This window comes from Balearica regulorum, chromosome 6 (genome assembly GCF_011004875.1).
Source record: "Balearica regulorum gibbericeps isolate bBalReg1 chromosome 6, bBalReg1.pri, whole genome shotgun sequence".
Classification (NCBI taxonomy): Eukaryota; Metazoa; Chordata; class Aves; order Gruiformes; family Gruidae; genus Balearica; species Balearica regulorum.
This window is the reverse complement of record NC_046189.1, coordinates 8,483,953-8,546,003: the sequence shown is the minus strand read 5'-3', so window position 1 is coordinate 8,546,003 and position 62,051 is coordinate 8,483,953. Positions and strand designations below refer to the sequence as shown.

At 38.3% G+C, this 62,051-nt stretch overlaps 1 protein-coding gene and 1 long non-coding RNA gene across 3 annotated transcripts; one reads left to right on the top strand and one right to left on the bottom strand.

Moving 5' to 3' along the window:
• Window positions 1-4,017: 4,017 nt before the first annotated feature.
• Window positions 4,018-56,411, bottom strand: COL3A1 (collagen type III alpha 1 chain). Of its 2 annotated transcripts, XM_075756147.1 has the most exons (51): window positions 56,164-56,411; window positions 38,414-38,619; window positions 36,568-36,606; window positions 35,866-35,982; window positions 33,666-33,737; window positions 30,192-30,257; window positions 29,530-29,583; window positions 29,256-29,309; window positions 28,482-28,535; window positions 28,271-28,324; window positions 27,794-27,847; window positions 27,250-27,294; window positions 26,999-27,052; window positions 25,975-26,019; window positions 25,219-25,272; window positions 24,620-24,718; window positions 24,457-24,501; window positions 24,236-24,334; window positions 23,167-23,220; window positions 22,920-23,027; window positions 21,664-21,717; window positions 21,443-21,541; window positions 20,295-20,348; window positions 19,824-19,922; window positions 19,620-19,673; window positions 19,437-19,490; window positions 18,844-18,897; window positions 18,451-18,504; window positions 18,185-18,229; window positions 17,995-18,093; window positions 17,794-17,901; window positions 17,196-17,249; window positions 16,243-16,296; window positions 16,085-16,138; window positions 15,433-15,486; window positions 14,988-15,095; window positions 14,764-14,817; window positions 14,198-14,251; window positions 12,647-12,808; window positions 12,420-12,527; window positions 11,493-11,600; window positions 11,026-11,079; window positions 10,734-10,841; window positions 10,046-10,099; window positions 9,828-9,935; window positions 8,498-8,551; window positions 8,151-8,258; window positions 7,212-7,491; window positions 6,610-6,797; window positions 6,181-6,423; window positions 4,018-5,190 (listed from the first exon to the last, which is right to left on the bottom strand). In XM_075756147.1, the coding sequence occupies exons 1-51, from the start codon at window positions 56,240-56,242 to the stop codon at window positions 5,044-5,046; spliced, it is 4,380 nt and encodes a 1,459-aa protein (XP_075612262.1). In that variant the 5' UTR covers window positions 56,243-56,411; the 3' UTR covers window positions 4,018-5,043. The 2 variants fall into 2 exon arrangements, with proteins under 2 accessions (XP_075612262.1, XP_075612263.1); XM_075756148.1 differs by lacking the exon at window positions 33,666-33,737 and having other exon boundaries at window positions 56,164-56,381.
• LOC142602322 (uncharacterized) lies at window positions 5,920-6,325 on the top strand. Its single transcript, XR_012836021.1, has 2 exons — window positions 5,920-6,061; window positions 6,100-6,325. It is a non-coding gene; the product is annotated as an uncharacterized LOC142602322 (long non-coding RNA).
• Window positions 56,412-62,051: the final 5,640 nt, after the last annotated feature.

Here is a 62,051-nt window from a genome sequence, read left to right as displayed (position 1 = left end):
CTAAGGGTATACTGAAAGGATGTCATGCAGTTTATCTCGTGAACCTCTTCTGGCAGAGAGAAATTTTGGATAGGCATAGCTTTGCCAGAGACAACTTATGGCAAAAAAAGATGACGACGACCAGTGGCCTTCTAGGAAGATGTCACCAGCAGGAATGGCTGCTGTGATGGGAAAGCAGCGGTAATGGGTTACAGGCAATCCTTCCAGAAGACATCCTCTAGGCTGAAGCTATTGTGAGACAAAGAACAGGTGGGAAGACCAGACCATCAGGATTTTGTTCTGGTGGATTTCATTCATGCCAAAACAGCAATCCCTCAGCATAGGGTGAACTACGTCTCGCCTCCTCCCAGTAAACAGGTAGGCAGAAACATAGTAAGCGTCTCTTCATCTCCCACCTCCTAAAACCTCCTACAAAATATTTTTCTCTTCTAATACTTTAAATCTAGGTTTCTGCAGCTTTTCATTAAGAGCATAACAAGATATAATCAAGGACATCTGATTATAAGCACATGTTGCATTAAAATGCTAAATCATAATGAAAAATATTTTATACATTACTGTAGCTTAAGATTTGTGCAACAAGTGCCTCATTACTCACATTTCCAGAAGAGAGGCACTTCATTTAAAAATCAGAGCCTGCCGGACCTGACTCCTTTCTTGGTAACAAGAAATGGATATGGTTTTTTTGAAAAAGGCATTAAGGTTTCAGTCTTGGTTGAATGGGTATTTTATCTGTAATAAAGAAATACATTCTAATTTTGTGACTACAATGAAGCTGTGTTACCATCATAAATAATAACTAGTCCTCCCAAATAACACATTTTCCAGCTTATATAAACGATGTGTGGCTGACAAGGAACTCTAGAAATGAAATTTCTCAGACAGCCATGGCAAAGTGTGTGTTGGGAAGATCTTTCTCCTTTATGAATTCAAAATCCTCATAGACAGCTCTTTCTCCAAGTTACTGCCTGTGAATAGAGGCTTAAGGGTACTTCGTTGACATCACAACAAAGTGGGGGTTACAAATTATGCTGCTGCTTATTTAAATGTTCAGCTTCCTTGTTTTTAACAAGCAAAGTTGTTGATAATTAGCCAGCTTCCAGAAAAAAATTCCTAGTAGCTGTTCAAATTCAGAAACCATCACAACCCCAATATAAGCAATTGTTCGCCCTGGCCTGGTTCTAGCTGCACACTTACCACCATGCTGAAGAACCACAGCGACACAAACCCATTGAACAGCTCATCCCTTGCCAGCAGCTGTCCCTCAGTGGTCACCTCCAATGGGGAGGGTTGCTGAAGCCATGCTGCTGCTGCAGTGATTTCTCACACTGCACCCACCAAGGGGTGCTTGCGGGGTTTTTAAAGCGGTGCCTAGAGCTGCGCAGCTGCTGGATACGATGGCCACGGAGAATGCCTGACCTGTTGCCCAAAGGGAGGTAAGGCTGTGTGAGTGAGCGATTTGCGGGTATTTAGAAATTGTTTGAAATTAGGGCCTAATCAGATAGCAAAGCTTTTCTGTTAGCGAATGGTTTGTTGGGTTGTTGTTGTGGGTTTGGGTTTTTTTTAAATGTAATTTCCTTAAAGAATGTAGAAAGTAGGTGATGAAATAGTCCCTATGATGCAGACAATAGTCAGGGAATCCATGTTCACTAGAAGAAAAGCTCTGTTGTCCTGTGAAAGAGCTACACTTTTAGGTGATAATGCGAAGTTCCAAGGAAATATGAAAACCTCAGTTAGTGATATCTTAAAGCTGTTGGTATGATCCAGGAAACTCTTTAAGGCAGGGGGGTTTTAGGGTTTCTTTTCTCTCTTCTCTTCTCTTCCCTTTCCCTTTCCTCCCAAGAGCCATAGGACTGTGGTGCTATGAAGTGTATGAATATCAACTGGTATAACATATGACTGAATAAGCAGCTGTGGATCAGAATGACAAATTTCTTTTACCAATCTTATTACTGTGTGGGCACCTTCTTTCCCTGTGTCTCTCTTTCAGCCACGTAGACTACAGTATTTTTTTTCCTTTCTTTTCTCCAATACAGCTTTAAATCATATGCCAAAGTAAGATGCACTTGAATATGTGCCTAAAAAATAAACTTAGCGTGCGAAAGCAGGTGTTGGTTTTTTCCATACAGCCTTGAAAGACCTCTTAGTTACCTGTGCAAAAGGGGGTTATTCCCAGAAGTGTTGTACTCTACAAACTTGATGTGCTGCTCTATAACAGTCAGTAATGGTGCTGCTAGCCTGAAAGGGTCAGGTAAGATTATTATTTTTTAAAATTATATTTCCCATGTAAAATAAAAACTAGAGCCTTTTGCAGATTGACACAGTAAATCAGAGTTAAAAAAATGAGGATTAGAATGTAAATTTTCCAAAGGCTAGCCTTTATTTTCTAAGCTAGTTATTGTTTATTAAGCAGATCTGTTTCATATTTCTATTATCTCAAAGACCTTTTTATAAAAGTATAGAAGTATCAGCATCATGGAGGCTTAAAGTGACCCTCTGAAAAAAATGAAGGTATTTGGATCAAGTAAATTATTTTATGGTGGCCTTCACTGTCTCTTTGGGTTTTTTTCTGCAAGCATTCCAGTAATCACCTTCCATTAGTAGAAATTATTAATCAAAGACTTGCTGACTATACATTTTCGGGGGGGGGGGAAGCCCCCAAACCTTCAGTTTTAAGGTTGAGTAATTGCTATCCGTCACTCATTCTGCCACAGTGGCACTGGAGATTAGAGAGGCTATATTTTTCTGTCATGGGGATTAAGGTTTGTCCAATGCACTATTTTTTTTCCACCAGCCAGCATTCTTACCAGCTGCTTTCATAAAATTTCAACTCCAATGTAAAGGGTTCAAACCATATAATTTTTGTCAGATTAATATTATTACGTACATGTAATTCTGATCTTCCATAAATGGTAGCTATTTTCACCATAAAATGAGGGGGTTTCCTGCAAAAGCCAGTATTTCTTTTTTGCAATTGTTGGCAGTATTCTTTTACGTTGTATTAAGTACAGTCGTGCCTGTGTTGATACTGCATTTGTGCTGCTGAGGTTTCCCCAGACCTTCACTATTGTGCTTCTGTGAGGGCATGTCCAAATTCCATGATGTTTCTTAAAAAAAAACCCAAAAAAACCCATTTCTCTAACCAGTTTTCCAGGTTGGTCCAATCCAGAAAGTATTCTCAGAGGATACATGATCCATAATCATTAATGAAAATCTTTAAGATTCTGAATTTTTTTTTTTCTCCATGATTTTTGTTGTCTGACATTGTTGTAGAGGGTCCTTACTGACCCTGGGCTGTGGAGCAACATGTGGTGGTGCAGTAATGATGTGGGGCAGGCTCTGTATCTTCCTTCATGGGAAAAACTGAGTAGTATCTGTGAGCATCTACCTCTTGGAGAGGTTTCACAGCCTGGGTTCTGGTGTGCAGCTAATTGCTGCCTTCTGGCCTGAACTACCAAACTACTGTGGTAATTGCATCCACTTGAGTTTTTGCTAAGATCTGGGATGACTTAGTCGTGCAGCTCCAATGGCCATAATTAATATCCAGATGCTTAGGCTGCCCGCTTCATCAAACTGCTAGTGCCTCTAGCCTGTGCTGTAGAAGACCCTTCAGCCATTTATTTGAGCTGCCATCTGAAAGGACAGTAGCCTGTGACTGCCTATTTATTTAGACTGAGGCAGGGTGGTTTTTTTGAGAGGGAGGATTAAGCTCTTATATTTCCTCCAACCTGATCCCCCTAGGTGCATGGGTGCTGGTTTGGATCTTCCTGTCAGAGCTGAATCCATGCTGATAGTCAGAGGAGCTCACTGTGCTTGAAAGAATGAGCCACTGGATGGAAAGTAAGAAAAGTAAGAAAGAAAATGTCATAGTATGATGCGATATACTGTATCCCTTAGAGTTTTCCTTCAAACAAATTATCTTAGAAAAATCAGTTAAATTGGTACCAGAGTTGTGTCCTGCCTTATTAATGTTTGAAGACAGAGATACAAATAGTAAAATAAATTTTAAAAAGTCAGTTTTATGAAACAACAAGGAGTTTTATTACGATATTTTATTATGTGTCTCTGTAAGGAATAGACCAACAACCATATAAAAGCTTACAAAGATGGTTAACCTTCAACACTATAAATGTGTTAACGCAACAGAAGTAGTTCACAATTTTGCATCTTTATTGACTTTTACAGAATGAAGGGAGAAAGTTCTCAACTATGACATGCCAATGACAATGTTTGACAGGAGACATTTACAATTGCTGTAAATCCTTTACTTTTTTAAGCAAGTCAATAACCCTGACTTGCAGAGTTAGGAGTGAAAAATACATTAGCACCATCATATGTGTCTTTTACACTTCCCTAATTTTAGTGGTCTTGACCAGCAATGACAGGAAAGTAGAGAAGCACCTTTGATAACAGAATACAATCCAACAATAGAATTATGGTGACTACTGACATTAAGGTATTAAACTCTTAAAATACACTGTACTTTTCCGTAGCTAATCAGTACAGAAATACACAATTTTGTAACAAATTATTCCACTGAATTGACCCAATGAGGCCAATGTGTTTTGATTTGATTTGATTGATTTTTTGGTTTGACTCTGATAGACACATCCCAGTTTCTGTCCGTGTTGAGGTAGTTGAAACAGGGAGGTCTTTCTAGCTTTATGGACTGCATCTTAGGAAGAAGGGTAAACTTTGGTACTGGGAGCAATCAGTGCTTTGTAAATTGGCTAACATTCAACTAATAGAACACAGTGTTGTTTTATTAAGTGTTGAAGTTTTATTATAGCACCACGGAGACATGTTTTGAAGATGGAATTTGGTAAAAAAAAAAAAAATATAGAGCAAACAAGCATTTTTACTGTGTGTATAGCGAAAAAAATAACCCTTGATCTCAAATTTATTTTTTTCCCCCAGAAATTTGGTTAATAAATAACTGGGATACAGATGGTCACCTGTACTAGCTGACAAGGCCAAAACAAAGGAGCACAGTTGGAGTGTGAATCTGTTTGCTGGGATTTCAGAAAGAGCAGGATCTTTGATTTATAAGAAGCAGACCGGGCCAATGTCCACGCCAAATTCCTGATCAGGACCACCAATATCTAAAGGTGCGATATCAACCACAGGCAACCTCATTGTCTTGCGCGTTCTGTATTCAAAGACTGTTTTACCCCATTCACCAGTGTGTGTCTGTGAAGTTAAAAAGAAAATTTAAAAAAAAAAAAAAGTTAGAGAAATCACTGTTGGGCTATGTGAACGTTATCCTATAGTTATTTTATCCTTTCCATATTAACGTGTCCCTCTCAACACCATGAAAACCGCTTGCTGTCTCCTTAGATATGTACATGTTGATAGACATTCTTTATTTGTGGACCTTTTATGTGAGGTCTTGTGGGGTTGTAGACCTTGCTGCTCAGATGGGATGGGATCCCTGCTGGACAGTAGAGAACTCTGGAGCGATGCTAGTGCCCTGACTAGAACTGAAATAGGGTCTGTGTGCTGGGACATGATGGTACAAATGGCTACTCTGTTTGGAAAGTGGCAGCAGTAATGAGGCAGCTCTTCATGTTCACATTAAAGAAATGGCCGCAAAGTAGATGTGTTCATGTATCTTTAAAGGACAGGTTTGCAACATGCATCAGTGTTTGTTGTGCTTTTGGGACCTTAAACAGCAGGAGGCAGAAATTGTGGAGGGTGTTTTGTATTTGTTACTGAAAGGGCCAGAGATGCTCATAGACCAGCACGTTACGGCTCCTCTCCAGTACTTCCTGCTGCAGTGAGCAATGTTGCATCTGCAAAATGACTGTTTGCCCCTTCCCATAATCATAGCCCATGGCTCGAATCAGCTAGCCTTCATTTTTTTTGTATGACTAAGATGATTCTTACTACTCTGAGTTGACATGGGATGGATCAAAACTTGGTCACTGTGACTTCACTGATTTTGACTCTAAAGTGAGGAGATACCTGTAAAGCACAGATTTAAATGGGAACGCACCTCACTTTCTACAGTTGCTATGGGAGTGACACTGCTGGCGTACAGAATCTAAAGTTCCTCAGTTAGGTGTAGCTGTGTTCTTTTCTTACCCAGGTCATGCAAAGCTCTCTCTTCCTTTATTATGGGTCTTGTCCTCTAGGGGGAATTATTTATTAAAGTATTCTACTAAAGTCTTGTTTACTTACAGTACAGCCATCTTCCAGAACAGCATATGTGAATTTGCTGTTCCCTTCAGCCTTGATCTCACTTTCCACAGAGCTCATCAGTTTCAGAGCTTTTTTAACATTTCCACTGGCTTGATCCATGTAGCCAATGCTGTTCTTGCAGTGGTAGGTGATGTTCTGGGAGGCACGGCTGGAGAGGATGCGGAGGAAGGCCAGCTGAACTTCCGAGACATCCTCTGGAAGCTCAGAATCTCCGTAGCTGAACTGCAGAGTTATACATAAGCAACAGTTTTTATTTAATCGTGTCTAGGGACAGTCCATATAGTTATTATTTCACACACTAAATGTTTAGCTTTGTTTAATTTCAGGATTATTTATTAGTATGTTGTGATGTACATGAGTACAATACATGTACTGCCTTTTGGGCTGTTAACTGTGGTAATGCCTTACCTGGAAACCGCCATTCATAGATTCTCCAAACCAAACATGTTTCTTTCCACTGCTTTCACTGGCCCACCAGTTTTTCCTTGGCACGGTGCTGGGGTTAGCATTAAGGCATGTCTCGCCAGTTTCCATATTACAGTATACTTTAATCGCATCCATCTTGCAGCCTTGGTTAGGATCAATCCAGTACTCTCCTAGAGGTAAAATAAACAAACAGATAGATAATAACAATGTTAAGGGGCATAATATATGTGGAGAAGAAGCTGACTGCATGAGGGTGAAACTTATTTCTAGGCCAGATTCCTGAGCCAAATTAGGAAGCATATTAATTTTGACAGAAGACATGCCACAGAAAATAAGATGATATAAAAATATACTGAGTTCACGTGAACTCTGTAATATGACTGACATTTGAATTAAATATAGAACTTATACTTTTCATGGGGTTTTTTTCCATAAAATTATTTAAACAAATGTTCGCTTATAAGCACGTAAGGAGTGGAGTTGAAGTCAGTGTATATACAGTGTAAATGCATAGTAAATGAAAGTTTGAAATTATTATCACATTTATTATCTTTACTAGTGGTGAAAATAAAAACCTAACATACCACTCTTGAGCTCAGGATGGCAGAATTTTAGATCTCTGCAGTTACGAGCTGGATTCTTCCGTGACCCATCAGGACTAATGATGTTTTCAATCTGGTTGTTAATTGATTTCATTGAAGATATGATGTCACCTAGATTGATATCATTTTCTTTTGGCTCATCTCGGTATTCATACCCGTAGCCCACTGGACCTTTTTCACCAGCACCCAGGGCAGCTGCACCACCACAACATGGACCAGGGGGACCAGAAGGACCAGGAAGACCAGGCTGTCCTGGTGGACCCTAAAAAAATAGTGAACATAGCACTGAGTAGAGATTACAGGTTAAAACTAAAAGCCGGTGTTGGCCTTAATCCTAAAAAAATGAGAATTCTCACATAAACATTTAGTTTACTTACTCACTAAATAATGGTACTTGCTATGTATAAACATCTGTTAGACTTTCCAAGCCTTTATTTTCCTAAAATTGGAATTGTCTTTTCTTAATTTTCTCAAGCTGTGACTGTCCTTCTTCTGTCTGGGCTTTGAGAAGGAGAAGAAACCCTTTCCACCAAAATCCAGAGAATAACCTTTTCTTGGCTTTAGAAGAAGCGATTATGCCAGCGACCTTTGCAGTGCTGGCCTCTCTAAAGGAGTCTAGGGAACCTGCTTCACAGCTTCCACGACACAAAGGCAGTCTGAGCTCTGAAGTGAGGAGCAGATCCTGCCTTCCTGCTCTACACAGAAGAGTCAATGACTATCTGAGACTAACAGAATGCCCAGTGCATCAAGTATTACACAGAACTACAAATCATTTAGCCTTGATAGCTAGATACCTCCTACCATAAATTCTGGCCATAAAGTACAGGAATTTCTGAGGGAGATGATTAAGTGGGAGAGCACCCTATGTTTCATGAATAATCCCTGAAGATTTGTTTGTTTGAGTGCGCACAATTTACTTACTGCAGGGCCGCTTTCACCTCTGTTACCGCGAGGGCCAGGAGGACCAATTGGACCTGGATAGCCACTTGTACCATCTTTTCCAGGCGGCCCAGCTGGGCCTGGGGGACCCTAGAACAATGTTGAACACAAATAATATTGTCAAAATAGTTTACCCGATAATCTGAAATTCATAAATACTTTGTGAGAGATTTCAAACGTTTCTGTACGATCTATTAGGTGTCTCTCTTCAGCTGTTGCCTGTTAAAATTTTTTTTAATTGGCCATTTTTAATTTTATTTTTTTTTTTTTTAAAAAACAAACAGTCTGCACTTTCCTTCCAGTTATGCTAAGGAAGGAGTTTTTCTTACCCTTGCACCTGAAGCTCCTGGACTTCCAATTGCGCCTTGTGGACCCAGGGGACCCTATGAAGAGAAGGTAAGGAAAGTCAGTCATACACCTCCCAGTAATATTTTGTATCTGGCTGGATGTACCTTAAATAAAGACATTGAAACGTCTTTAAGATTACATGAAACACATCCTTATAAAAAGCCTACAGTAGATATGAGAAAGAATGGTTACCATTCTTTAACCGGAAAAAATTATCAAATATTCTCTATATGAAAAAAAATATTAGTGATGGACTCTCATCCAAAATGCAAGAAAGCCAACTGACATCAACAAGCTTTGGATGAAATCTTGTATTCGTAAGAGTACATAGCTCTAGGCTCAAAAAGCTGCATAGTACCATAAAACCGTATTACCAGTAAAGTTATTTAAATAATTTGACAAACACTAATGTTTTCAAATGCATTAAATTTGCTCTATGTATGCACCACAAAGAACTAAGCCATATGTTTAAAAATGATGAATCATCTCGCTGTCATAGTGTAAACAAGACTTTATCAGACTTTTGTTTTACTCATGTTATTGAGACAACAGGTTATATTGTGTTGTTAAGTAGGTTGGTATTGGTGGCATTTATAGTTAAACACTTCCATCTTTTTGCCATCATTGGTAGATTAACTACGTGAGTTTTGGTTCCTTGATTCTCACTTGTATCGTGAGTGATATTAATAGTTCTTTTCAGTATAAATCCCTCTTAAAATTTTTACCTGTCATAAATACCTACGGCATGCCTGTCTATTACCCTTCAATTATTTTAGCCATTAAGAACTGTTCAAAATGGTAATGCATGTTTACAATTCAGTAGTTTACAAAGTTTATAATTTCGTGCCCATTTTGTCGTAATATTAGTTACTGCAAAAGATGCATGACAAAAGAGAGGTCTTCAGACTCCCGAGTAGCTTTTCCATGGATTTAGATGTCTGTCTAGCATAGACTTCTAATAGACGAATATTTCAACCCCTATTTCTGTATAATACAATTTAATCAGGAATAGCCTGTATAAATGATAGGAAAAATATTTGTTCCAGGCAAATGCACACATGTAGCTGAAAGGGATTTTAGCAAACCCAGCTTTAGCTCCTAGCAGCTTCTTCCAGTTCTTCGTTAACACTTATTTCACATTGATTCAGGGAATCTGGACTTTTGAACACATTTGACAATCAAATTACATGAGTTCTTTATACTTTTTTTTTTCTTTCCTCAGTAAATTATATAAGGCTCATTAGCTACTCGGAGCCCAAGCCACAGGAGCTAAGAACAGCTGTAATTCCCAATCCAATGCAAAATACTCACAGGAGGACCAGGGAGACCAGGGGTACCAGGAAATCCTCTATGACCCTTTATGCCGTTGCTGCCTCTTTCACCAGTTTCACCTTTATCACCACGAGGACCTTGAGGACCCTTTAAGAGTAGATTTGCAATAAAAGGAATATATAAAGAAATAAGAAAAATGCCCAAATAAAAGGAAATAATGAATTTATGATATCACAAATACTTTAAATATGACTTACAGCAGGACCACGAGCACCAGCAGGACCCGCAGAGCCAGGAGGGCCAGGTGGACCCTGTGACACAATAAGAATAAGATGGCACGGGTCACTTGGAGTTGACTAGAATGCCTTTTTATTTCCAGATAAGCAGTCTGCTCAAAGCCAGCAGCTCTTTGGAAACAAGGGGAAGGTCCACACACGCTATATAATCAGCAAGAATTTGGGCCAGTTCCTTTTTCTACCATGTTAGTCTTACTCAGCTGCTTGTAGGCACTGATACATACCACATGCCCTAGACCGCTTCTTCATTTTGCTAGGTGCTCAGTGCAAAAGCTGTGCTGGTGTCAGCACTTCTTAGAAATAGCTTGAAGACTTCCAAAGTTACTCCCTTAGTTTAAATAAATAATATTGCTTGTGCTGCATGAACACCAGATGGGATGGAAATTAAGATAGGGCCTGGTGGGATGATGTGCTTTTTGGCATCCTAAGGAGTATGTGGATTTTGAGATTAATTTATATACAGTTATCAGCAACATAAACTGTGATGTCCTTCCCCTTGATAATCTTATAAACGAGGTCCTCAATGCCAAGAAACTATGACAGTAACAAATGTATGACTCTTCCAGACTTCTACTTTATTACAGCATGAAATGGACTTTGCATAGGAAAGGTATGTAAATAACCAGCAAGCTATTTACTTTGGTCTTACCTGAAATCCTCTTTCGCCAGCTTTTCCAGGTGCACCGTTGTTACCTGCAGGTCCAGGGTGACCAGGAGGTCCCGGAGGGCCAGGAGAGCCACTTTCACCACGGTCACCCTGCAGATAGTCACAGTTGACAGGGTAAGAAATGTAAAGTTTTGCAGAACTACAATGTAAAGAGTATATTCAGTGTAGCATAACAGATTTAAGGAACAAGTTGCATAGCACAGAACTAGCTACATATGTTGTCATCTCTACATAACATTTATTTGGCAACCTAGAGACATTGGTGATTCCTTACTTTGCCTCCTGGGGATCCATCACGTCCAGGTGAGCCATCTGAGCCAGGGTTACCCTGGAGAAAAAGAAAAAAAAAAGTGGTACAGTTTGTTCATAAGCTGGATGCTGAATAGACAGCTTGTTTTCCAGTAAGCTTAAATAATGCTTGTCAGAGAAAGCTTTCAAGATGGAAGACTTCCTGGAGGCGGAGGGGCCCATAAAAGATCTATCAGACCTGCATTATTTTCTAGGCGCACAGGCAGTGCAGTCTCTTGTTCAGCTCCAAGTGCAACAGAGACCTGGTCCATAGATAGTAAGGGATATAGCAGAGACAGCAAGCTACACCTCCTTACATGAGGATGTAATCTGCCCAGGCCCCTGTGCATCAGGCACTTGAGGGAGGCTTTGTGAACCTCAAAGCACATTCAGTCCTCGAGTCTCCAGTTTGTAACTCAGAAGCTAGCAGGAAGGCCCAACAGATGCACTCACATCTCTGCCAGGTTCTCCAGGCAAGCCTCTTTGTCCCATAGGGCCTTGTGGACCAGGAGCACCACGTTCTCCTGGGACACCGTTGCTGCCTGGTTTACCATCTTCACCCTGAACACAAAGGGAAAGGATTTTGTTGCAGGTAATGCACTTATGAGCTACCATCGTATTATACATCTTTAATTAAATATGCAGTGATTATGAAGAAGATCTAATTAAGTGAAGAGCAATGTGACTTTGGTGATTGTGAATACTCGAAAAAGGAAAGATAAAAACTTGGCCAAACTGGTTTCTTTTCATTGCTAGTAATATTCATGCAAGGCCACTGAACCCAAGGAACGTTCCTTATTGTTTTTGTCAACTAAGAAATAATAAATGGGTATGTCTCTTTTTATGTGCCCAAAACCAATAGCCAAAGCAGTTAAAAAACTGCTAGTCTGTCACAGTATTAGCAATAAAATACAAACCAAGCCTCACACTACCTTTTCTGGAATGAGGTGAAACTATCTTCCTGTTTGGGTCATAATATTTAAGCAAGAAACATATTGACAATTAAGCAAAGATACACAACTTGCGGTAGGTGAAACTACGACTCAAATCTTGTCTCAAGGAGAGTTTATAGCCCATCATCCTACTTTAGAGGGTGAAGTTGGTTGTATACTTCTAGATAATCTGATCCAAGACTCTTTGTAATAGAGATTAAGACAACCTCACATCCCATAGCTGCTTGTTACTGGACATTTTAAAGCCTGGTTGTAAACAACCAGGTTGTAAACAAAAATATGGTTGTAAACAAAAATAACTAAATCCTGTAGTCTCTGGACTAAAATACAGCACATTCATTACTTTTTGTAACAAAGCTATTTTAGCAGCTGGATTACAGTCGTTGCGTTAGCTTTGAGGCTATAGCTGCAGTGAAAGCACACTCACCTTGGCGCCTGCCATACCGGGTGGACCGCTCGGGCCACGCAGACCTGGCAAACCTGTGTTACCCCGGCCACCAACAATGCCTTGAGGACCTGGATCTCCTGGTAGCCCCTATTTAGGAAGAGGTCAGATCAGTCAATACTGAGGATCTTCAGCAGGTAGCTGCTTATTCTTGACAAACATAATCCTTGTCAATTAGTATAATGGTCCCTGGCTAGACACGTACTTACCCTTTCTCCTCGTGCGCCTGGTGGCCCTTTTTCGCCTGGTGATCCAGGCTCACCTCTTGTTCCAGCAGGTCCTGGACTGCCAGGAGAACCAGCACTACCAGGGGGTCCGGCAGGCCCATCCTTGCCTGCAGGCCCTGCATTACCAGGGGGACCTGGACTACCCTAAAAAAGAATTGCAAAGAGAAGCGTGTGAGCTGTGTTACCTGCAATAGTAGCACACACTTACTGGTGTTGATCTTTCCTTATGAAAGCCAACCAGACTTGATTCATTGCCCAAAGGTGGATTTAGGGTCCAACCTCTATGCACCCAAATCTGATCTGGACTTACGAAGAGAAGCCTTTTGCCTACCACTTTCAGACCTGATTTATTTTTTTTCCCCTCCCTACTGTCATCTGGACATACGGGTTGCATAATACACCTGCCTAGTTTGGATGCCCCCAACACAGGACACACGTTCCTTACCCAAGGCTCTGCCACAGAAATTTGAAATAGTTGCAGACCCCGCTGATTTCTTGACTCACTCATGCCAGATACCTTTAAGGTGGTGTTCCTTCATTAAAACTCTTAGCTTAGCCAATCCAGGGAAAGAATTAAGTTGACTTTAATAGTACCTTAAATAAAAATCCTACTTTTTATTTTAATTCAGCAATGTTCTAATTTGCATACGTCTGTAACTATAACACAGAAAATAAACAGGTGTTTATACATGTTTTATATAAAAGCTTTCTTACTTTATATCTCAGTTACCATACAACAAAGGATAACTTAAAACTGTGATTTTTTTAGAATGGATAAATCCATTGTATTATTTGCATCTTCTTACTTTTTAAAGAATCAAAAATCAGAATCTAATTTTTACTATGTGACTAAAAGCAGGTGCATGTTGAACATGCAAGGATATGATGAAACAACTCTTCTTTACACAATGATATTGTATAAAATATTGGAATTAGCTGGTGTATCAGCATACATTTTTATAAGAGGACTCTGCAGACTGATAGATTAAACTTCAGATGTAGGCCATATCATAAGAGAGAAAATTTGCCACAGGAATCTTTCCAAACACCTCTGTCCTAAGATAATTAAATCTTATGCCATTTCATTCTACAGGCAAGTTAAAAACAATTCTCAACAGTGATCTACAAAATGTAGATTTGAAAATGCATACCAATTCAAGATCCTGAATTGAATATTTCTTGCATCATAAAAGAGCAAGGGAAAAGACGGGATGTCTGCCACCAACATAAATACTCAAGGACCTGATCCAGGAGAAGGACTCGACTAACTCTGATGGGCTTTGGAAGGCAAACCATAATAGAAGAAGGAATATCAAGACAGTAAGTGAATGAATTGCTATTCCATATGAAATAAGAGAGTAAACTCTCTTTTACAGATGTTTTTCCTTAAGTCCAAACACCCCATTCAGGATGCTTTTACTTATGTTATATTCATGTCAAGGTACATACAGCTTAATCTAGTTTCATGTATTAATATATATCCAAATATATCCGCAAAGTAAGAATAAAAAAAGGGGGGATAAGACAACTTACGGTGTTACCAGGGGGACCAGGTAGACCACGAGCACCAGGGAAACCAGCAGCACCCTATAAGAGATCAATACTTTTAGTTGTCATTTTCTGAAGACTGGAAAAACATGAATGAATTGATTTTTATACAACAGCTGACTTTGAATTATATTTAGCTATTTTGCTTAAAATCTGACTTAAATGTCCTGGAACTGAAGAATTTAATTTTTTTAATTTTTTTTTTTGTTTGTATGGGGTTTTTTGCAAGAGAGGGTCCCATATGTTTCTCAAAGGTGAACTAATAGGCTCTGAAAAACTTGGCAAAGACAGCATGTAAATCTAATACTGTTGAGATAAGCCATTTTATAGCTTTGGGTCATTATGCCAAAAGCTATTTTGGAACCTTACTTTTAATAAAATCAATGTAAGCCAGATCACTAAACACCACAACTTCAATTACTCCTTCTGGAGCACCTTAATTATTCTTGAACTGCAGATATTAAAGTCACTGCAGGTCTTGTTTGTCATTTACATCATGTTTGTTGTAATAGATAGTAATTTATCAGTGACTAAGTCAAAGAGATACTCACAGGGCCTCCAGGAGATCCACGTTCTCCTTTTGTTCCTTGGGGACCAGGTGGACCCTACATGGAAGGAAATAGATCAAGCAAATGATTGATATTTCATAAAATTATAGGAAGAGTCATTAAGTTTCAGGCAGTTCAAATGCTTGCACTTGGGCCTAGCCACCTTGAGGCTGAGGGAGAACTGAAGAAACTTCTCTTTGTAGCAATAAGCAACAGCAAAAACTTACTGGTGCACCAGGACCACCTTGTGGACCTGCAGCTCCAGGGGGTCCAGCCTCTCCTCTTAGACCAGGTGGGCCTCTTTCTCCTTTCCCACCAGGTTCCCCATTTTGGCCCTGCAGAAAAATTATATTGCTATATTACATCTCAAAAAATGCAGATGATATAACTGTGATGAGAAGCCCTATCTGGATACTGTTCTGAAGGGAATTTAAATATGAAATTAAATGTGAATGCAGTTGAACTCTATTGGTCTACCAGTACAGGAAGGGAACGATCAAGAAATGTTGCTCGTTGTGTGACTGAGTACAGAAAAAGTAGCAAATGAATCAAAGGTATGTAGCAGGTATGTATATTAAAGGGGTTACGGCAAGCCTTTCTGAGATGTGGATGGACTTAGAGAAACTAAAACCAGATAATCATATTCAATTCCTTTTAAGTATTTGTACTTACTGGAGCTCCAGGGAAGCCAGCAGGTCCAGGAAGACCTTGTTCTCCTCGTTCACCCTGTAGAAAACAACATGTGAGCAACAGAAGATGTTAGAAAGATAGGCTTAATTTTAAAAGTTAGAGAACACTCCCACGAATACTGCTGAAATTTCTTTGTCTTATCAGCCTTTGGAGGAAAAAAAACCCAAACCCAAAACAACAGTTGCTCCTGAGTCTAAAAACAAGTGTTCATGACTTATCAGACAATTATCTACAGCGTGACAAATGGATCTCAGTTACACTTGTATAAGCCCTGAGCACAATCCATGGTGTTCCCCAAATGTGCTGTTTATCAATCTAAAATACAACTATAAGAATAAAAGTATTTTACTTATTAAAGTTTACTTAACTTTAAGACAAGATGGAAACAACTATTGCTCACACTTGCCCTGACCTGTCACCGCAGCTCGCCAACCCCTTTACAGTGTTAAAAGCACTGGTTTTCTGAAGCCCTTAGCACTTGTAAATCCCAAGAGTCAACAGGAGCCGAATGTGCTTAGTTTATTTTGAACTCAAGCCACATAGGTTCCTGATAGGGTCAGAACAACACTGATGAATGTACCAGGCTAGAGGAGCCATGATGAGGTTATACTGGAAGAAAAGTACTGTCACTTACAGGACCACCACGGGAACCCATTGGACCTGGGGCACCTGCTGGACCAGTCTCTCCCTGTAAGGAACAAGAATGATTACTGGGTGTTTTTCTTCTTCCCATGAGACAGCCACCGGTTTGACTGTTTACAGTATCAAACATCATTATGGGCAATGCCTTACCTTATCTCCAGGCGGGCCAGCAGGACCAGGAGGACCGATGGGACCTACGTTACCCTAAAAAATTAGAAAACAACATATTTTGTATCAAAATATGGCAATGTTAATTCCTCTATTTTGATGAATAGCATTTATGTTTCAAACAGGTTGCTAGAGATATTTTAATGGAAGTAAATCTACAACACCACTGTGCTATTGCATACTACGTTTTGGAGTGACACTAATCTAATCCAAAATCACCTGCATTTAATAGGTCTCTTTCAATGGTAGACAATAAAAGTTATCCACTGCCCTAACTTTTCATACAGATAATTGGTCCATATTTCTTCAGCATATGTTCAACATCTCTGACTGGCTTCCTGACTTTTTTTTTCTTGAGAATTTAATGCATACCTGATGGTTTGAAATACATTTTTTTGTATTTCCTCCAACTCATACAGGCTGCATTTTTATATTTGTCATCCCTCATTATTTTGATCTATATATGCTTGTGTGTACATGTATATATTTCAAGTGTCTATTTTATGTGTATATGCTATATAGATGTATAAATATATATTATAACCTGTAGAAGTATTCTGTATGAGAATACTTACTATCATGATGTATTTTGTGCTTCATTATAACTAGCATTTTCCTCACCAGTCAGCTAAATTTAGGAAGCAAATAATATTTTCTCTACTTTGTATTGGTGCTTTCCCTCCAAAACATTGTCCAATTAATTGTAATCTTCTGCTTGCAAACAATTCTGCTATATCTACCCAAGCAGCTGTAATCACAAAAACTAGTATTAAGTCTAATTTAGTTTACGAAACCAGATTTGCTCTGCTGGAATGACATACACTGGGATTACTACTTTACCTCTCCTAGACAGTATTTATTCACTGTAGGTTTACTCATGTTCTGATTATATGAAGCTAATTGATAAACTGTTGGATGATTAAAAGACTACTCACTCGCTCTCCTCTTGCACCAGGAAGGCCATCAGCACCTTTGCCACCGGGTTCTCCCTAGTGAGCATAAGACATAAAAAAACATAAGCAAAAAGTAAGCATAAGACAAGCGTAAGGGGACGGGGAAAGAAAAATTAAAACATTACTGAGGATGGGATCTCATCCTGAGGGTATCTCGATAACCAGATTTCCTTATTGTGATCATACAAATCTAAAACTGGGGTTGACATTCTGCCCAGTATTCAGCATCAGATACTGAATACTTTGATGGAAAAAAAAACCCCAAACTGATTCAAAATAGAGTCTATGCTGAACAGTTTGTCCATGGTATGAACTGTTCTTGTTGTTTTGACGTACCCCTCCCCCAAGAGATCTGACAGCAAAATATCTAGCATATATTAAACCAGATGAAAAATCCTATATTTTTTACCATATAGGACCCCTATCACACTCCTAAATCAACAATACTGCTACACAGGCAGTACCTCTGAAATCAGGCCAAACATGAAGATGTGAACAAACCCAGTGCCTTGTTGGAAACTAACACCAACTTAGCATAAAATTGGCCGAGCATGTGCGTGGGTGTCTATGGGTGTGTTACCTTATCTCCTTTTGGTCCAGGACTTCCAGAAGCTCCTCTTTCTCCTGGCATTCCCTGTAAACCAGGCAGCCCTGTGCCTCCAGGGGCACCAGGGGGTCCAGGAGGACCCTAAAGAGTAACAAAAAGTAATAAAAGATTAAAAAAAAAATATTAACCTGAATGATGCACATAATAGCAGGAAGTAAGCATTTCTGTGGGTACCTTGGCACCTTCTGAGCCAGCAGGACCTGGTCCACCTCTTGCTCCAGCAGGTCCTGGAGGACCCTGTGCACCACGTTCACCTGGGATACCATTTTCACCCTGTGGCAAAGAAATGTATTATTCTTTGTTGTCGAGCTCATAGTTCATTAATTGCTTAATGTAATTATAGAACCATTGCTGTATGATTTACCTTAGGGCCTGGGAATCCGGGTCCTCCAATATCGCCTTTTGGCCCCTGTTCATGAGAAAATAAATGCAAGTTATCCATGCATTTTACTTAGTAAATCTGCATTGTGGCTGGCACACTCTCTCGCCTATTATCCCTTAAAGCAGACTGCTCTGCTCTGCAGAGTGCTGATAGCCATCTGAATTTGGAAATGTAATCTAGAAAAAGCTTCTTTTTTTTTCTTTTTTTTTTAATAAATGAAAAATATATGAAAAGGAACTACTCCTTACTGGTTCTCCGGGCTTTCCATTCTCTCCAGCTGGTCCTGGTCCACCAGGCAAGCCCTGTATGAAGGAACAGTATTATCATCTCTGTTACATAGATAAATTATGCGTTTTCCTATCTAGCAAATTTTTTTGACATGAAGATGTATCCCCAGCTCATTCCAATCCTTTAAAAAGTAGGAGGTGCTGATTTGGTAGCTAGAAGTTTTATGTGACATAATCTACTGAGCTAGCCATCTGGTTGACAATTATGAAATACGAAGCAATAACTTGTGCCAGGTGGTTGAGCTGTCTTCAAAATATGATGGCGTGCACCCTAATGAAAATGTTTAGATGCCTCCTTTTTTTGTGTGTGTCTGTCTATAAAAAAGGCTCAAAAAACCAATGAACAAACAGCACCTGGAGGCCGGGTGGACCTGATGGTCCTGGTTCTCCTCTTTCCCCAGAAGCACCCTAGAATCAAACAAAAGAGAAAAAAAAAAAATATATTGTCTGAGAATATTTCAACATATAAACAACTCCACACCGCCTCTAATCTATACCTTCTTATTATGATCTGATGACAACATTGCACAATCCCAAAGACTAATGTATCTTGGTGTTCTGGTATTTGCTCTTTTCATTCCAACCATTAGCTGTAATTCAGCACATTTAGACTTGATACTAGTCCAAAATGTTAGCTCTGATAAATGTTAAAAGGAGCAATAATATGCTTCAATTTGAAAAGGTGGTAGATCCCCAAGAGTTGTAAATTGACTTTTCATTTTAACTTACATGAGGTGTATCCAACTCAGGTTTCTCCTACCAAAGTTTTGAGTATTAATTTATTAAAATAATGGCAAAGAAGAGCTCTTTTATTTGCCTCATAAAAGGAGATTTCTTTATATCACTAAAAATATTTTTCTCCCCCCCAAATTCACAGACTCTATCTGCAGCAATAACTTGCTTGGCAATAACCGATAATTGCCTCTTATGGGGACTATCACACTTACAGTAGGTCCAGGAGGACCTGGGAGGCCAACATCACCATTCTTCCCAGCAGGCCCCTATACAAAGACAAAATTAGGCTATGGTAATGTATTGATATAATTTTTATGAGTCACAATAAATTATTAATTAATATTATGTGATTATTAAATTATTCTATAAATAAACAACATGTTCATGAAACTTACAGGTGTTCCAGGTGGTCCACCAGGGCCTCGTTCTCCATTCTTACCCGGTGCACCCTTGCAAAAGGGAAAGATCCCGTTTAGAATACCTGTTCCGGTCAGCAGACAATAACTTAAAGCTGCAGCAGCAGATAGCCCCACTACGGAGCAACTGAACAGTTGACTAATGAAGCATAAGCACAGGAGAAAAGGAGAAATCCCACTCACCTCATTGCCCTTAGGACCAGGGAAACCCATTACACCTGGCTGACCACGGGGGCCTGCGGGGCCAGGTGGCCCAGAGCGGCCAGATTCACCCTGACTACCCTGGGATAAGCAAAAAAAAAAAAAAAAAAAAAAAAAATTAAGACATGGCATCTGTTAGGTGAAATAAATGAATATCCATGACTCAGTAAATAGTGAAGGTGAGATCAGGCTAGAGACATTATCACTCGAAACTTATTGTGCATTTTATATTTCAACTAGCTTCTGTATACTCTGTATTTTAAATAGTATTAAATGACAAGATTTACAGCATGTTATTACAATAAGACAGCATATAAAGTGTTCTGGTAATTAAAACAAACAAACAAAGAGACAATTAATCTGACTGTGATAACAACCCGTCGAGCAGATACTGTGGGATGAGGGTAAGGTCAGTGGGAGGACTAGTATAAAATATTTGCACAATATACATACTGGAGGGCCAGGTTTCCCATCGCTTCCAGGGCTTCCGGGAATTCCAGGCAAACCCTGCAATTGAATTAAAAAAACCCAAATGTTATCCTTCAGTTTAAAATGTGTAGTATTACATTACAATACATAAATATAAATATATAAAGATACATGTTACACTACTTGCTTTATTTTAACCTCTTTAATAAAGATTAAAACTCCTTCCATTTCCTCCCATCCCATTAAGGGCAAAAATGGGAGAAAGCTAACAAATTCTTTTGTTAGGAATGTATCGCTTTCTCTGAGAGTCATTGTATATAATCAAGGCATCGGACATTAATCAACGTGTGCAAATATTGCATTCTTTCATTATTTGGGAAGAAAACTAATTTCAGATGGTAAAAATCAAAGAATGAAACTATTTTGCTTATTTACCTCTACTTAAAAGCAACACAATTTACAACATATTTTGGTTAACTTGTTTTATATTTTTAAATATTATTTTTGTTATATTTTAAATAATTCATTTTCATTTCCAATAAAATCTTGTTTCACTCCCAGAAGCTCACAGAATGGTGTTACATTTTGTACATATTACACAATAGGTTGTCTCTGAAAATCTTCTTGATATGTACTATGAAAATCTGACCAACAGCTTATTTCCTTTAATGGCACATAAGCAATAAATATAGGTTAAATATGTATATTGAAATATTTAAATTAATGTATAATTTAATTATTTAAATGCTGAGTTTAGGCCTATTAAAAGACTAATTTAAATATAAACATATTTAAATACAGTAACCAAAGTACCTATTAAATATAATAAAATAATGCATTTTATAATAAATTGTAAAATTTGATAAAATGTAAATAGACAATACAGAAAATCATCCAATGCTATTTCACATTAAAGCTGTATCTCATGATAGTGCATGGCATACTCTGAGAGCTGAGGAGCATGTTCAGCTTCATAGAAGCTTCCTCATGTACTTGTGACCAATCTTCTATGAATGCCCCGTGTCTCTGCACGGTTTTCTATTGCACTGTGCATATAGGTACTTAAAGGAATTAATAGAATTTTTTTCTAACTGGACTCCTCTATTCTATCAGCTCAGATGAGGTATCTCTAATAGAGTTTATCTCGTTTTCTTGGAGGCGTTCTGTCTTACTCTCATTCCGGGAAGACCTGGGCCTCCATCTTGTCCACGCTCTCCTGCGGGTCCACTAGGGCCAGGAGGACCTGGACTACCACGTTCACCTGCAGGACCCTAAAAAAGAGATTTTGAAATTCAGAGCAAGGAAATCAACATCATATTGAATCTGAAATTGTCCATTCAAATTAACGTGGATTCTCTAGAAGTTTGGGATTTTCTTAGAGGAAGGCTTATACCTTTTCACCTGGAAGTCCATTGCTACCAGGTAAGCCACGGAAGCCAGGGGAGCCCTGCCAAATAAAAGAACAAAATATGGATCATAGACAATATGACTTAGGTAATGGCAACTGTTTGGGGTTTTTTTCTCAAGTATTTACCATTAGACCTATTATTATGAAAATTAGTGAAAGAAATAGATGGCAACGACATTTCAGTGTTGCAAGAAATTCTGCAGAATTATTTTCTCTTTGGGTAGAACCCCCCTGTTGAAATCATAGCCTGTCCTCCATTATTTTTAAGCAGCTGTGCATTAACTACTTTATTCATGAGTTTTCTAAATTTGTATCAAAAATAAAACAACCCACTCAGTCTTGAACAATTATTTTCTTCTAATTCAATACCGAAAAGAGCTCTATTGTATTTTTTTTAATACTTATATTTGCTATGTTCATTGCTTACAAGAAAGTGAAATTATAAAATTTAATTTGCAGCCACATTTATATATTTAATATGATTAATTTGTTCACTGTGCATCTTTGGTTTCCTCATCTTCAGCAAATGCTGCAATCAGTTATTAAACTAGGAGTTATAAATAGATCAGCACGATTTCCTTTGGTTCAGATGGGAACAGAAATCTAAAATGTGTAAGAGTGCAGCTATTTATTTTGTTGAATAAATCAATTTGGGAGTTCCTTTGTGAGAATGCTCTTTGCAAAGTTATCAAATCTACTAGCTAAAAAGTCCTGTTAGCAATAAAGATATAACATAGAAGACATCTTGACAATATCATTGTTATTGACATTTAAGATCTATTGACAATAAAGATGTTGAAATAAAGACATATCTTGAATGTAGAAGAATTTGCATTAATTTCACTTTCCAGAGCTGAAATTTTGTGATTGTTCATTTTTGTTAACTAAGAAGTAGTTTTGAAATTTGTTGTTTTTTTTTTCCCCTGTGTAGTTCTCAGAGTTTATGGTTGCTTTTCAGCACAAATCTTCCAATACAACCTCCTGGTATGTAAAGTCACTGCTTCTTCAATATCAAAAAAAGAAAGAAATTAATTTCAGACTGAGATAGATCCAAGTGCTGCAATTCAGATGAGGAACTAGATAAGACTTCTCCCCAGTTTCGTAACCCGGTTTCACATCTGGAATTTGCTGAGAACAGATATGGCCAAATTTCTCCTTAAAGTATTTTGAACACCAGATTTTGCTGTCTCTGTATTAACTCAGAATGTATCTTGTGCGCATGGTCATCTACAGCAGCTTACCCTTTCTCCAGGTGTACCAGGTACACCATTCTGTCCAGGTTCACCATTTGCACCTCTTTTGCCTTCCTCACCAGGAGGTCCAGGAGCACCTGGGGTGCCGTTTTCACCCTGGCAACAACAGGGAAAAAAGTTTGAAGTCTCCAAAAAAAAAAAAAAAGCCAAACCAAACCTGTTTTTTGTATGGGGAATGATTCAGGGTTTAGACTTCCTTGGAAGAATTCTCTGAATGCATTTCAAAGTCACTTACACGCTCGCCTTTTGGGCCTGGATCTCCTTTTGCACCATTCTTACCAGGTTCTCCCTAAACAGAAAAAAATCCCATTAAAATTATGGATTGCAACAGGGAATTATTCTAGAGCTATGAGATGTACGAAAATACTAATTATCATAGAATCATAGAATGGTTTGGGTTGGAAGGGACCTTAAAGATCATCTAGTTCCAACCCCCCTGCCATGGGCAGGGACACCCTCCACTAGACCAGGTTGCCCAAAGCTCCATCCAACCTAGCCTTGAACACTGCCAGGGATGGGGCATCCACAGCTTCTCTGGGCAACCTGTTCCAGCGTCTCACCACTCTAACAGTACAGAATTTCTTTCTAACATCTAATCTAAATCGACCCTCCTTCAGCTTACACCCATTACCCCTTGTCCTGTCACTACACGATATCTTTGAAATTACTAAGTCTTATTATTTTACATTCTGCAAAGGAATTAGCATGCACTAGTTGAACCTGGATGTGGACGGCATGAGGCTCCTTAAAAACTCAGTAAAGAAGTGATACAATCTTAAACACCCCTGAGTAAAATTTTATGTCTGTTTTTGAGCTATTTCAGACATCATTCAGACTTTTGCTTGAAGTACCTGAATATTTTCTCTGAGAAAGAACTATGTGTGAGGTAAGGCTGGGGTAAATGACAGTATCAGAGTAGGTACAACTCACTAGGTGTAGTGGACTGTGGATTTAGCCCATGGGAATTTAAACAGGTGAAATTAGGATTTTAACCAACAGATTTTGTCCAATGTAGCCATTTTAGACAAGCTATTTTTTTTGTTGCGTGTTTCAGAATTGATAGATAATTTAGGAAAGTAAATAAATATTAACATATTTATGTATAATTTTATATACAGAAATAGATAAATGTGTGAAAGTTAAATATATATTTATAAAAATAATTGCCTATTTTTGTTATAAAATCTTTTATTAGATCATCTCAAGTGAATAGGACAAATTCAATGGGGTTTTTTTTAATGGTATCAGAACTATGTCCACCATATTTGTTTGTAGAACCAGTGCAATGAATATTAGTAACTCACCGGCGTGCCTTTTGCTCCAGGGTTTCCACTTGTACCTGGAGGACCAGGAAGACCACGGCCTCCTGGCAGACCAGGAGCACCAGGAATACCAGAAGGTCCCTGTAGAGAGTGAACAGCAGATGGGGATGAAGAGAGGATGGCATTGCTGGACTCTGCCCAGTCCAAACAGCAACCCTCACCAATGCAGCACAGCAAAAGACAGTGATATGAAAAGTACCCACCATTTCACCCTTGTTGCCAGGGCTTCCAGCTCTTCCCGGAGGGCCCTGAAAAAATAAATATATAACTACTGCTGCTAACCTAGGACTAAACCAAAGGACGTGTAGGACTTTGTGAAGAGCAGGCGGCACAACACTTCTCAGTTCCCATGTGGTATTTACGTACCTGAGGCCCGGGTGGCCCAGCATTACCCTGAGGACCAGGTTCTCCTCTCTCTCCAGGACTACCACTGGAACCAGCAGGACCAGGAGGACCAGTTTCACCCTACAGAAAAAACAGTAAAAGGAGAAAATTAATGGATTTTAGTCTTGTCTCTAGGAAAATCAGCATTAGCTTCATGGCTTCTTCCTCTACTGTGGCATCTTTGTGTGATTTGGGAAGAAAGTTACCGCCATCATCACCTGAGTGCAAGAGCCAAATCAGCATGGTGACCCCAGTGCTGAGGCACAAGGTACCCTGCAAGCCCAGCCAGCACATGCTGCACAGCTCCTCTACTTGTGGGAAGTTCATTTGAGCCCCTCCCATAATGCAACATAAGCATTGGGTCTACCACTTAATAGTGTTTTGGGGTGGGTATTCATGAAGGTGACGAGGATAGGGTTTGTCTCGTGCTGCATATGAAAACATATCTGTTCTAAGATTGCAAACAGTGTAATAGCAGCCAGAAAAAGGAGGACTCATAAAATAAAGATGTGTAGTGACATAAACTGGCTGACTAGAGAATGGACCAAATCCTATATTAATATGCATCTTTAGCTGAATACCTTAAAACCTGGAGAGCCTGGAAATCCTGCAGTTCCAGGGGGACCTGGAGGACCCTTAAAAGTGAAAGAAATACTATTAATGCAAAAGGTAAAAGCCATATGGAATTAATGTTAAGTTAAAAAAATGTCTGATTATGAGATTTTTCTCCGAGTAAGTGAACACCTGGCAGAATAGCAAATATAAATCATGATGTAGAAAATGAAGTTTGGCTAGTCCTAAAATATCACACCCACATCTTACATCTTCAGCTAAATTTCTGTGTTGTAAATTTAAAAAACATGAAAGCTATCATTAAAGAGATTAAGTTATTAAAAATGCTCAAAATTTATTCTAATTATAAAAAAGGTGTAGGAAAAAAAAATAGAGCTGTTACACATACAAGTGGACATGCTCAGGTTTCTAGGCAGATGGAAAAGAAAAATTTTTGCCCACCTCAGACAGCTAAATAATGTATTTGGTAAGACCATTCACAATTTGATCTGCATAGAAAACAGCAATTCTATCAATCTCTATGTTCTCTGAGAATAATCTGGTTTTGGATTCATGCATTTTCTGATGTACAGTGTTAAAGCTCTCCTATTGCACTGTATGCTTCAAGTATTGTAAGCAACACAGTTATGAAATATCATTAAATAAAATGCTCATTCTTAAACTAGTGCACCCCCCAGTCCTGGGTTTGCTGGCACCACAGAACATCAGCTAGAAGTAACTAGGCTTGAACTATACAAATACTTAAACATCTGTAAGTGTCTTACAGGTGGGCCTGCTGCTCCCGGGGATCCGTCTTTGCCATGGGTACCCTACAGAAAGAAGAGAGGTGTTGGGTACAGAGCACTACCCCGGACACAGAACCCACATGCTTTAATGCCCATGACTCACAGACCAGCTTTATGTGTCTGTACATTCCCACTTAGTTGACCAAGACCCAAGGATTCCTCAACTGTGAAACTGTAAAATAATAGTTAACTAAATACTTTATGAAGGAATATCCAAAACTTTACATGACTTATACTGTAACGATGAGACAGCAAGACACGAAAAATGTATTCTTATTACATTTCTTAAGGAAATAACAGTTACAAAGCATCATCTGTGTGGCAGTTCTTAAGGTTAAATAAATAAGATTGCAATAGATGTATGTTTCAAAGTAACAGTTACTTCTAATTCACATAAAAGACTAAAATTTCACTAAAAAACCCTAACAAACAGTGGTGTGATTTAAATCCTGTTGTCTGTCTAAAAGTCATGTTAGACCAGGTCCGCTGCTCAGGTTATATAGTGTTTGTAGGTTGCTGGTTATTACACTTTAGCTGTGCTTTGTTGATTATGTTGGACACTAAGAGCTATGACTTCTTTCAGAGCAAAGAATGTACACCCTAATCTCAGTCAAAGAGTAACTTTATCTTTTTCCTGCAAGTTACTTCTGAGATTGCAGTTTTTCCTCTCTGCCTTCTGCTGCTGCCCTTTGCTTCCACTCCTCCTCCCTATTCCTCTGGCTGAACCTGAGCTTACGCTGAAACACTGAACTCTCCCTCAATGTGCAATATATTCATTTACAAAAAGGAAACACAGAATCAAATGGGGAACACATTGTGACTTAGATGAGTTACGTCTTTGAGACTGAAAGGTTTTCATGTATGATTTTACAGAAGCTGTATAGTTTACTGATCCTTTGCATTACAACTGTCTTAAGGTAAATCTATGAAGTAGGGAATTCTCAACATAGTGAAACAAAATATGTGCTGCTTCTGCATAAGAACAACAGCTGCAATTACTTACAGGGCCACCAGGATTTCCAGGTCTTCCTCTTTCACCAGCTGGACCTCTTGGTCCCTAGAAAACATAAGAAAATGAGCCTGTTAAATGGCTTCCAAAATAATATTGCTGAGCAGAGACACATGCTCTTATTTGCATGTCTCAGTATTGTTCAATGCATGTAGTGGTATAATTAAAAGAAACATAAGTAACTCAGTTAAGTAGGAAGTGCCATTGGCACCGCCATTTAAACACTACAGGATACACATACTTACCGGTTGGCCCGGTGATCCATTTGCTCCAGGAAGACCAGTTTCACCCTGTTATGAAAAGAAAAAGCCAATGACAGAATGAACTTTGGTGAGAACATTTTTTTGTTTATTCAAGGGGAAGAGACATAGAAACGAGTCAGCCCAATCCGTTGCACCCTTCTGTGTGGTGCTGAGTGTCCTCAGCATGAACTGAGGTCTGTGAGGTCTGACAAGTCTACACAAGTGCCAGAAAAAATATTTAAACAGAAAAAGAAAAAAAAATCAGGAAGACTTGGTCCTTTAATATTATGCAATAAAGTCAGATGATCCAGGCATGTCCTTTAATTTTGGAATCTCATCTTTGTTATGGCTGGAAAATTGGGATATGATGTGGTTCAGAAAGTCATTCCTTTGGAATGATTCTCATTCTTTTCATGGAGATAGTCAATGAGTTTCTTTAATGTTTAATGGATTTTTATAATTGCATAATATGCAAAACATAGCTATATGACACATGATGGAGGGTATTACTCTACCTATTAACAAAGATGACACTATAGTTTTTTACCTTTGGACCAGGAGCACCGCTGTCACCTTTGGCACCATCTTTTCCATCAAAACCCTGTGTGAAAACCATATCTGTGAATAGTATTCCTCTTGCATTCTGGAAAACTTGATTCCTCTTGGCAAAATATTAAGCTTCAAGGCAAACTTATATAAAGAGGCATATTTTTAATAATGAGTGCTATCAACTATTGGAACATTTTTTTAAATAAAATTCTAAATCCTCCATCTCTCCAAGGCCATTAGGTAAGAGTGGATGCTTTTCTGGAAAGCATGCTTCTGCCCAGCATTCAAGATGGAGCTCTACAATTGAGGTAATGAGGTAAAATTTAACAGTCTTTGTTACAGAAGGTCAGATTACACTGTCCAGAAATTGGCCTTTAATTCCATGATGGAATTTAGCTGGGAATTGATGACTGAAAGAGCACAACAGTGCAACACCATAATTCCAGTAACAGACTCAGCTATACTCAATACTTACTCGTTGACCTTTCATCCCAGGCATCCCAGGCATCCCAGGGTGTCCCTTGTGACCCTAAACACACGAATATAGAAAGATGAATAAATCCCATACTTACTGTATGAAGGGCACAAGCCAATGTTCATTGTGTGTCATGTTCACTTGACTAACTTAAAATGGGAAAACAAAACCTTTGATTAGAAGACCACTGGTATTGGGGGCTTTTCCATACCGGTAATCCAGGGATTCCACGGTCTCCATTTCTGCCTGGTCTTCCTGGTTCTCCCTATTGAAAGAAAGCAAATTTTTTTTACTACTTTGCTATTGCTTCAGTTACTGGCAAAGAACCAGCTCTAGTAGCTCAAGGCAAGTTGGAATAAGCAGGTGAAACTTCCACCAAATGCAGCGGGGAAAATTATAGCAGGATGATGGTTCACTATATGACTGTCTTCTGAAAAACAGTTGCCAGAATTTATAAAATAATTTTTTCATAATATTTTCGTTAACATCTAATTTATTTCAAGCCAACTTTTAGGACGAGATAATCACAGAAAATTTATTTTTCATGGTGAAACACTCAAAAAGGACAAAAAAAGCTTTAGCTGCTTGTCTCGCCTTGCACTATACCTATTCAGGGCTCCCAGCTGTGACACAAAAGATGGTTTTAACAGCCTTAACTCTCAAAGCAAGATTTGAAGGGAGCAGGCAACTAGCACTAGTGTCTGCTTTTCTTTAAAACTGCTAATTTATTTTGCCCCAGACCAAAATAGCATATTTCATGCTTAGGTTTTTGGGGTTTTTTAAATTGTGTCAATCAAATTGCCCTCTAAAATGTAAATTGACATTTTTTGGAATGGACACCTAATGTAAGCCAAATCTAGTTTCTTACAGTTGTGTTGTCAAATTGAGAAATAGGGAGATGTGAAAAATTCTTAAATGCAACGATATCAATGTAGTCTGCTGTCTTCCCATGTATTAATCATCGGGGGAATAATATTTAACTTACATCTTTTCCTGGTGGACCAACTGGGCCTATCATTCCAACAGGGCCTGGAGGTCCCTGTAGAGGAATAATTAATATTAATTATAATAATAAAAAATAGTAAGCCTCTTTCAAATTAAAAATGCATTGGGTGTCATAAAATACTTGTACATTTTACATAAATGATAGTAAACAATGGAAAGAACTGTAAAATTTCAGTCCACTCCAGTGATGACACAGATTCATGCTTGTAAGATCATGCCTTTAACATATATAGTGATAGGTAAAGTATACATACAGGAGGGCCAGGTTGTCCTGGTTCTCCGGGTGAACCTTGGTATCCAGCAGAGCCCTATAATGCAGCAAAAAACTAGTTAAGATGTGAACAATTACATGCATCAGTCCATGGTGCTACTATATTTTTAATAATCTCATAATCATAAGGAAAATGGTAGTCAGAACTGTCACCAAATGACCAAAGGTGAAATTAGCAGAACCCAGCTGAATATGTCTCCATGAAAACAGAATTAAAACTGCTCCTCTAATAGAAGATGTACATCGAAACCTCAGACCATGTGTGTTAACTGAATGTATATTAGGATTCCCACTTTCCTTTATCTCCTGTTAAACTTTTTTATGAATAAACATTTGGGAATGTTAACAGAGGACGATAGGCAGTGGCATGTCTTAAGACAAACTTAGCTCACAACCTACAGAATTGCAGAAAACACAGGGGAACACATGGACAAGTTCAGCACAGTATATAGCACTCAGCCATTAAGTCTTGGTGGTGCACAGATGCTACAACCTAATTAATAGAAAATTACATTTATCCATAAAATTCTTCAGCATAGCATCCAGATTTATCAGTTGAAAAGGTACCTAATATTTATGACAGAGAAAAGGAGAAGCTCATCTAAAAGAATATGAGATGATTATGAAAAGATTAATTTTACTTACAGGGGGACCTGCATGACCAGGTGGGCCAGGGGGGCCACTGGGGCCAGGGGGTCCTGGAAAGCCACTCTATAGTGTAGATTGAAAAATAGTCATCATATTAATATAATATAGCTATAAAGCTTAACGTAGTTGCAATAGTCACCAATAACTGTGAAATAATTTTTTGTGTATTAGTGCAGAGAAAAATCCACGGTGACATGTACTTGGTGCAGTAAAAAAGCAGCAGCAGTATATAAACACATTGCTAAATATGTTGCCTAGTACCTACAGTCCCTTCAGAAAAGGGATTACTGGGTTTCTCTCTTCTTTTGAGTCACTCTTCCCCTTATCTAGACTCCCAAAGGGATGCTCGCAGCTCACCTTTTCAGCTACCTAAACTGGAAGAACAAATAACTGGAACTCTTAATTTGTTAAACACAGTAAATGAGCTTCGGCTTCTCTGCCATGTAACTGAGCTTTATTAGGCTAACCCTACATCTTCAGTGGTGGAGCCAAAGTGTACTATTAAACTTGCTTGCTAGTCTATTGATGCCAGATTGTGCTTTCTAAAACTAATTTTAAAATTTCTCACCTGCACTCAGGAGCTATATTATATGTACAACCCATTAGAAGAACTTTGTATGATAAACTCTGTTTATGACCCTAGACTTCTTAGGACTTACAGGTACACTGAATTAAGGCCATATTTTTGTTATTGTCAGTAAGGCAAGTATTTTCACCAGTGAAATCTCTTCTGAACTTTAACAGTACTAAGCCATAAGAAATAAATGATACCTGGACTAACCAAAGGACTCAGAGGATGAAACTTTAATATACATATGGTTTAATTCACATCAGTAATACTGCTCCTTATTTTAACATGTAAAAAGGGAGTAAAATATTACTAAGGAAATTCTCAATTTGGGAAGAGTGCTAATATTTCTACTTCCTGTAGCAACAACCACAAAAGCATTTGATATTGCAAAACAGAAAACATTTGAAAATTAGCACAGTGGTTTACTGCAGTTATATGTGGCTCTTTAAAAAAAGCTTTGTTAAATTAAAGTCTTCATGGGTTTGATAAAGCCAAAACAATTGAAGTAGATGAAGTACGTGAAAAACACCATGTACTGCAGTACTGGCAGTATATTCCATAGCTACTACTGCACATAATGTGTTTCATGAGATATTGTCATATTGTGTCAGAATAGGTCATGTATCACAGATGTTACATGAACCTAATTTTCATAATACAAAATTAATAGTATTGTTATACTGTACTAGAATATGTGGTGTAGTATACTACAAATATACTATGTTAATATTATTGCACGGATTGTCTCTTGTCTAAAAAAGAGGATCGTTGTAATATTTGCTATTTTCTAGGACAAGAAGTACACCAAGTAGCAGAGCAGTTAGTGTCTGGGTAAATCAGGTTGCCTTCGATGTGTGAGTACAATGAGCAGTCCCTTGCTGTTAACTCTGGATTCAACATGAATCGAAGCCATCAATTCATCAATTGCAATCAATTGGTTAGACATATGGCTATAAACAAACAAGACATTATTTTTTTCAAGGTGCACACTGAGGAGATAAACTTATAGTTAGTTGTGACATTCGCTTGCTGCCAGCATCTCCAGACTGTGAAAAAAATGAGCATATTTTAGTTACAGTATGTGCACTGGTGGAAAGAGACAAAGATGATATGTGGAGGTTATACGAGCAAATGAAGAGAAACTGTGATATGAGCTCCAAAATCAGTCTACAAGGAGTGGAAAGCCACCGGGAAGACAGTAATGCAGAGATGTGTGACTGAGGAAATACCAGGCATGGTAACCACCCACGGGGAAATGTTGGTGCTATAGCTGGCATTTTTTATTTTATCGCTCTTCCAAATTATTTCAGTTTTGATATTGATTTAAATTGGAAGTTTACATTGAAAATTGATGAATTAAAATATAAATTAATCTATGTAATGTTAGTGATAAACCTTATTTAGTTCTAGCAAGTTTAGTCCCATCTGCTGTAAATTGGCTTTGCAGTCATGTATTGCATGATGCAATATAAAAGAGCATATGATCTGAAAGTGTACAGAATTGTACACTGGCTGAAGACATTCTAGGGTGCCCAATTAAATTATTATTTTTTTAACCCAAGTCCAGGGATCAGAGCACAAGAAATGACTAAGCACCTTGGAGAGAAATGCCAAAATAGAGAGGAGTGATCATGTTTGTTTACTGAAATGTATCTCGGTTATCTGCCTGGTTCAGCACATCCCATATTAAGACACCAAGTAGTAAAATGTAGATGATATGTGAGCAAAAACTGTGAGGAGCTGAAAATGAATAAGAGAATAAACAAATACAAAAACGGATGGTTGAAGAAGACCAATGCATGGATGATCATATTAGCAAATGAACAAGATAGAAATAAACAGAGGAAAAAAAAGTGAGGAAATAATTAACTATATTTCAGGAAAAACAGCTGTCATGATTAGTAAAATTTATTTCACAAGATGCTCTGATGGAACTGTGAGAAATAACACATTTGACTGGAACTGCCTTGATATGTTTCAACATGTGATACCCCAATCTTGTTATACAGTATTGGACTGAAAACAATGATTATGTTTAATAAAGCAGCAGCCAATTTCAAATAATAGCAATTCACCACATCCCCTATATAGCAGATTCCCTGAATCAAGAACACTCCACGTCATCAGTGGTGAATATCTCTAAATCCCAGTGCCTAAAAGGAAATTCATGAGGTGCAATGCTTAAGTTTATTTTATATGTGAAGCATAACTCATGCATACTCTTTTAGGCAATCCATGCTTTATCTCACTAAACAAAACCTGTGAAAAGCTTGGGCCAGGCCTAGCAGGCAGATACAGCATCCTTAGTACACAGTCTGAATAGCTGTGGGTAAAAACATGGTAATTGCAAAAAGAAAAAGTGAAAAGCTTTTGACTGCTTCTGAGATGAAAAAAAGATTATAAGAGGGGTTGTTATCAGGCAAATTTGAGTTGTGGAAAAGTAAACAAGTATGGAGTATCATACTAAGTAAAGACAGAATGTTGCTGAATGGATAAAGGAAGATTAGGGGCAGTGGAAGAGGTAAAAACGTGGTGGAAGGGAGGGAAGCAACTAGCAGAATACCAGAGCAAATAAATGAGGAGAGTATACAAGGGAGAAAGGGTTACATGTTTAGGTAGTATAAGAAAGTGAATCAGAGAGACATTAGGAAAAATAAGGAAAGAAAGAAAGAGAGAGAAAATGCAAAATCCCCAGATAATCTATAGTTACTTTCTAGAATGATACTGCCAAGCAAACTGCTGCCTTACATCACACTGCACTTGCAGACAACAATTAAATTAAAATTTATCTTGTTAAATTAAAATCAGGATACACACACATCCAAGGTATAATCTACGAGCAGAAAATGGGTTCTTTAAAAAAAAAAAGAAAGGACAGAAAAAAGGCTATATCATCTTACAATGGGCTGTGGGTAACCGATACCAACTGAACCGGCCTTCACATCATAGGAGTCATACTGTGGAGAAAAACTCTGTAAAAGAAATAGAGAAAAACAGAAAGAAAAAAAAAAAAGGTGATTGCTACAAATCAAATAAATCTTTTCTTACATTAGTATGGCAAATGTATGGAAATAACTCATCTGTATCTGTAGAGTTATACTTGTTTGACATTTAGCTGCCGTATATTTACATCATCCATAAGAGAAGCCCAGCCACTATCTTTCTTTCACGGTCATGGCAACGTTAGCTCCCTACGCTGTGCGCATCCAGTTTTCACCTTGACAGCTAGGCCTCAGCTCAAAAAATTACCATCCTCTCTCCTCTTACACTTGTTTGACTCCTTTTAAGCTCTTTCCCCCATTTTCTTTATCAGTCTCTTTTCTGTTGAACTTAGTTGTCACTCAGGGAAGATGATGAAGTATTTTCTGTTGCACTAAAGAATGCAACAGTTTATTATTATTTTCCTAATTTCTTTGACCTGTGACTAATGAATGTCTCATTGCAGAGTATTTTGTAGCAAAAACTCTCTTACCTATGTATGTACCCATGTCTGACCTTCCCTGAACTACAAATTATTTTTACCTCATATGTGCGAACTTACACATCTCAGAAAACTGAGTTGTACACTTTTTTCCTAATGCCATTTTCCATCTTTCTCATTCTCCCTTCCTGTTCACTATGTCACTCTAAATAATTCAAATACAATTATCACTTTTGAGCCCGAGCAGTCAAGGCTCAATGCTTTTGACAATTTATCTTGAAACAAATGAAAGTTCAGTGCAATGCATGGAGTGAAAACATGTCCTGTGAGCCTCTCTGAGAGCAGATGGCATCTTTGACACACCCATTTACATAAAATGCTGCTTAAAAAAAAAACAAACCAAAAAACTATAATTTCTACAGTCAGTTTTTCAAGGAATTCCCATGTAAGACACTTACTTGGCATATGTAGATTTTATTATGCAGATGTCAACAAACTTAGTTGAATAATATGGCATTAATGCAGTTTATGCATTAAAGGCACATAGGTGGTTGAGCAGGAAAGGTTCAATATGTGCAGTGTTCTGCCTGATAACCCAAACTACTGTGGACCCAGCTCCTTCGCTGACCAGGTACAAGATGACTCCTGTGCCACTGATATCAACCCTCTCGTCAGGATTCAACAGCACATCTTTGACAGTGGTGGAACGGGTGACTAATTCAGTCTATCATCCTCTCCTGAATCTGCATCTGCCAACCCAAAACCAGTAGCTCTCTTGGTATATTAGTGTGATGTCTGTTGAGACTGGTTAACCTATCCATGGGTACCTCTCTCAGAAGCTCAGTCCTTCATATGCAATCCCTTTCAGAATTAAATAAAACCAAGACATCTTTCCTCGGTTTTTGACTTACCTGGCAGTGGAAAGTGTACATGGAAGCTATAAACAGTGGCCTATGTTCAAAAGTAGCAATCGTTTTAACATATAATTTTAATAGTTTTGTTCTAAAGCAATCCCATCTTGTAAAGTAGGCTTGCTTGATTGCGTCAAGACAATGAGAGACAATGTCACCTCTTAACGAAGCACTAGCTATGGCTCAGCTCCCTTAACAAATTCAACTGCACAGAAACTTTAGTTAAAATTAGCTCTCTCGTTGAGTTCACCTGGCTATTCAGAAGAGAATTCAAGAAGCAGTGGGTCAGAAACAAAGAGGGAGAATGACAAATAGCACTTACATGGCACTTCCCTGCAAGCAGAGGACCTGTGTTTCAGTCTAGTCTCCTGGGAATGTTTCTTTATTAAACATGCATTGGATACAATATAGGAAAGTAACAGTTCCCTAATCATTAAGCTTGAGGGGACGTACTTCCTCCTGCAAACTTTCTGTCTGGTTGGATTATCTCTGAGTGACATAAGTCCTCCATTAGATCTGGCCCCAAAAGTTTTAAAAAATCAAGATAAGCCAGAGTTTTAATTGCACTCCAACCAAATTTTGTGAACAAACCCCCAAAACAACAACAAAACCCCATCTAGCACTCAGCTGTATTTTTCAAAGGCACAAATGAGAGACAGATGCCATTGAAAGCAAAGCATGCATGAAAGTGCAAGGCATAGGTACCTACAGCATTACTTTTTATGCTTATGAGCAACAAGGTAGAAGCCAAACATAATGATGACTTACACCTCCATTTATACTGGGACACGACTGGCAGATCCCGGGGGGGCCAGGGGCTCCAGGACTCCCTGGCTGTCCTGGAGGGCCAGGGGCACCATTTCTGCCTGGAACTCCAGGAGAACCCTGCAAAGACACAAACAGTGCAGATACAGACATCAGCACTTGCCTCCAGCTGCAAGGGCATGGTGGGACAAATCCTTCCATTTGTAACAAAGTCTGTGTGATTGTGGCAGGACACTTTCTCTACTAAACATAACTAAGGCCACAATTGAACATTCAGGAAAGACATAGACAGTAGACAAAATTCACACAGGCAAACACTTCGTAGTTGCTGGAGACTTATTGCAGCTGATATTTGATCAAACACACTAGGAATAGGTCAGTTCCTGAACCTAAAATTAATACTGCTCATGGAGTCCATAGATTTTTTTTTTTTCTTCTGAGAAGAAATATAACAAAAAATAACAAATGTAATACAGTTTGGACTAAACTCCCTCTCTCTCTCTGTTTTTCTAGTTTAAATTTCTTAGAGTTTTGTTGAAGCTAAAAGGCTACTTCAAAGTAACTATATGGCATAGTCCTGCAGACAGTGCAGACATCAGTGAAAGCTGGGTATCTCAGCAGCTTGAATGGGATATATAGCACTGTAGGAACTGGCTCTCGATTTTGTTAGTTTCATTGGGGAGAAAAAAAAAGAGCTGTACTTACAGGGTCTCCTTTGGGGCCTGGGATGCCTGGTCCAGGAGGCTAGAAAAAAATTAATTAAATTTAAAAAAGAAAATCAAAATAAAACTGAAAACCAAATATATATATAGATATAGATATAAATATATAAAACCAAGAGGAAAACACATTTAAATATTGCAATATAGTTTTATTAAACAAGTTCCATTTATTCTTATTCAGTACATTTGAAAGCTGTGGGGTTTTTGGTCAGCCTTCCATCTGCGTTTTCACAATTCATCCACAAAGCTGCCTCTTGTGTAGGCAGAAACATGGCACTAATGAAGTGCTTTGCCATTGAGTACAATGGAGACAGAAGTCAACTGCGGAAAGCTGCAAGGGACAGTTTTCTTGTATCCGTCTTAGTACAGTATATTAAGTGTGACAATATAGTTAATTTTAATTGATCTACTCCTCCAATTTATTTATTTTTCAATTAATAATTCAGTTACATGTTACTATCTGGATTCTAAATTCATATTTCAGAACAGTTTTTATGTATTCAGCTGCTAGAGGTAGCAAAGAATATTCAGCTGAATCTATCTTGGATCTTTCAAGGCAGCATTTCCCTATACACCATATCCAAGGTCAGCAGGACAGCTTCCTGTGGGCTGACCAAACTCTTATATATCAAAGACAGAGGCTGGAGGAAGTAGTCCACATCAGTCCTTTATCAGGAACCACACAACTGATAAGAGTCTCTAGCCCCAACAAGAGAGGGAGCTGTGCTTAAATCTCCGGCATCCTTATATGTACCACTTGTTTACACCTCTAAAACAGTTCAACGAAGTAGCTCAGGTAATCCTGACAGCAGTACGGTTGCACTAGAATGGTGCAACTAACACTAGGTGATGTATTTGTATATGATATTCCATGTTTATGCAGATATATTATAGAGCTGCAGAAATACATCTTCTCCCTTTCTCTTCCATATAAACATCTCTCTTGCTGTCCTATCTTCTGGATAAGAATCTTCAATTTGCCTGTGGAAATTATGTAATTTAACAGAATCTCATGGATCTTAAACAAGGATGAAATGTTCAGATAGCCTCAGAGCTCAGAATGGCTGGCTCACTCACTGAAGCAGTTTAGGCAGGGGACTTGGCATGCAATAACATTCTTGATTTTCCTGAGGTTAAGTTGCTGCAACTGGTTTAGGTAACGTTGGTGTCTATAAACAAGATGATGACAAATCAGGGATGTAGGGCTTGAATCACCTTTCTTTTACAGAGCATTAAGTCAGTAATAACTCTGCAAAAGGAAATTTACTCTGGTGATGTAGAATTGAGTTGATAAGAAATGCTGACTTGCAGTATTCTGTGAAAATTGTCTAATTTTCTTTAACTCTATGTTGGCATTAGTTTCATGGATAAAAATTGAGCATGAAGTCAACAAATAAGCTGTTTGCATTATTCCTATGCTTCTCCATAAAATGAAAAATGTCATGGCTAATTGTTGTCCTCTGCCCCTTTCTACTATTTATCTGTGTCTGCTGTCTATGTAAAACTGGGTTGAAGGACTTCCTGCTTTCAGCTGCATAGCTCAAAGGACTAACAAGTATTTTATCTGATCTGGTATCAATTCTCTGATAGAATACAGAAGTATTCTTGAATTTAACAAAAAAAAAGATAAAACTCTCTGAAAATTCAAGCTGTTTTTTCTATTTAATTTGGCAAAATTTTCCCATCCTAAGTATTTGCCTAAAGGCAGAAACTGACAAGCTTAGCATTTCAAAGAAAAGTATTTAAGAGCATGTAAAAGAAAATGACTTGAGGTTGACATGGATCAAGAAGGTGGCAACCCAAAGTAACAACATTGATGACAAACTTACTCTTGTAGGTTGTGGTGTTGTTTGTGGACAAACTGGACAGCACTCTCCAAAGGGAATCTCTGGGTTGGGACAGTCCAGTTCCTGATCATCACAGATGATGTCATCGCAGAGAACAGATCCTGAGTCACACACACAGATTTGGCACGGCTCTGGTTTCCAAACATCCCTGTCAGCATAAGCCTGCCCAAGATGGGTACATCCTACAACTGGAAAAAAAGACAAAATAGTCTTGAATATTATTTCAAATGTGTTTTCCAAATCAAAGATAAATAACATGAAAGCTGTTGGATAGTCTATTTTGTTTTCTACTGTAATATAGTTTATGCGCATGAAGTAAAAGGCTAAATACTTCTCTTCAGACACTGGGAGGATCTGTTACATTAATTGCAGATTCTGCTCTGAATCTGTAAAGAGACATCAATAGAAACCTCCTGGAGCTGATCCAAAGCCCAATTAAATCAGTGATAATCTTCCATCTTGAGTAATTTTAGTGTCATACTGTGTAATTAAGCAATTGAATTCTCTGCTGCAGCTAAAAAGGAAACGTGCCAAATCTGTGGCACTTTTCAAACAAGTGTGTCATTTGCCTCCATGTGCCAACATGAGCATTTACGCATGGATGCGGAAATAGCTGTCTGTCCAGCACGAACTTTTGTCACTAGTGTCTTGTATTAATAGCTAGCACCAAGTGTCTTCAAAGTGTTTTCTGAAAGTCAACGTATGCAATAGATCTAAAAGAATGTTCACATTAATTGCCCAAATGGTTTGCAATTAATGCATCATCTGGCCTGCTGTCATCTGTATTTTCAGAAAAAACATTGTTCATCTGTAATATTCATGGCTTTGTAAATTCCTTCCAACAGCTATTCTACTGATCTAATTTGTTGTAGATAATTTGAAAAGAATGATGAAAACCAGCTTCAAACATTAAATTTTGGGTTTGTATTTTCTTAGAGAAACATAATCCAGAAAGCCCAGTCATTTAAGAAGCCAGTATGAAAACAACACTACAAAGTTAGACAAACTCCTTGTAAGTTTTGTAGAAGTTATTAGAAGTCTCAGATTGCAAATATAAGTATCAGTAAATGTCTTGAATAATGGAGTAGGATTTTTTTCATGAATAATGCAAAATAATTCAGTTTACAAACACAAAATTATGGAGAAAGAGCTATTTGTGTACCTACATCGTCCTTAAAACTTTAATACCAGAATAAGTTATGTACTACATGTTACCCATCAAAAACAACAACAACAAAAAAATGCCAGATGATGAAATTCAAAGTTCTGACATTAAAATTACCACTGGCTCCAGACAGAAAATTCTGAATGCCATCTAATTGTTGTAATGGTCATAACTATGTAGTATGAGACCAAGTCTAAATTTATAGTGCAGTCCGTTCCTATGGGTTATGCAGTCTCTTTCTTTTGTCACATACGGCACCTTTCATCTCTTTTTTCTCTTTTCCACTACCACAATAGCACACTGGTCTCTTTTTTCCCTCTTTACATTCTTTGTTTTTCTTTCTCTCCGTATTTGTGGGTATCTGTTCCCATACCCATGCTCTTTGGCATGGTACGATTCCTTTCTTCTCATGCTTCTCCTGATTCAGTCCCTTTTTTCTCTCTATTCAGTTTCATCTTTCCTGTAACACATAACTTCCCTTTTCATCTTCCCTGAATCCTCTTGTCTTTTGCACCTGAAAAGTTCACTGCCTTTACTGCCATGTACTCAACTGAGCTTAGTTTTTCAGACTCTGCTCTCTTCCCAGAATCTCATTCCGCTGCTTTTCCTCGTCCATATCAACCCATCTTTGTCCTCTACGTCACCCATGAAATTCATCACCGTCTTGTATGAGCTCTGTAAGGGCAATGGGGAATACAACCAAGACCTCCTGGTTCACTGAGTGGAGAACCAGAGTAGGGATGCCGGAGCAGGGCACTGCATGGGACAGGAGGTATCTTTTCCCAATTTCAACCCCACTACAGGCTTTCTGCATACACCAACTTATGTTATTCCTGCACTTCAGTTATAAAAGAAGCAAACAGGAAAACATTGACTTGTCAAGGCTGACAAGTTACTTATGGTTAAGAGCTGGTTTTGACCACCAGCTTGATTAGAACAACTAGAAGATGGAAAAAGCTTCAAAAATCCTTTTCAGACATTTTCAAGCCAAATTTTTCTTCGTGCCTGATATTGGGCTGGGAGCCAGTATTTTACTTTCCTTTGACAACACAAAAAATCTTAAAATCTAAAACATTCTGGTGGCAGATGAAAACAAATACCCCTCAGATATTTTCTATCACTTAGAAATTCACTTCTTCCTTTCCCCCTGACTTCTGCACCTTTTGGGCCTCACCAGAAACTTCAGATCCTGCAGAAGAGAGGTGGAGAAGAACTGCTTATTTCCAGGACAGCATCTTCCTTACACTCACCATGACAGGCTCATGGCATCAGATGCTGCTTCAAAGGATACCACCTAACAGCCGCTACCTCTGAAGAAGATTTAGACATCCTTCCTTTGTCTGTCAAGCTAGATTTAGTTTCTAAAAATGAGAAGTGCAGTGTTATGAATGAAATAATATGATTCTATGATTCCATGATTCTAAATCTTTTTTATAGTCTTCCTAATGACTCATGAATAAACCTCAATTGTAAAGTGGCAAAAGCTGTATATGAGTGGTTCACTATACAAGACCTCGAAAGCAATATACTGTGGCAGGCAGAATACCATCAAAGCCACTGGGGACGTTAGAGCTTGTTATCCATCTAAAAGGAGCTGCTGGGATACACCCTAGAGAGCACTGCTGGGCATAGATCCACTTCACACTCAGCTGCCACTCTGCTTAAGCACTTCCCAGCTCCACAGGTTAAAACATCCTTCACATTTACAAACATAATGAGGAAGGGAAGAGATGATTTTTCTTTAGTCTAGGGCAAAACATAGTTTATACATAATTGTAAATAAAAATACTATGATACAGATCTAAAAGAACTTAATACTATTACTGTGTGCACATGTAATGCACAGTTATACAAATTGCATACACTCTTAAAAAAATGCACACTTCTGTACCCATAAGATGTGCTTAATTATTAAGATTTTCAACTCTCAGTATCACTCTCTTATCCTTTCAAAACCACTTCTTTTTTTTTTTAACTATGTGTTTAAGACAAGAAATTCATATCCAAGAATTTGCATTTTCATATGTCCATTTTTTCTTCATCCTTACTTCATTTTCATTGATTTGTTTCATTGTTTTGTTATTTCCAGAGATGTGATCCTGCTGCCTTACCATGAAGAAGACAGCTCAAATGGGGAGAAGAAAAGGGCCATCTTTCCCCTATTTTTGCACTGCTGATTAGAAAAGATTCTGTTTCAAGACAGCTGCTATTTTCTGAAGCAGAGGCTTTTCTCAATGACCAATTTTTCACACTGAGAATACTCACCTTTCCATATTTTAGTCAAGAATATAATGGAAATTTAAAATATGTCACAAACCGACTGACATGATTTCACAGTAATAAGGAAATAAAGATTTCTCTGCATTCTTACAAGGTTGTCATTCAGTTATTCCGCAGTAGATGGCATCATTTAACAGAAAGAAAAGAGACAAAAAATTGAAGACATCTGGATATAATGACATTCATATTTGCTTCTAACTTTCTGGACATTGTTAAATGAACTAAAAAATAAGCTCGGAGAGCTGCAATGAAAATCATTGTGGCCTTTGGCAGAATGAAAGTATTAAATAGGTTTCCAAAGGAAAATTACATCTGGGAAGACTTAGTCTGTTCAAGACACCCCCTCTGTGCTCAGATGTAGATCTGTGTGTCAGCATGTTATGACATAATGCATTTTGCATTGCTCATAAAGATTAACTGTTAGCTCCAAAATCCTTTGGAAAGCTGATTTGTGCTAAAGCACTGGCAAGTAACATATAGGAATAGTAAGGTTATAAAAGAGCTGACTTGCCTACTTCTAGACTTGCGGTAAAACAGTCACATACTTGCCTTAGCCAGCTTTTCTTATTGATTTCTACACACATATATTAGCCTAAGATTTAAAAAAACATTATAGCTCAACAGTATTCGCCTATGGCAATGCAAAATCTTATTCTTCTTCCCAAAACCCTAAATACAGTGGCTATACAGTATTTCACCTCTATGCCAGTTATTGCAGTGATTTGATGGAAGCTGTGTCAATCTCTAATTCATTGTACAAACATTAAGGTTTAATATTTGAAAGCCTGAATAACTTTGCATTTATTTATGCTGTTTACTGAGCATTCACATGTTTAAAGATTTTGCTGTGAGTAGCATTTCCCTGGGCCAGCCTAAAAAGTGAAGAAAAGGAAAAAAAGGCAACACAATCTCTGTCATATGCTGGTTTTGAATTATCTCCCATTTCCTAAGCAGACTAGCAGCTGTATGTAAGCAGACCAATAGGGAAAGCTGAAAGGAAAATCACCCTTTAGTCTCAAAGGACCTATAAGTGTGGAACATAAAAGAGCCCAAATGTGTACAGGGGAAAACAAATACGTTCGTTGTAGGCCTGAAGGATGACAGATGTCATATGGGACATAATCCCAGTTCCAGTGAGGTGAATGGGAATTTGTTATTGAGTGCTATGACCCGAGAAGCTGATGTGTTTTGTAGTTGCTTTTGGCTTTGCATTTGTGCAAGCGTCGTGATCGCGACTTAACCACATTTATATGGCAAAAGGAAAAAATCTCCTAATAGTATCCTCAAAAACCACAGGCTTTTCCACTTTGGACAAAGCAAATGTCCAGCTATTGCATGAGTAGCAGAGTCACATATCCCATTTGAAGAGATGTGACTAAATGCTTAGAAATTAAAGAACATCTTGAACTTGTCTGGTTCTGCCTCAGAAAGGGCAATAGTCTACACAGAGGTGACTCACAATCCTCCAGCAGCCACTCAACAACAGCTTGGGAAGCAAAACCAAGGAGCTTTGATCTGCAAGATTCTGATCACAAACACAAGTCAAGCACAGTTTTTGCTGTTATTTTAAGTGAATCTGGTAAAGGTTAAAGCACTGAGATGAAGGAGGCCTTGCCTCTGACTGGATCCAAAATCTGCTGAAGCCAAGAAGGATCTTTCTGCTACTTTTTATGGACTTTTAACTGTACAAAGCCTGTGCTTCCTTACTTTGACCTGGTTTTGGTAATTTGCTTTACAGGATTGCTACTCCAAAAAGTGTTTTACATTTCTTCTATAGTAAATACTACCAAAATCTATTTACTGTGTGTTCCAGCACTGGTTTATACATTATTTAACCAAAGGACAAAGTAGATATATTGTTCATTTTCAATGGAAATGCTATAATTCTCCCCTACACTGGAGCAGACAGAGGAATTCATCCCAGTGTCTGCAGCATCGCTGCTTTCCATTTACTGAGCAGAAAAGAATGCCATGGCATCTACCTTGAAGCAAATGGTTTGGGCTCCCTGTCTGGTATTACGATGATGTTTATAAGAAAATCAAACATAGTCATTCCATCCTGTGATCAGTAATGGAAACAAACGGACTTTCGTAACAAACTAATTGGCTCGCTGAGCCAGAATGATCTGGTTTGTCCACATGTTCTCCTGTCAGATAAGTACTCAGTACTCAAAAAGTCTGGCATAGTGTCTGTTTCATAGGACTCAGGAAAAGAGGTATAAATATACAAAAAGAAATGGCTTAACAAGACTTTTTTTTTCAACTGCAAAGCTTACAGACATTGTCTTAAAACAACCAGCTAATTAATTGACTCCATTTCACATGGTGCTTGAGGACATAAGAGCCAATTTAAGTGTACTTACTTATAAGGACATTTTCAGATTTAATGGTACTGATGTAATATTTTGTAAGGCTTGTCCACCGTGTGATTGGAGGTATCAGGAATGAAACCTCAATAGATAAAACACTTAAATGCAGGCTGTGAAAAATCAGAGCAGGTCCATCTTAAAAAATCCTTTCCTGCTCCATGTCTTGTAGGAGGAAGAACTGCTATCAAGTGGAATGGAAAAGGGGTATGAATGAACGGTTCACAGACTCCTCAAGCTTCACACCAAAAAGGACAACTACATCCTGTGCTTTCAGACTGAAACCAAAGCTTTCTTACTTCTAGGGATGCTCGTCTACCAAAAAAGCTGGTGTTGGAACAGTTCTGCCACTGCGCCAGTCCCAGACATTTTCCTCTTTACTCAGATGCAGAGCAAGAAAGAGGAAGTGGCAAAAAAGAATGCTGGTTAATCATAATACTGTACTTATCTGTCAGAGATATTGCAGAAAGGAGACACACACTGTTTCACTGGCAACATATAGAAGAGGCTGGATTTTCAGGCAAAGGATCATTATGTCATATAGCCAAACTATTCTTGCACTGAGACCCACCCAATCTGTCTTTCAGATTACAAAATGGAAAAAAAAACCCTAGGCCTGCCCTGGCACAAACAAGTATTTGCATTTTAAACAAACCGTTGCTTGTTCCCTTCGTTCTTCTTTATAAGCTCCAAATGATGCAACCTTTCTGCAGCTTTTAAAAATTTTAGAAATATCTGGATTTAAAAAATATCCTTATGTCATATTTTTTACCAAGTAAAACACAAAATGTCTCTATTTTTCTCACAGATTATTGCCTTTTCCCTAATCTTTCAAAGTGTGATTTAAGAACTCTAAAGAACAATAGCTCTTCTCAAAGGTAATGCAGTCTGAAGTGGCTGAATCTGTCACATTGTTCTGTTTCAACGTTTATGTTTCACAAATCGCTCTATTCAGGCATGCATGTTGACATCCTTGAATGATGTTCTTCATGTAACTTCTAAAGGTCACCCTGCCATGTAAGCATTGCTTTGAAATAAGGACCAGCGATATCCTATCAGCAATATTGTTACACAACAGCCCCACTGGCTTCAGCTGGTGTCCGGCATGAAAAACAATGGCAGAACAGTTTTCTTGTTTCAAAACTGCGAACAGGAAAACAAAGCGCAAGGAGGGTTTTTTGTTTGTTTAGTTGGTGAGGGTTGTTTTTGGCAGAACTGTCATTTCAAACTGAGTCATACAAGATCGAGCAGACTGCTGTATATCACCTTGCTTCTTTTTTGGGGTTGCCCAGAGAATTGTTATACCTGTTTCTGTACTTATAAAAGTAATTATGAGAAAAACAGCTGATGGATGCAAGAGATGGTTATATTCCTTTTGTTGTTAGCTGTTCCTCAACAACATCATGGCCTAAACTGTTTTTTGTAAGGGAGGAAGATATTTCTGAATGATCATCTCTATTGAGATGTTATTCTGGGATTTTCTCTCCAAAATCCTCTCTCCATAGGTTGTAACTCAGACAATTCTATATATACTTCTGTCTTTTTAGTAGAGATAGACCTCTTTTGCTATAATCTGCAGAATGTGTATCATTCATTCCTGATTAAGGGTAAACGCTGCCTGATCAGAACGTCCCTTGATTTTACTGGGCTTTGGATCAGACCTAAAGAACATCAACTTCTAATTATTCTGGTGGGAACTGAACGTCTTCAGTGCCGATCAAACCATTTAATAAGGGTAACCATTTGCATTAGACCTGGACAGACAGTAAGAAAGAATTTCATCTTAATTCAGTGTATTCAATGCCTTTTAGAGGGACCATTGCATAATTTTGCAGTCACTCTTCCAATTATTGGTAAAATGCCTATGAGATTTTTCCATCCCCTCTCTTCTTACACTACAATATTTTTTGGCACATCACCTTTCGTGCTATTTAGTGTCTCTAAAAATAAGCAGCAGGCTGCAATCACTTTATCTGTGGCTATTTAGCTGTAGTGCTGGCATAAATTCTCACTACTCTGCAGTAATCTGATTTTAATGCGCTTCTTGTCTTTAGAGTGAATGATGCCAAATGGCACAAAGACTTGTGTCTTAAACCAAGCAGAAACTGACATAAATTCAAAGTCTCATGTGATTACTGATGATTTTATGGATTTATTAGTTTCTTGAAACATACATCCTGCCCGCTCCTTGGACAGTCAATGAAGACTTCTACAGTCAGAGTCCAAGTGTCAAGGTAATCTTAACTCTGAACACTTGAACACTTCCAATTTTATTCCCTAAGAAGCTTGCCAAACATATTTCTAAAGAAAAGCAATATCTTCATGCTTAACATTATTAGGATCAATTAAGTGGAAAAATTTACCAAAATCCAGCACAACATTTTGTCAGAACTTTAAAAAAAGAAAATCACTCCCAAGGTATATCTCAAAGACATACTTCTGCATTCCTAATTTTAGCTATGACCAGGAGTAGTTTATAACTAACTGTTCTTTGCAACATTTCTTGCAGTAGGTCTGTCCTGGCAAGAATAAAGAAAAACTGGAAAATTCATTGTGTACAAGCAGGTTTCCCAGACTGTACAACCAGTCTGACAGATCCAAAGCATCATGAAAGTGACATTCGGTTACTGAGCTGCTAAGTGAAAGGGAACCATTGGAAACTGGTAATTGTTACAGTTTGCTCTACATAGCACCTCCTATAAAAACACTGAACTATAACTACTTAATTCAGGATACTTTAAGCTTCTTTCAAAATAAAACCCAAAGTCTGTGTAGGAAGAAAAAATGTATGATTTTTGGTTTTCATTGCCTAGCTGTGTAATTAAAACAATTTTTATCAGGTGATTAAGGTTTCAAGGGGGACATGATCTTTTCTTTCCCCTTAGCTCAGTGAGAGGACTAACAATTTTATGCCATGCTGTTTCTGTGGTTTGCCTTGGAAGAAATCAGCTTGATTCAATGCTTCTCTCCTGAGACTGAAACAGATGGGAAATGTTACAACGCAGTATAGTACATATGGTAATATCATTTATATTTTCAGATACGTTGGACAAAGTCAGCCCCAATATAACTCCATGGCCATAGTGAATTTACATCAGAGATGAGTAAAGCAGCAGGGGGTCAAATTCTACACTAATATAACTGCCTGCACAATTCTATTGATTTCCCTGTAATTTCAGAAGTTGGAAGTAAATGAAGGGTTTGGTTCTTGTATTTCATATTCCAGTATTGGATTAAAGAACTCCAGCGTATTTTCTAGAGAAAAGAATCATATCTTTGGCTGCCAATAAATTAAAGGTATTTGTAATTCAGAAGGTTGGGGGTGGGGGGAGGGGCAGAGATTCTGAATGCATAGAGCATCATTAACCTAGTTTCATCTGCAAAACAGTTTGTATTCATTCACTCCTTTTCCAGTTTGTACTAATTCACCCCACATCCATTTTGGACAGTTTATTGGATACAGATGGCAGTATTTGAAATTCTTCTTAATCTGCCTCATAGAGGATATTAAATGGCTATTTGTATACCAGATACAATGTTCTTATTGTCAACTTCCTAAGGCTACTAAAGTGAGTATTGTGAGGGTTTTCTCAGAGTACAAAAGACAACTTAATTTTGGGGCCACTTTTAAGAATCATGTTCTATGCCTGCTTTTCAAGCTTGAAGACCTAAGGATCTTCCTAACCGATTCCCTTGTCAGGTGAAAATCCACACTTTCGGTGCAGTGAAGAGCCTGCAAGCACAGAGCTGACTTTTTATTAGAATCAGAGGTCAGTAGCATTGCTACCGAAGTGGCTGCCTGAAGCCTGGCACACATTCTGCTCCCCCGGCTCTGTGCAGCAACAACGCCTGCTGGCACAGGGTGAGAATAAACAGCGGCGCGTAGCAGAGGAGGTAGAACATCTTCAGCAGACACGGCCAGATCCACCAAAGTTTATCTGCCAGCGTCCTTAAAAGGTATGAGTGGAAAAGCCTGAGCCAGAGAACAACTGATAAATGAAGAGGCACTGTACTTCTTTTTGATTCTTTACGGAAAGAAATTTACAATGCTCTTTCTCTCTTCAGTTGCTCTAACAGGAAAAGAATCAGTTTTACTTGAACGCCTCTCTTCTTTCCTTTTTTTTACCCCTCCATATTTATGCTACTCTGTTCATACAAAAAAAAAAGGGATCTACAAAGAGGACCACCCTGCCAACGACTAAGCCACCAACAGGCTTAGAATATTGTGTAAAGAATCTTCAAAATGTCTGAGCAGATTTCAATTACTCTTTTCAAAGATTTGCAATTCCCACTACACAGCCTATTGTTTGCTTTCACTAGGACATTCTTCTCTTAAACAGCTGGCAAAGAATGACTACTGCTCTGTAGGGAAACAAGCAAACACCATACAGTAGATTTAAAGCCAAACACAGAAAAAATATAATTTTTTTAAAAGAGCCTCTCATGAACATAGAAGTGTTTTCCAAGATAATATAAATTCTATTTTTGCTGCTTATAGCTGAAGAAAAGCATGGGGGATGTAGTTCATTCTCCTTTGATGCTCAGCGTGGCTATTACAGTGAACATCAAAGGAACAATAAGCGATGCTTCCCATATTTTCCATTAGCTGAGTTTGGGTAAGCAATTGTTTCTCTTGTGTATGTTTGAAAAAGGAGCTGTAGTTTTCCCCTTACCTCTTTTCCTAAAAGAAAATGGAAAGGAAGAGAGGGAGAAGCAGCAGCAACGCAAAAGGAAAGAATAGAGGTAAAGAGAAGTTTGCAGCAGACAACCTAACACACTGACTGGTCAGCGGGAGTGAATTGCAGGGAATTTCAGTGGGAACTAATTATGTCCAGAAGTTTTCCAAGAACTGCCAGTGTCAAATTGCTGTGGGAAGTAGTTTTCAGACACAGATCATCCTTTCATATCTACTGCTGCAAATATGCGCAGGATGTTGCTCCGATTCTGCTGCCCTGCGCAGCTGGGAATAAAGTGGCACCTGAAGCCACCATAGCAGCCCACAGAAGTTTTCCACATGAAGGAAATCTTTTGCTGCCTGGCAGGAGAGCAGAGGTGCCTCCAGGGTGGGATGCACAATGACTGAAAGAGAAAACCAGCAGCAGAAAGGGATGGGCCTCCTGTGGCTGTGGATAGCTTTGTGTTATGCTGAAGGCCGCTCTGGTACAGACTCAACTGAAGTCTTAAATCTACAAGTCACATCGCCTGTTTCTTGAGAGTCATTTGGGTGCCCCTTTAGCTGTAAGAGAAGGCCTAGGCTTTCAAAATAACAAAACACATTCAGCCTTAAAATATATATCTTTCCATTATCATCACATTCTTCCTGTTCAATGTCCTGTGCGTGCTTTCTCCTCCCTGGCAGACATTTCTTCACAGAGTACTTGTGTGAATCAAAGCAAGACAAAAATGTGCAGACATTGTTAAAGGAGGTACCGTTTTCATTCTCATTCTGATAGTTCATGTTTAAACGAAGGGTTTGACGTAAATGAGGGAAAATGGAAGTAGTCTCTTAGCTAATCTGAAAGGAATCTGTTCTGCTGTACTTTTACTAAACAAATCCAGAAATCCCAGAGCTGAAGTTTATCCAAACTAAAGCCAACAAACGGTTGTTGTTGGAGGGGGTTATATCATGTTTTCCATTGTCATTTTGACACGAAACAGGCAGAGGCTTCAACTCTGCAAACTCAGAGACAAGATTGGCTCTGAAGTGAAAATAAATAAATAAAAGCAGCTTTTGGAAGTAGGTTAGGTTTTCTCAAAACAAAATGAAGAGAACCTTTCCTATGAAATACAAGATGAGAAAAAATGACTGCTTGAAAATATAAATACATAATATAATTTACTATGCCTCTGTGTGAAAGATGTATTGCTCTACAGTCACCGATGGAACTCATTCCTCCTTGCACCCTTCCGGCACTTAAGATAGGATAAGCACACCCCTCTATCTCTGTTATACTTACAGAAGAGACTTTCTGACTCCTGTAATATGTAATTTTTTACTGCCTGTGGAGATTATCAGTTCATCAGCCATAGCCAGGGGCAATGTAAGGGTAAATCTTTGAAATTGTTATACAGTCTCAAAGCAAAGTCAGAAATATTAATGGCATGGTCCCTACACATAAATATGGGAATGTTATTTCCCTGAAAAACAAAGTGTCTGACTGTGCTGAATGGAGAAAAATCAGGAAATTCTGTGAAAATTCCTTATAGATTTTTCCAGGGACAAAACAACTCTTGTCAAGGAAGTCATGGAGAGGACAGAAAGTAAAACCTCACAAACCCTGTGCATCAAAAGATTCAACAGAAAAAAGAAAATCCATAGAGGAGCTGCTGTCCCGCAGCAGTAACTAAGCCAGAGCACTGGCTCCCTTATGTACTAGCAGTATGGCCATGGGAAGCCAATTGCAGTGAGTCACCATGCAGAGTTCTCTGTAACAAACATCACCATGAGCAGCACAGCCCCAAACAGCCTTCCCTCCAGGAGGAATCCACTGGATCCCCTGGGCTGGAGATGGGCAGCATGCTGAGGGCCAAGGGCTGTAGCATTCTTCTGCACCCACCCACACTCCCCTCAACAGCCTGACCTGAAGGTACAGAAGCAAAATAAACGCTTCTTGCATCATTCCTGGAGGAAGAATCACATCTATGCCCAGTAGGGGTAGGCTGGTAAAGTATTACAGCAGGTAAAATGATGACACTAAAATTTTTGTTCCATTTTGGGTTGAAGGTTATTTATCATCTGCCAAAAAACAACATCAGAATGTCTCAAAACTGTAGACATACAGGTGGTAGATACTGAACTCTAAACCATGTTAAAGTTGCGCAATCTACAATTTACTACACTACCACAAGGAGAATGAGCTAACGGTTGTCATGTTGAATCAGAAAACATTTTATTATATCCTTTTCAAGTTTGAGGGGGCTTTTTATGGGTGTTGCCAGTAATAAATTGAATTTTGCTCCCTCACATCGAATTTCTGCAATGATGTGGGAATCTAATCCAGTTACTTCAAGACCAAAAAATCTCATTTCGTTAACAACATATCTTTACCATTGCCAACAGTTTTCCTTTTCTTAGCTGAGATCTTTTGCCTAGTTTCTTAAAGAAGCATGACTAAAGGACAGCATAATCTGGAGTATTAATGCACATGACCATTGCACTAATTTCCACTTCCATGGATTTTGACAAATTATTACTTCAAACAAACAAATTAAAACTTGCAACTGTTACAGCATCTGTGGCTTGTGCTCTTCTCCAGATCACTAACCTACCATAAAAACATCAAGGACAATATAGTTTTCATGCTGCCCACTCGCCTGGGAAAGCATGCTTTATTATTGTTTCCTCCTACTGGTAGGCTGAACCTTTCAACTCTGAAGAGATTGCTTTTAATCCAAAATGCTAAATGACAGTCTGCATCATTTCCATTACTGACCTACAGCATACTTTCCCAATTATGAAGCCAGGTATGACCCATTTTCTGCATATTTCTGATTAAAACAAGGTTTGAGTAACATTAGCACATAACTGGGACAATGACTAATAGATCCATGTCAGACTGGTTTATCAGCCAGTCTGTGAAACACAAAAGTGATAGTAATTCACTCCTTTCTTTCTCTAGAATAGCATTAATTAACACCCAGCTGCTGTGCAAGGCTGGCATCAGCTAAGATTTTGCAAGTGACACCTGACTGCCTATTTCAAACCTCAAAACTTTGGCAGGAGCTGGAAGAGGAAATAGGATCTGCTTGCATTCTGCAGCACTAAAAAGGGAGCAAATGTGACTCTGACTGAGGCATCAACAGTAATATTTGTGCCAGAGACAACACCCTTCTACCTCTGCCTCTTCCCCTTGTAATAAAGCAGTGGATGTTTCCAACTCCACCTCCTCTCTTAAAAAAACAGTCTATGTCGATTTGGTTTCAAATCAAAAACAAATCTGGAAAATAATGAAAGGGATATATAATGGTCTCATTTTCCTAAGGCTAATGTCTTCCAGGGCTGTGTGATCTAAAATGTATTTATGAAATTTGTCATATTTCCAAGAACATATATATAATGTTTAGAGGGGGTGGATTCCCCAGGCTTTCATTTAGCATGATTTTTCCAGACCAGAAAGAAATGTTTCAATTTTCCTAAGCATAACCTTGCCTGCCATGTGCTTGGTAAAAACCAGTTAGGAAAAATGGAAGAAGAGCAGTGGATCCCTGATCTTTCATACCTTCACATGGTCCAGGTTACTTATGATGGTGTAATTATCTGTTGGCACATAAACATGCATTATCTGGTTTTGCCTTCAAAACTCTGGAGGGGGACTTTTCTGTTACCAAAACCTTTGAAGAAAGATAGTTCTGACTGTTGCCAGAATTACCCTTAAAGTAGCTCATTTATCAACAAAGAATGCGTATGTACAATGTTGCATACAGGTGAGTGCTAAAAATGTCGATCTGGCAGTCTTACAAATATACTGCATCTGTGCAGTACCCATCTACTTCATTACCAATCTAATACTTTCCAATTAATAAAAGAAAGCAAAATGGCTAATCCAAGCTGGTTATAAGTTTTCCTAAAATATCATCTTCTTTTCTGGGGGATCAGAAGTCAGTGCTCAGCATGAAGAATTCTTTGCATGCTGCCTCCTGAAACCTACATGTAATGGTTATATTTCATTTTCAAACTGTAATTTGTGACTGAAAGTAATATGAAAGGTCAATAAGTCTTCTCAGAGATACTTTGGGATTTGGTCAATACCTCAAAAATTAGCTTCTTGACCAAATATCCAAGATAATACTTATATTACAAGGAAAACACTAAATTACATGAGAGCAAAAAAATTATTTGGAATAATAATGAAGGAGTTTTTGGCGCTGCTCTCACACTGCTTTTAGAACAATAGAATTTTCCTGATGACCTCAGTGAAGTTCCTCAAGGACTACTGAGTGTACATATGAGAAGTGTCACACTCCAGGTGACTGAGATGTCCTTTACCCATCTCAGATGTAGCTAAGACTGACTCAAATCCGAGCTCCCTTTTGGCACCGATGTGAGCAGGGCTGTGCACGTGCTTCCTTTTTAGTCAGTGGAAAGTGCCAAACACCTCTGGTCTGTCTAGCTAAAATTTATGCTGTCTTCTGGAAATAGCTGTCCAGATTCACTCTACAAACTCAAGATAAATGGTTTGAATGTAGGTCATAAGACTAGCAAATGCTTGCACAAATTGTGCTGGCTGCATAGAGGATGGATTTCTTTTCTAAAGAAGCATTTGAAGTTCTTACACTTTTTGGTAGTTTAATATGCAGGAGGTAAAGGTGTCTTCAAATCATGGAACCGAATAGACGTTTCTGGAATCTGAATCACCTGTCATGTCTGAAGCACCAGCTTCATGTCATGTCAGCATGACAAGGAGGCATTTCATCTTGAACATGGTCAGGGCTTGGAAATGCCTTACGCTAATTAAACACACATCAAAAAACCTAAATTGCATCTAGGTGATTTCATTTGCAGGCTAGAAGCATCTTAGTGAGTTACCAGGACATACAGCATTTGTATATGGAAGTCACACAAAATTCCTTGTTCCACAGTAGCCAGATCCCAAGCTTTTGAAGAAGTTCAACCTGAGGCTGTACTCAAATCTCCATTCCTAGCTATTACAGCAGGACAAAGAAACACATAGCCCAGAGGTACATCTGACTATCCTAAACTTAGCGTATACTGAGCAGTTTCCTTAATACCTTGCCAAGTCTTGTCTCCTGGCAGGTTTTCCCAAGGAAAATTTTATATTGACTTACATTTGATACTAACCATATAAACATTTTTCTTGACAAGAGAGAACATTTTAGCATGTCTGGAAACTCTCTTTTGAATCGTGGAAAATTTGGCTTCCCAGTCCATTGCTGCCCTGCACATGAATTAGTGATGCTAATAATCAACTCCTTCAATTATTATTTTCTGTGAGAAAAGCATATTCAAATGTGTGGAAAGGAACATCCTAGAGAGAGGACTGAATTTGATATGTTAAGGGATAGCTAGTGTTTTATCAGTCTCTCTGTGTAACCTCATCCCTGTAAGCAGTATGGAAGTTAGCCCAGTAACGAAATGTTACTACACCATGAAACAGGAATGTGGCAGAGACATGAGAATACTCCCTCACACTTCGTTTGTACATGGTTCTTCTATGCAAGATTTACCATTTCTTGAGTCAAATATGTGTTGCGCCTCAGAAACGTCCAGGGATACGACCAGAGTTGGGGGGAAAGAGACCTGGCACTCAGGGAGGATTTGTTTATTGGGAAAAACACAACTGATGTTCCTTCTTTTACATTGGATGGGCCCTTAGTCCTTATCTCTCTGAAGATATATGTATATAAAATATACATAATACACATTCAATATATGCAATATGTATATTATTTGCTGCTGTAAGCAGAGAAAACTCACAGCATATGTTTGCTCAAATTTTATATTTTCTTCACTGAAGATTTCTGAAGAGACAGTTTATATACTGGAAAAGCAGAAAAAGAAAAACATCAGTTCACAGTATATTATGTATATTCTCTATAGAACATCTCTATATGCATTGTTTGGGGTTTTTTTAAGATACAAGACTTAGCCTGCGTCTGTGCTTGGTGAGGGAGGATGGCATTTGGGCACGCTGCTGTTGCAGATGATGTTACCTGATTTGCTCATTCACAGAGCCCTGGGGTCCAACTGCTCCACTGCCAACAGCCTGCTGGTGGACTCACAGTCACCCCCTTGGCAGAAGTGCCTTTCCGGGTATGCTGAGGCAGATAGATTTGCCATGAAATGGCTAAAGTAACTGGTTTCCTGATTTGTATCACACAGACTAGGGTAGGGTGTGGTTTTAAGGGCATTTAGCTTTCCTTTACTGCAATACAGTTTATTTGGCTACTTCTTATCAAGTTATTTGTAAAGTTATTCGTTGTCTCGACACAGGAATAAATACATTGCAGATCTTTTATGTTTACAAGAAAGAAAACCGTTTCATCTTAAGGAAGGTCTGGTTTACAACGTCTGGCTAGCAGGAACAGAGCACATCCAAAAAAGGTCAGCTGTACTTGTGGAATGTCATCTGTTTAACTTAAATACTCATACCACACTTATCTTCACTCTAAGTTGAATTATTGTATACAAAGTATTTCTTTCCCCCTCTAAATTCCATGTTCATTTGGGTTTTGGTGTTCTTGCTCTCTGTAAATGTGCACACACATACTCACATCGACTCCCAGATACCACCAGCTGCTAATTAGTCTCATGAGGGACTGAAACAGCCTGCAGATGCACATTCAAACTATTTCAGCTGAGGGAATTAATTTACCCTCCTGCTTTATATCAAAGTAAAAATCCCTTAAGCTGACATATTTTCATATATTCCCCTTAAAAACTGTTTCATCAAAACTGGTTAGAATTTTAAGGCTGTCTTCCACACACAAACTGTTTAAACAAACCCCCATGCAGTCAGTGGAAAGCACACAATTACAAAAAGAGAATTCCAAATAAAAAAGCTGCAAGCAAAGACTTATTGCTTGAGACAAATAACTTCCAGACAGCACAGAGCTAACAGTTCAAATGTTATTCCAAGAGTTAAAAGAAATAGTTTAAAAACTCTCCGGTGTCTGTAATAGGAAAACAAGTAAGAACAAGAACAAATGCAGCTAAGGCAGACAGCACTGTACAGTCCTTTTAACCACAGAAGAAAGCAAAGCGAAGAGAAAGCTTTGGGATGGTAATGCAAACTCCTGCAGCTTTCAGCTTCAGCATATCTGACTCTGCTGAATTAGTGAAGGAAAAGTGTTCTGGTGAGATCTGTGAATACACGTTTCTTAATAAGCTATTAAAATTACTGGTGAAAATAAAAATAAAATAAAAACATAAGAAAAAATCATAAGAAGCTTGAATTACTCACCATCTTGTTGTGCCAAAATAACTGAGGGTTGAAACACGGCAAGAATGAGCAAAGTTACTTTTTGCACAAAGCTCATCATGTCTAAATATTAGACATGAGACTCTCTGTGCAAAAATAAAAATGGGGGGGGGAAGAAAAATCTATTCAAAATAGCAACATCGGTTGTTCCCTGCCCTTCCAGCACCGGGCCATGTACAGAACTCAGCCACAAGCATTCCCCAGCTTTGGCCTTAAATAGGAAAAAAATTGGCTTACTTTACTTTTCCACCCCCTTTACTGAAACATGAGAAGAAGACCCATCCCCTAACAGCAAATGAATGATTAATATTTCTCTTGGCTTTAAAGAAGAATAAAGTCAACTAAACAAGATACACAGCACATCTAGAACTTTTGTGTACATATGAAATGCACACTGAGACTGTATATGAATAGTTAGTGTGTGCTGTATGTGAGATATATGCACGTGAAAAAAGAAGTCCTGTGGTAAAGCCTCTGTGTTAAAGCATTTTTTCATGTTAATTAGGAGTCAATGGGTACAGCCCCTTCTTAGTGCTCCCTTACAAAGATAAAAGGAAAGTACCTGATGTGGCCGCACAAACTGGAAGAATCCCAGAAGCGAAGGAGTAAACCTAGGTATTTCTGCTGATGATCCATCAGTTAATGATAGGGAGGTCTGAAAATTGCAACACTTCTGTTCCAGTGCTTTTCTCACCATCTCTGCCTCACACCATGATTTTGTCTGACCTGAGGAGAAAGCCAACATTAAAATAAATTGTGAAGAATACAAGGTGCCAAATAAGAAGTACCAATCTCCCAAACTAAAACTTTCCAAATAGTTCAGTTTGATGCTGTCATTACAATGTTTGAAGGAATGCAGAACAAGTACCACTTTTTTTTTTTTTTACTGTTTGCTCCTCAAACAAGAAGGTTTAGCAGATCAAAAAAAAAAAAAAAAAAAAAAAAAACATCTTGAGGCTACTAATTCCTTTTAACCCTAGTTCTTTCTTTATTCCATACAAAACTTTGCTGAGAACAGGATGAGAACACACAAACTTATTTTCCAATTAAGATGGTTTAAACAGGTTTTGTTATGAATGTAGTTTTGCTGGGAATGTAGCTTTAAGTACAAATTTGGGAGACTCCAAACTGAATGCAGGAAGCTGTCACCGTATTCCTGTCTCCTAAAACAATGACCAACTACTCTCAGTCGATTAATTTGATCTAGGTCATTAACTGCAGGAGTACTCATTCATTTGTTCCTAAGTGTTGCTGAGATTACAGTGACCCAGGTAATCATCCTGCCCATCAATAATTCATTAATGTCATGAACTGTCATCCCAAAAAAAGGGACCCATATCTCTGTATGTATAACAAAATAAGAGCAGCTTGAGGATATCTTTTAATCTGATAGGTATTTGGTCTCATTTCAAAACCTATTTATCTGAAATACATTTGCACTTCAACTAGAAAGTCCTCTTCTGCTGGGGTCGCCTGAGGTGAAGAGGTTGAAGCAAGTATGAAGAGATCTTAATTTGATGCCACTTTCAACGTACACTGAGGGTCTCTTCTGTGTCTTACACACTCATAAGGTATGAATGGCTTGATACATTTCAAAGGAATTACGAACCACTTTTTTTCATTAATTAAATACTCCCCAATTTTCTATGTTGTCTGTGTTGGGATGGCAGAATTTTTTCATGCAGCTTTGGGTTTTCATATCCAGTATCGTTACTTAACAAGTTAGGTTATTTGGTTTATAAACTTCAAGTAGCTACAATCAATAAACAGATAACCACCTCCCATTAAGCTATCCTAGAATGTAAGACAAAATGGTTCAAGTTTTTATGCATGGACCTATAAAGTTTTCTTCTCTTTTGGAGTTATGCTCAAACATAAATTACAACCACAATATCTAATAATACCTGGATTGATTTGTTTGTCTCTCTTTAAAAGAAACGTACAAACAGAACAAACACCAGATCCAAACCATTTTCAGCTATGGATTAAAAATTAAACTAAAGTAACTGTTTATCAAAATCACACGCAGATCAGTTTTTTATTGCCACTCTGTTTTCTGTATTAATGCCTATGTGTTCCTTACAGTAATTGTTTAATTTAAGTGAAACTTGACGAATATTACATGGTAAGTGTTCACATTTAAATAGCCAAGGCAAAAAATACGAGAAATCTGATCATGGTCTTTCACTTAAAGCCACTTTCATATTGAATTCTACAAATTTTTCAGCCCATTTGACCACAATAAACATTCCTCTATATTTCTTGTTTATCCTTTAAAAAAAAAGAGAACATCCTTGGTGACTCCCTTATTTTCACTACTGCTTACCTTCAATTTTTATGAATCCTGAGGTTTCTGTATAGAAACATAACCAATATCACTTAATGATCACATCTCATAAAAACCAAAATAACCTATGGACCTTATCTTCCTTGGGTTCTGCAGTATATTTGCTGTGGCTCAGCAAATAACGAATAGCAATGTTCAGCTGCACTGGAATTTTGCATTCGTGCTACCTTCACATAAGAGTGGTTGTAGACTTGATTTTATAATTCTAGTGTAAAACCATGAGGCAATTGCCATTTGCCATCATGAGTCAATTCTTTTTGACTAGGCATTCACCGTTTTGTTTTAATTACCCAGCCTGAACAGCTTGTGGCACAACTTTCCTTGAACATCTGTGGACGTTTTATGATTAAAGTCTTCCTTTTCACATCCTCTGCACAGAAACAGGCTCCCTAGAAAGCCAGCTGTCTTGATATTTTAATCTTGCAGGCAATTTAGGACTATTTAGTAGGTAGCTCTTGGTTAACACTCACCCTCCCAGGGATGTAATGTCTTGGCATCTAGACTAAACTGAAAAAAAGTACTCCTATCAGAATCAGAGCATTTTTGCATGGGGGCATCTGGAATAATTACTTGTAAAAGTTATTGAACATATTTGCACTTTACTGCAGATACCATGAAAGATGTGTAGACCAAAACTATTGACCAACCTCTACGTCAGATGACTGGAGTATTCATGCTGCTCCAGCAATTTGAGATTGCTTGTGTATGTTTGTGTATAGTGGCTGGTGACATTCTGCCTCAGAATGACAAATAAGAGAGACACTCTTATATATTTATTACATGACCTCAGATCCACCTCCCCAAAAGTTCAGTCCATAAGCAAATGATCTAAGCGTTACTCTAAAGGTTTCTGAAGTTCTGACCGGTAGAGCAGGCTGGCAGCTACCCCTTGTTTCCAAGAGAGCTTAATCTGAACTGACAATTTTCAATCTTTGTCATTGTAACTACCCCTACGTCAGGAACAAGATATTTATTTTTTGTTCTGTGTGGATTTTAATGATAGCAAAGAATTTTGGAATTTAAAAAGGAGTGTATAGTTTCACAGAAATAAACCAGTGCAAACAGTGACCAAAAAGAGGGGGGGAAGGAAAAAAAAAAAAAAAGGCTGCATTTATGTAAGTATAAAGAAACTTTTTTTTTCCTAATTCTACTCAGTGAACCAACACACCCTGCTAAGATGCATCTATGACATTGTTTTCTCTTAAAACCCACTATTAAAAAACATTTGACCTACAAGAAAAGCTGAATCTAGAGCCACTAAACAAAAAAAACCCCAAAAAACCATGCACTTTAACCATTCCTGTTTATGAGCTAGAAGTAATGCAAATTATGACTGATGTCTTAACAGACAATTAGAGGAATTAAGGTGGCCAAGTTCAATGTAATTGTTTCATTCTTCTCCCATCCTTCATTTTCATTGAAATTATTTCCTAAGACAATGGGAAATCAGCTTTTGAGATGTAGCCTCTCATTCACACGAGCTCTGTTTTCAGCTTTGCATAGCTTCAATGGTTTTCACAAACGAAAATTGTCTCTTTTGCAAAACTCCTGTGCAGATTAAATGAAATCCTTCATCTGAGTCATGCTGGGAACTAACTGTGTTACAGCACAGCTGTGAAGGCTCTTAAGGCAGAGCCAACATTATGACTACATATGGGTGAAGCAGACAGCACCCACAGCATTTTCTCTTCGCAGCAAGAGGGACGCAAGCCAAACTAGTTTAATGACCTTTGGGTGTACCGAATACTGGGGAATTCAAAATCTACAGCCAGGGCGTGGTTTTTCTGTACTGAACATGCACCTACTCTTGTCGCCAATGATGAAATCTGTTAATTTAGAACATTGGCCCAACGCCTTTGTGAGGATGCTCCTCCTTTTCACCAAGGTGTCAAAATTATTTTGCAAGGAATCCTTTCTTCTTGTCTCTAATTCAGATTTCCACTGTACAACTGAAAAAAACCAGACCTTTACTTTTTAAAGAAATACCACAGTCCTATCCACCTAAGAAGCACTTAATGAAATGGCTACAAGACTTTATGGCAGGAGAGTGTTTTGTAAAGGTTGTCCTTTCTACCATGGGGTTTGTGTAGAAAGTGGAGGTGCATCATGCAAATCAAACAGTCACTCTGTGGCTCTGCTTAGTTACCGGTTCCTGTCTCTGTTGTCTCTGCTCAAATCGCCATTGCTCCAGACAGTACATGTAGTACCCAGACGGGCTCAAGTGTAATGTACTTCAGCTATCGATTCATATGGGACCTCAGCATAGAAAGGTTCCAGGTTTTAGGCTTCAGCACTAGCAATCCACCACATTTTATGAACACTTTTTTTTGCGTGTCTTTTTTAAGTAAAAGAACAATAACTGTAAGATACAGCCAAGATTTTTTTTAAATTATCATTTCACATTTTTCTGTTTGCTGATTTATTGTTTTTCTAATGAGGGAATAAATATTCTTGTTTGAGTTTACTGAAGAATAACAAAAGGCCATCCGTACTCATATGACTCATCCCTTTAGAAAAAACAGAAAAGAACACAGGATTAAATGTTTTAACTCTTGATCTGTTCACTATTAACACGACTGGAAGCAAAAGAAATTACCAAGGCAAAACAATTGAGTTTTGGGAAAAAAAACCCCACTATTATAAATGAAGGCCACTGGAGATGTGCAAGTAGGTCAGAGACTGTGGCATTATGAGATTCTTCCACTAAAACTACAATCCCAGTCTGGGGAAAAAAAAAAAAAAAAAAAAAAAAGAAATAGCAGTCTTCAGGACTTGTGTCAGACCAGTTTTCAGTGGCCGATGGTATAAGGCAGGTATGACGTTCTCTTCTGGACTGTAAGTGCTCCATGTGTCCCAAAGAGCACACTGATTTCCTAGAACAGAGAAGCAGCGTCCAGCTGCTTTTCTGGAAGGAGGGGAAGCGTACCACGCTGGGGCCAGCCCTGCTGCTGCTCGCGCCGGTGGGTGGGTGGCCTGGGAGGCTGACTGCAAGGATTCTTCGACATTTATTTTGTGAGACTTCTTCTGATCTGTGACCTCTTGTCACATTCTTTTAGCTGCTGTTAACTCTAGCGTACTGTCATAGAGCCCATCATACATCTGCTACTGGAAAGTGGTGGCACTTACAAATTAATCTGTCCAATGTTATGCATAGAAGAACAACTTGGGACCTTAGTTTACATATATTGGTTGATCTGCTTTTCAAAGGTAGCTTTAAAAGTGTCTTTCCTTCAAGATGAATCCTGTCCTAAGAACATTAAATTGCTGCCTGGTATTTGAGAGCCTCAAAGTCAGTACTAATAACATCAGAAGTAATGGCAGAAAAAGAAGATATATTTAAAAAGTAATTATAAATAGGTATATAGTTATACTACTGATGTGAACTCATTTTACGGCTAAGCTCTATATGGACTTGCAAGTTTCATTTTAATATTGCAGAATAGAAAACCCTAGCACAAACATACCAACTGTATGTCAGTAAGAACTGTTTGTTCTATCATAGGCAAGTCTGGGCAAGTTTTAT

Bases quoted from the DNA above. Each gene is read 5' to 3' on its own strand.
- COL3A1 (XM_075756147.1), bottom strand. From the start codon at position 56,242: ATGATGAGCTTTGTGCAAAAAGTAACTTTGCTCATTCTTGCCGTGTTT. The intron at 33,738-35,865 runs GTAAGTCATCAT...TTTCTTTTACAG, and splicing joins GTCCCAGTATAAATGGAGGT to AGTTTTTCTCCACAGTATGA. The intron at 28,536-29,255 runs GTAAGTTAAATA...TTCTTTCAATAG, and splicing joins TTGGTCCACCAGGAAAAGAT to GGAGAACCAGGAAGACCAGG.